This window comes from Macrobrachium rosenbergii, chromosome 36, assembly GCF_040412425.1.
Source record: "Macrobrachium rosenbergii isolate ZJJX-2024 chromosome 36, ASM4041242v1, whole genome shotgun sequence".
Taxonomy (NCBI): domain Eukaryota; kingdom Metazoa; phylum Arthropoda; class Malacostraca; order Decapoda; family Palaemonidae; genus Macrobrachium; species Macrobrachium rosenbergii.
Window position 1 is genome coordinate 18,459,792 of NC_089776.1, and position 72,089 is coordinate 18,531,880.

The 72,089-nt window shown below is 37.0% G+C and overlaps 4 protein-coding genes across 10 annotated transcripts; all 4 read left to right on the plus strand.

Moving 5' to 3' along the window:
• Nucleotides 1-3,904: 3,904 nt before the first annotated feature.
• Nucleotides 3,905-12,205, plus strand: LOC136824988 (uncharacterized). Its single transcript, XM_067080978.1, has 3 exons — nt 3,905-4,001; nt 8,151-9,009; nt 10,673-12,205. Coding segments are annotated over exons 1-3 (1,320 nt in total). The 5' UTR covers nt 3,905-4,000; the 3' UTR covers nt 11,133-12,205.
• A 4,871-nt stretch (nt 12,206-17,076) lies between these two features.
• LOC136824989 (uncharacterized) lies at nt 17,077-34,878 on the plus strand. 2 transcript variants are annotated; one of them, XM_067080979.1, is made up of 3 exons: nt 17,077-17,768; nt 23,194-24,007; nt 34,122-34,878. In XM_067080979.1, coding segments are annotated over exons 1-3 (1,023 nt in total). In that variant the 5' UTR covers nt 17,077-17,767; the 3' UTR covers nt 34,330-34,878. The 2 variants fall into 2 exon arrangements, with proteins under 2 accessions (XP_066937080.1, XP_066937081.1); XM_067080980.1 differs by having other exon boundaries at nt 17,077-17,659.
• Nucleotides 34,879-39,944: 5,066 nt separating this feature from the next.
• Nucleotides 39,945-46,308, plus strand: LOC136856479 (uncharacterized). Its single transcript, XM_067134342.1, has 3 exons — nt 39,945-40,022; nt 43,593-44,406; nt 45,680-46,308. Coding segments are annotated over exons 1-3 (1,269 nt in total). The 5' UTR covers nt 39,945-40,021; the 3' UTR covers nt 46,134-46,308.
• Nucleotides 46,309-46,752: 444 nt separating this feature from the next.
• LOC136824990 (uncharacterized) lies at nt 46,753-67,387 on the plus strand. 6 transcript variants are annotated; one of them, XM_067080983.1, is made up of 4 exons: nt 46,986-47,140; nt 61,144-61,240; nt 62,887-63,697; nt 64,515-67,387. In XM_067080983.1, coding segments are annotated over exons 2-4 (1,263 nt in total). In that variant the 5' UTR covers nt 46,986-47,140; nt 61,144-61,239; the 3' UTR covers nt 64,966-67,387. The 6 variants fall into 6 exon arrangements, with proteins under 6 accessions (XP_066937083.1, XP_066937082.1, XP_066937084.1 ...); XM_067080984.1 differs by having other exon boundaries at nt 47,011-47,136; XM_067080982.1 differs by lacking the exons at nt 61,144-61,240; nt 62,887-63,697; nt 64,515-67,387 and adding exons at nt 54,987-55,803; nt 56,802-58,856 and having other exon boundaries at nt 46,753-47,136.
• The last annotated feature ends 4,702 nt before the right edge of the window (nt 67,388-72,089 follow it).

Consider the following 72,089-nt stretch of genomic DNA (forward strand, 5'->3'; position numbering starts at 1 on the left):
TGTTTATAAAACAATAATCACTTATGACGTCTGCTACCATTTATTAGAATTCTATAGGAATCTGAACACCGCTCATTCATAAATCAAAGAAAATCGGAAGACGATATTTGCTTTTAAGTTCGTTACTCTCTTTCTCACTCACTCGAGTTACAGGGAGAAAGCTTTTAATCGAGTAGGGTAAATAAAAGTAAGTAATACCTTATGACTTTCCAAATAGAAACCATATTTTCGTAAAATGAAAACCTTTAGATGTTCAGTGCAACCTCGCACACTTCAGTGAGGAGGCTTACCAACACCTCGATCAGTCCAAGTAGCCTATTGTTTATCATATCTTTCATAACTAAGTTTTTTATATGTTACTTTTTTGTCAGTCTCTTTCCATTCTACCTTAATGCTATTTCCCAGTTGCCGTCTCCTCCAGTTCTCTAATGCTATCCGTCGAAAACACACACACACACACACACACACACACACACACATATATATATATATATATATATATATATATATATATATATATATATATATATATATATATATATATATATATATACATATAAAATCCCACTAAACTTAGGCATCGAAAGTTTTTAGGATTTCTTTATAAGTATGCTATTTCCCATTTCCATTATTTTATGACTTTCCAAAGAACGGTTAAAAGAAGTAGTGTTGTATTAACTTCTGAACCCTTTCAGTCACTAAACCTTTGCGAGTTCTGTTTGCCCTCGTGCTAGACATGCCATAAGCAATAACCTACTTTGTATGCTGTCTGTGAAGTTGATACGTGTATTTTACTGTGATTAGCTGAAAAGAGCAAAGGTTAAATTAAAATGCTGAAAATTATAGGTACTTGTTTTGGATTACGTGATAGTGTATTGTAAGCTATGCCTGATATTTTTGGCATCCTAAAATCAGCGAAATTTGTAGGGCCCGTTAATTTGCTGGACCTATTTCTTTCTGAGTAATACCGTCTCCCTACATGCCTGCTTACCCCGCCACCATCCACTTTCAACGGCTACAGAGTTTTCAGTTCCTTCAGGGACAACACTGCATGCAGTATCGTGAATAGCTACCTACGACCAAATCTTGCTCAGTGCTAAAAAGATGTAGTTGGGCACGTCCTGGTTTTGACCCGAGATATATCCCCTCTGTGTTTATTAAAGCAAGTCTTGAGAGCTTCCTTGTTTGTTGTCAAGGAAGCTATAACTGCAGGTCATTGTAATTATAATTCTAGGCTGGTTATGACCTCCCATTTTTCTCCTTATGCAACAATCATCTTTTACCATGTCGGAAATACAGTTCATCGACAGCAGTCTTGAAAACCCTTGAACAGCCAGAGGAGAGGCACATGTTTTTGCAATCCTGCTTATTTTACTGTAGGGTCATTTGATATTTTGCCTGGTTGTCATTGCATCAGGCACTCCTAGTAGTAGCACAAGTGCATTATGTTCTCCTTGATAAACACACTTCATGAATTAGAACCTCCCAAGTTTTTGTGAATGCGGATTACCTTTGGCCCGTTTGTTCAGAAGTGACTGAGTGTGCCGGTGCCTGTGAGTACTGGTGAAATAATCTTCTGACAACAGAAGAGACTTATCTATGTGCATATACCAGTACACCAGAGTATTGCTTGTAAAGCTAAGTAACCACACTGTAGACGACAGTTGTTAAAGGGTTGCAAAATTTCTAGGGGAAACTCCCAATACACAAAATAAATGGTATTTAAGGAAAGGATTCTCTTGCTATTTTATTGTTGTTAAAGTGCAGCAAAGATCCCAAAAGTTGGAACTTTCTGGGAGGCATGAAGCCAACCACCTGAAATACTCTGATTCAATCTGCCTTGTTGTCATCCAGCCTGGGCAAAGTTGCAAACAGTTACTTAGAGGACGATGCCCAGAACAGACCGGCATCATGCCTATCCGTGGATAAGGTGGAGCAGACATCCAACTGGTGGGCATTCAGGTTGGTGTGTCAGACAATGTGGTCCAGCAGGTTTACTGTGAAGGAGTCTTAAAAGTATTCAAACAGGCTGGCCAAAGTAACTGGAATAGGGTGGCTGAAGACTGAGAGAGGAGATTGGCTGTTGTCCTCATACTGCTCCACTTTGGCTCAAATATTCTTCTGCTTCTTCAGTGCCTGCTTAGGAATCTTTTTACACCTCCTCTTCTTCGTCAGGAAAGATTTCTGGCACAACAGTATCTGACCTGTAACAAAGAAAGAGGTTAATGTGTCAAAGTCCAGAGATACACATCAGGCCTCTATCCTCTTCAGGTCCTTAGTAATAGAAAATGCATTACTCACAGTGATGTACCAAAGAAAAAAAACACTGCTAAGAGCGTTTCTTCTTAAAAATGAAATTACTATCAACCATTTTGTTCCATTGTTTGCAGGCCAGTCAGTATCAAGACATTAATTCTACGCTGAAATCGAATGATTAACAAACGCTCCTATAATCGAGAGTACTCAAAGGTGAACCTCGTATGGAATTCTTACAGGCCACATTAGGGCAAGGGCAGTACTGGCAAAAAGTAGACTTTATTCAAACCAAACAACCAACCATGCTATGTAGTAGATTTCTGTGGACGTTACTGAAGTATCCTGGTGGAACAGTGGTCTATGTAACAAATGATTTACCTGTGTTTTTGAAGCACAAACCTTTCTACCATCAATAACCACATAAGGAAGGAAAGCCTGTTTAAGCAGGCTGCATTAACCATAAATAGTAACTACTGAAGAAAATTTATATATATATATATATATATATATATATATATATATATATATATATATATATATATTGATAGCTGGGTGGTCAAAGTCACTGTCTATCGTTGTTTCTAAACCAGACTATGGTTCGAATCCTGGCTGGCACAGAAGTATTTATCAGTAATAATTTACTTTGGTTGTAAGTTATTCCAAAGGTATAGTAAATTCGATATTAAACATTATTGGTAATTTAATATTAATGAACATAAACACACATATATCTCTAATGTATTGGACAATATATTAATATATATATATATATATATATATATATATATATATATAAATAAATAAATATATATATATATATATACATACATACACATATATATATATATATATATATATATATATATATATATATATATATATATATATATATATATATATATAATACTTAAAGGAAGTTGTTGCAAGGATAGTAAGCAGAATTACTTGGTTTACAGGTTCTCATGACAAACCAAAAATATTTTTTAATTTTCTGTTAAAGAAAACTATTGTGACGGCTTTGTCTGTCCGTCCGTACTTTTTCCTGTCCACACTTTTTCTGTCCGTCCTCAGATCTTAAAAACTACTGAGGCTAGAGGGCTGCAGATTGGAATGTTGATCATCCACCCTCCAATCATCAAATAAACCAAATTGCAGTCCTCTAGCCTCAGTAGTTTTTATTTTATTTAAGATCAAAGTTAATCATAATCGCACTTCTGGCACCGCTAAAGGTACCAACAACACAGGCCACCACCGGACCGTGGCTGAGTTTCATGGGCCGTGGCTAAAAGTTTCATACAGCATTATACGCTGTACAGAAAACTCGATTCCGCCGAAGTTTCTTCGGCGCATTTTTTCCTTGTTTATTCAGGCAATACTAGTGCTCAAGAAAACTACAAGCCGTGCAATCTATGCCGCTGAAGTGTTGAAGTCAATTATTGGTAAAAGACACACATACGCTCAGAGAGAGAGAGAGAGAGAGAGAGAGAGAGAGAGAGAGAGAGAGAGGGTTATTGATAGCATTGCGTTTGGGGCTGGACCAGGTACTCTTTTCCCCCCCACAAGGCCTCCTCAGTCCCCAATACAGGTCGTCATATCCGTAACAGAAAACCTCTTTTTGAATATAATATTAGCCTCGAGGAATTCTTGCCCTCAGTCGAGCGTGGATTCGTGGAGGACTTGCACACACTTCGCCTTTACCCTGAGACCTACTGACAGGTGGAACACGTTCTTGGAACTTGACGCAAGTATGTTGTAAATAAATCGACCTAAAGTGGCTTCAGTTCATTAATGTTTCTCTGTTCATGTAGTGCGGGTGGGAGTTATTTTTGTAAGATGATAACATTCTTTAACAGTTCTTCTAATTAGAGGCTGTTCTGATTTTGAGTAATTTAAAAAATAGGGTCTCTTTTTAAGTAGTCTCATATCACCCATTGCTCAAAATCAAGTTGTATTCATTTGGGTATAGTAGACACAATTCCTTTCCAAATCATGTGAGCAGTTTACATTTTCTTGAGAATAACTGAGACTTTGCTTTTTTGCACATTAGAATAGACTGTGGTAGAAATTTATTTTTTGTAAAAAGATTTGAGTAACCTCTCTGATTCTTAAGCGTACGGTGGTCATAAAGAAGTCCCTACATTATATCGCAGGTAAAAGCCAAACGAGATTCGCTGGCTCAAAGGTCCACTATACATGGCTTTGACGTTTTCAAGATGTAGCAAGTGCTATTGTTTATAAAATAACTTGACGCTTTGTTAATGAGATATAGAGGAGACCTGAGACGAAGGAATCCTGATTTTCTCTACTGCTATTTTTGCTTTACGAACCTCGCTTACACTGACAAGGTTAGAGGACGGTTCTTTTGTGAATATGATGGGTCTGATTCTTAAGTAGGCAGATCTTAAGCGTTATTAGTTTTAAAATGTCTGGTTTAATGCTCATGTATATTTGTTTCTTCCTATAGGCCTCAATTTATGAAATAGCAAAGTTGACCAAGTTACATGCTGTTTCGAGGAATGAACACTTTTTTCGAAATGGTTAATATCAAGTGATAAAAAATTTTTTTCTTAAATTTTTCACCCAATAATCTGACATTTAGTTTTAAATGTTTTAATTTGAGGTATTTTATTTTTGGCTTCAAAATGGACCAAAGTTTTGAGGGCTCTGGCCTCTTCATACCCAGAGTTGGTCGTGTTTTTTTACGACATTCATTACATGCTTTGGCAATTCACGAAGAAGCTTTGATAACTAAATTATTCAATAATGGATTTCCTGTATTGTAGATGGAGGAAAATGATGTAATTACATTAACAGTTGCTAGAGAAAGGAAGAGGGATCCCTTTGCTTTGCTTTTCCTTCTATTGGAAGGTCAAAAGACAAAGTAAAAGACCGCCACCTACACAAATGGGTTACTATTACTTGTAGTGTGAGCCCATGAATTTCTCCGTGTTGTGTTACTCGTAAACCCTTACACACAGTCATTTCCCTTCCCGTAATCCAGCTGCTCATTAGTTCTAGGAATAATATTCATTCAGGGAATAATAAGTTACCCACACAAGCACTCATCTACTCTAAGTATTTTACAGATCCTGACTCATGCATCCAGAGCACTGAGAATTTCTGGATGGATATTTAGAACTTTATGGCTTGGGATGGAGAATGAAAAGGGAGCCTTTGAGCACCGTTCTGCAATTTACCTATCCATTGTTATTTATTCCAGCACAACGTATGCAAACATTTCATCTCCGAATCACCTAGGTTCTAGTTTAGCATTTCTTGCAAGACAGCTGTGCTTCATTTTAAGTTACAGCATACTTCAGTGAAACAAGTCCTGGTAATACCGTAACAGTTATTAAAGGACTCCAATATAGGAAGTCTTGATGACATTGTAACTGACCCAAGTGGCATGATTGTAGGTACAACGACCCCTCATTGCATCAATGTAACTGTTACGACAAGTTTTCTTAATGGTAGTTAGTAACTGATCGTAATGGAAGGTTAAACAATGTTTTTTTGTTACAAACTGTGTGAAGTTGGGGGTGAGCAATGAGGGATAGAGACCCATCTAAGTCAGGTCACGATATATTCCAATTACTTTTACTAAGTTCCAGTACGTAAGGAAGATTATGTTTGGCCAGTGCTCTATTTTTCATTTTCTGATAGAAGACTCTGATATCCATAATTTTTTTTCTGATCTAGATTAATTTAACCTTGCCTGTTAGGGCGAGAACCCTTTTTTGTTCTGCAAGGCAGAAAAAAAAAGAACTGGTATTTCTTTAAATGGGCAAAAAGAGAAGAGAAACCTGAGTTTCCTTATAAATGAATGATGCATGTGAAGTTTAGGCTCAAAAGGTTTGATATCCTAAATTCGCCATAATTTTTGTCGGTTGAGGATTTCCATCTTTGCTTTTTATCTAAATTAACAAAGATTAATCTGATAATCGTTATAGTAATTCCAACTTACTATTTATATAGAAAAGAATGGATGAGGAACCATTTCGTCTTGTTCAAGTCCGCAAAACCCAGGTTTTGTCTTTGATGCGATTATAATGGTTTTCTCTTTTATTCCTTTTTAAGAGGTAATTTTCCGTGCAGAGTAATGTTCTGCGTTTTGTAAAATGTGGCTTCTTCAAAAGATTCGTATATTACATATTTAACATGTAATATGCAACACTCAAAATTGGCATTCAGTCATGACCAGTTCCAGAGTCTTTAAAGAATTTCCAAATTTTCTCGTTATGTCCTGAAGTAGCCTGACCTCATAATTCGATACTTACCAGGCGAAAGTTTTTAATTTAATTTTAATGGTTCCTCTACTGTATGCAAGTAACTCGTAGTGTCTCCAAAAATGAGATGATTTATGCGTGGACTGCATTTACCAGAAAATAGAAGCTCAGATGATTAATAGATAAGAGAGCAGAAAGAGCAAAATCTGGCCAGCATTTCTAGACAAAGACTCGTAACCAAAACTAATTAAGATTTTATTTCAGAAGTTTCCTTTAAATCAGACGACTAACAACGAAGAGAACTGACGTTTAATGAAACCAACCATTAAAAAATTAATTAACCTTACCTAACTTAACTTAAACTATTTAAACTATGTGGTCCCATAATTTCAACTTGCGTCATTTCCAGAGTAAGTAATCCATCAGTGATATGTGTTCTTAAACCGTCTCTTGCATTACTGACTTTGACTGTCCAGTCTATTTTTGCCTGTTCACAGATCAAATATAGAACAAGTTAACCGTATTAATCCACCTTTAAAGCAGGAATGACCCTCACTCTTTAGTAATGACGTGACATATCTTATGCAACAAGGAATGTCTCAAAATCTAGTTGTCACTCAGATTTCTAGAAAAAGACTACCATGCTGTTATCGTTTCTTTACCTCTTCTCCTTATTATCATTATTATTGTTCATTATGTACATATACTTGCATGGAACGAGAGGAAAGGCCAACGGTTTGCAGATCATACTTCCACCGAACAGAATGTTGTGAATGAATGAAAGGATAGAGAAAAGAGACGAAATAAATGTTTAAATAAATAACAACAAAATACTAAAAGAATGCAAGAGAACTCAAGTTCAAAACCGGAAGGCTGTAATACTGAGGCAATGACTAAGCGCAAAGTTTGACAGCATCGATTTTTTTGGGCACCACCCACTCGTGAACCTGATCCACAACCACAGCTGACTACACTTCGGTTTTCTTCTCGCTCAGATGGCCACTTATAGTATGAAAACTGTTCGATGTGACGTTAGAATGACTCTCATCCTGGAAATCTAGGTGTCCTGTTTCCTAAAGCTTACTACTGCATGACTTTGCAGGGTTTTTTTTTTTCAAGATGTAAAAGCGAATTACAGTTACCGACGCTTAAACGAGATGAAATTTTAAACCTTCTTTTAGTGACTGACTGAAATAGCTTCAGACTATTATGCTAGTTCCGATAGAGACTACAAAGTCTACCCCAAAACCAAATCAAAGTTCTTCAAAAAGACGGCATCATGCTTACCCCTTACAAATGGGAAAAAAGCACGTTAAAAAAAGAAGAAGATTATGCTAGTGACGGTTTTTTTTTCATAATTGTTGTGTTTTGCCAACATAAACGAGGCGTGAACTCTGAATGATATAATATCCCATGGTATTGCATAATCAGTTCCACTGTACCGAATCCTTGTTATTTTTTGCGTCATAGGTCAGCGGTTCTTGGCGTAGTCTGTTACATACTTTATTCTAAGGAATCAGTATATAGAATCAATCTCATCTTCAAGTGTATGGAGGGTTATTAGCATTTTCATAAATGAATGTTTATAAGAATTTAGTCATGATGACTGCATGATGACTGTCAGGTAGCTGTTGACTATAAATTCCTTCTTCTTCTTCTGACTTTCAGTGTATCACAAACACCCTCATTACTCGTACCATCATCATTATCATCATGAGCTTCACGAACATCATCAAGAGCCCCACCACACTGATCCAAAGAGTCTGATAACAGAGGATGAGGTGAGGCAAAGCCTTCATGCCGATAAAGGCGAGGAAGCCGAGATGACCTCCTGGGAAGTCGTGGATTTCACTAAACCAGGGGATAACTATTCCAATTTCGTAACGAGCATAGAGGTCAAGTACACGTTGGAGGACGAGGAACATGAAGTTGTTTACATAGCTAAGGTCAATCCTTGTAAAAAACTAGAGGGCTTTGAGGAAATGAATCATATGTTCTTCGAGAAAGAAGTCCAGTTCTATACTCAATTAGTCCCGGAGCTCAATGCAGCTCTTGAGGAAGCTGGGAAGGAGCCGCTGCAGATACCGAAGCTCTATCATGCAAGTCTCGAAACAGGGAGCGAGCAAGCATACTATGAAGACCTAAGAGCTCGCGACTTCAAGATGGTGGACCGAATACAAAGTTTAGACGCCGCTCACACAACCTTGGTGCTCCAAGAGATCGCCAAACTTCATGCAGCTTCTCGTCTTCTTCAGGAAAAATCTGAAGAACCTCTCGGGGAAAAATATGAATCTATTCTGAAGGGCTGGGGAAGCTTTGCTGACAATCCACTGCTGGTTGGGATGATAAATGGGCAACTCGATCATGCTGAAAAGATATTGAAAAAGGCTGGTGGGGACGAGAAGGCAGTAAATTGGCTGGAAGGTCTCAAACCACAGGCTTTTGAAATCCTTGGCAAGCAAGCAGGGAAGGATGCCTTTGCAGCGGTGAATCATGGAGGTCTGTGGAGCAACAACTTGCTTTTCAGGTAAGAAATATTCTCCATTATTTCATTATATAATGAAGATGATCGTATATTACCAGAATGCCTACAACGCATCACTGGAAGTGTTAGGGGTCCCGTAACAAAGTAAATACTTGGCTTAATACCACTAGACATTACCATGACTTTTAGCATGTAAACAACTTTGGAAGCTTGGAATAAGATATTGGACAATATGAAAAATAAAAGGAACAGGTGAAACAAATGAATAGCCCTGACGCTACTTTATCGACTGTAACATTCTCTTATTTTTAAACCTCTTTCTGATTCCTGAGCTCTCTATGTTATACTTAATATTTTTGCTTTGGTTGTTTCAATGTGTTTTTCGCCAGCATAACTTGGAATGTAAACCTACGTGAGACTATGTAATCATTATAAAATGAGGGAGAAACTGGTAAAAAATAATGAAAGTTTGACTATGTACTTGAGGGGGAAGGACGTTATTTTACAGGGAAATAAATAAATGAGAAAAAAATCAAGTGAAAATGGAAAAATCCAAGTATAGAAATAGTCCCTGAGGAGAAATAGGTCTCATGTCGACAATATAGATGTTTTCAAGAGCTGTTGAGCCTAGAACAAGAGCGATAGGGTTAATGTGAATCTGGTAGACTTTTAGAAGTGTAACAGGAGGGAAGTCAAAAGACAGAAGAATGGAAACTAAAACTGAGTAGGATAGAAAAGAGATTTCAAGGTAGTGATGAAAGTAAATGGATGACTGGGAGCGCAAGGTATAATGTATATTTGGGGAAATGTAGCCCAACAATACATAGTATATCTAGGAATTTGTGAGCAAAAAGTTTGATCAAGGAAGTGAGGGAGAAAATGGACTGATAAGGGATAAGCTGTGTGAGTTCAAACATGGAAGGGGGTGAATGAGTCAAGAATTTTCGGTCCAGAAGTTACTTGAAAAGTCAGACAGTAAAGGAAAAAAGCTTCAAGAGAAGTACATATTCACAGGGAAAACTTATAGTCAAGAAAATTATCTGTCAGGAATGCTACAAAATTTCAATAATGAATCAACGACTGTACTAGTATATGTACATGGAAGAGAATGATTTGCTTTACAGTGGGTTTCAGACAAGCGTGGTTTATATCTTCATGGCTGTTTAATATTTTAAAGAAAAAAGACTGAGCAATGAGATAAGTCAGAGAAGGGCAAAGAGAGATGCTGGGATAACTTCTGTGGGATAAGAAAAGGGGTTACTGATTTGTGATAGTGAAATGAGGGAACAGTGAAATGAGGGAGCAGTGAATGAAAGAGTTGCTAAGGGTTTGTAAGAGGAAAGAGATAAAAGTAATTACTAAGGTTATGAGGATAAATGAAAACCTTGAACATGGAGCAATAAATACTAGTATGGCTAGTGAAAGAATGGGAATTGTTGATTTGTGTAAATACTTTGCTGTAAATATAAGTGGTGGGATAGGTAGAGTTGAGATACAGACTATGTAAAGCAAGATGTAGGCAAAAGACTTTGAGAGAAAAGAGACAAACCTTGTTTACAGAAATGGAGTAGTATATGGGAAGTAGGAAGGATTGAAGGGATGAGGAATGTGCAGATACATAGAAGAAACGGTGAACAGAGGGAACATTACTGATCTAATAACTTCACTGGATACTATTTTCTAATAAACAGCCTTGAATTTACAGGTATAATGATGATGGGGAACCAGAGGAAGTAATGCTGTTGGACTTCGAAACCTGCTGCTATTCTACCCTGGCTCATGATCTGAATTTCTTGATGTACACAAGTCTGACTGAAGAGGTGCGAAAGGAGCACTTAGAAGAATTCATGGGGACTTATACTGCCGCCTATCAGGAGATTATCGAGGCCGGAGGACTGGAGATGCCATTTAACGAAGAAGAGCTCACAGAAGAATTCCGGGAAAACAATGTTTTAGGAGCACTTTTTGCAGTTTTGACTATTCCAGCTGTCCTTCTGGAATCTGGTGATTTACCAGATGGTGCAACAATTGATGGAGAGATGGAGGAAATACTCGATGAGTTTTGGGCTAATATAGATGAAAAGATAGAGACAAGCCCAACGCTTAAACCAAGATTTCTGGCAATTTTTGAAGAATTCATGGAATCGGGGCTGATCAGTGAATAGTTGTAGCTCTCCTCTCTTCAAACGACTATGTGTTCTGCACAGGCACAACAGAAGAAGAGTCTAATGTTATCTGTGAAACTGAAAATATTATTTCATGTGATGCACTTAACACAGAGTTCCTGAAATGTTTGAAGTTCTCACTGCACACTTCGATAATTAGCACTCGTGTCTTATCTAGGAAAAAATTAGATTGCACACGTAAGCTTTTGTGATCTCTGCTCATTCAACTTCTTTATCTACTATTACACGCATCAACTGGATTTCTTTTAAAAAATTCCTAACTAAATTGACTCGTCGTCGGCTTTTCGTACAGCCTCAGCGATAAAAGATATTGATCTTTCAACTGGACATTAACGGCTAGAAAGTTCCTGCAGCCCTTATTATGCATATTTTTTCACCACTATGTCATGAGAAAATCTTGCTGAATAAACGGAACAAAAGTGTAGCTTACATTAAACATACTTTCTCGTCAAAGGTTTAAGAGGTTTCAAAGTTGCCTTTACACAGCTGAGTAAAGTGACAACAAAAATGACTTTCAGTCAGTTCTGATAGTGATTTCTAAGGCGTAGAATCAGCGGCTCTTTTGCCGTTCATATCACATACGCCAAGCTTGCTGATATACAATTCTTCATGACTGTTTTAACTAACATGTAATACAATTGTAGAGGACTTGGTAACCTCATTATTATATTGACGGCAAAATGGATGTAACTCACTAGGAATAAAACAGGAAAAACCCAACTAGTGTTGTGATTTAGAGAACCTATTTATAGCTATCCCGGGGAGATAAGAAATGAATGATATCTCTCACAGTCAGCCTCGTATTTTACCATCAAAAGTCAGGGAAGAGGTTGCAGTGTATTTGCAGAAATCAACTTTTCTTCTTTTTTTTTCCTTTAGATTGCAGTATTTACACGTAAGTCTATCCGTAGCAGCTACAGACTATGTTCGTGTCTGAAGACCACTGACTACGAAAAAACTTTTGTCGAACAATTTATTAGGAAAGTTGAAGTGGCGAAGAAATAATAATACCACTAAAACCAGTTTATTTTGTTAGCATTCTTTTGTACTGTTTGTCCGTCTGTTCCCTTTTAGTAAAAGGAAGTTCAAAAGATAAATGACTGCTTTTTCTTGATTGTTCTCTTTCTAATGTTATCGGAAATTGCTACAAAAAAGACAATAAATGTTCCTTTACTGCAACGTTTAATAATGTCACACAGAGGTAGTACAAATCTCTGTCCTTTTTTTTTTTTGTCCCTGGGCCAAAAGAAAAATGAGCGCTAAGGTAATTAGAGAAAACTGACAGCAAACCACTTTTGCTGGAAGTGTGCACCCGTCTAAATACTGGTTAGACCCAACGTTGCTTAACTTCTTTGTGTGATACACCGTGGGTGGCAGCAAGGTGCTAAAGAAACACACACACACACACACACACACACACACACACACATATATATATATATATATATATATATATATATATATATATATATATATATATATATATAAGACAAACACATTGGCCTAGTTAGGGAGAGCACTGATTTCCGCAAGTTTTCGAGGTTAATGACCTAGTCATCGCTCTGAAATCTACAAAAATAGTAATCAAAACATTTAGAAATACAATTAAAAAGAATGTTCCATTTATGGTTGAAATGAACCAAATGGACGAGACAAAACGAACAAAAAAATGAAAGATGAAAGAAAGTGCATCCTAAGACTAAAAGTAAAGCTATTAAAGCATGAATGAAAAACGAAATTATACGTTCATTTAAACAGTAAGCAAATAAACACGGAGTACAAACGACAGCTGACCCTCTTAATGTGTGTACCAGACAAACTGTGATTCACCTCTGGTTTCACTCTCCTCACGAGCAATGACTCAGGAGATGAGGAAGTTGATTCTCGTCAGAAAAGGACAGTGTTGTAAGATCATTGACAATGAATTGATGAGCCTAGTTGAACAACGTTGTGACCCCCACGGGTTTTAGCCGGGTATGTATCCACCTTTGCGGCGTGTTTAGTACAAGTCCGTTGGGGATGACCGTTAAAACATAAACAAAAGACTGTAAATATCATAAAGATGACCCCAAGAATTATTAGTCCTAGATAACGACCCCCGAAAACCCTTGGGGTTCACTGTCTAGGAAAGATCTATTTTTTTTTTTTTTAAAGATGACACCAAGTCCTGACAGAGTTACAAAACTGACTAACCCAGTGAGAACTGGCTCCACGTGTCGTATCCTGTGCTCTCAACAGATGAATAATAAACGACGCCTGATACAGGATTTGTAAAAGCAAATCGAAAATAGTTATTAGAAATATATTTAAGCATTTCTTGTAACTTTTCCGAACAAAATAAATATTGTGTTCAATTAAAGGCAGTCGATATACTGTAATTTTGCATCTTTTTTGTCAGTGGTGTCTATCGGTCAAGCAAAGAACTGTTCTCTGAGACGCAAATAAAAGACAGAGTTTAAAAACGAAACGAAAGTTTTATGCTTTATTTGTAAAAAATTCTAAATAATGATAATTGTATAGTGTTGATCAGAAAGTGATGCAATTTAATCCGGATCCAGTGTTTTGCACTGTACTGAAAACAGGAATTTCAAATGCACCTTCGTTCCTCTATATCTGAGCATCTAAAAATAACTCATATATATATATATATATATATATATATATATATATATATATATATATATATATATATATATTTATATATATTATATATTATATATAACACACACACACACACACACACACACACACACACACATATATATATATATATATATATATATATATATATATATATATATATATATATATATATATTTGTGTGTGTGTGTGAGCAACGTCAACAGTTTTGCAACCGGCGAGTGTGCACCGCCTCCATCTAACATTCATGAGAAAATGACTAAAAGAGGGAACAATCAATGCTCAACAGTGTACTGATAAATTCATTGCATTGGCTTTACTGCACAGACAAATTTTCACATTGATCTGAAAATCTAGTTCAAGCTCTGGGATAACGAAACACGGGAAGAACTAAGAAGAAGAAAACTAGTTTTGAATGAGGAATGAAATGGAACAATGGAGTTGGTTCCATTTGCTCATAAACTTACTATATGCTGTCTGTGTGTCGACTGGAAGTAAGAACCAATGAATCTGATAAGGATACTTATATATTTTATAATGTTTCATAATGAAGAGACAAGGCTGCCATGGAAGCACAAGGGGAGGTAGAGAAATCCACGATTTGGAAGAACGTAGCATGAATGATTGGCCGAACCTGTTGCCCCTCCGATTCACGAACTCAGGCTCCATGGAAGTTATTCAGCCTTCCATACAAAGATCCCTGACGAATCTTCGAATACTGACATAGTTTCGTTTCCTATACTCAGAATCAATACTTTAAGTATCAAGCCACACAGACCAGTATTCATGAGGCTTAAAATACCTCGAATTAGAATTCTGAAAACCCTCAGCGCTGCATGCGGACATTATGGCTCTCAGGAAATGGGTTTCCGATCGTCACTGCTCACTGCTGGCTATTCACTCAAAGCAAAAACATGAAGGAGTGATTTCAGCTGCTTTCATAAATAAGAATTCAGAATAAACCAGGTCAGCTGAGCTTGAACCGGAATGTTTGTTAAGAAAGTTATTAGATCAACATTCTACATATCAATTCTACCAACAGCTTCAGCGGAACTTCAGGGCAAACTCTCTGTCTCAGCCAGATTCATACATGATTTGCCAGACTTTCCTCTAAGCTAATCAATGGCTGGAAGGCCAAGTCAATGAACCAGGACGCGAATCGGTGTCGGAACGCAATGCCTGTGAGTGGAACAAAAAACTGCTTCACTAAAAGATTACTGTTATAAAAACTGAGTTCTTTTGTTTTCCGTAAGTGTCAACTACAGTATTATCATCGCTTTATCCCTTGATTGTCAAACGCCTAAAGATTAAGATAGCCAACGGCATTCTTGGTCACAATAATTCCTTTCAGTTTTGTGTATGTTCAGATGATATTAACGTTAAGATTATGCGTCTGTCCAAGGTAACAGTGAACTCACGTAAAGATGAGTATGGGCAGCGTAAGTGAAAAGGAGAAAAATAATGTTTAGTCATAAACATTATTATTCTCCTTTTCACTTTGACAGGAACACTTTTACAGAAACTATGGTGCTACCGTAGTATGAGATCTACCATCCATTTTCAACATTTGACTCCTCAGGGCCTAGTACTAAACACGGCGAAACAGTGTAGGTGAGTCACTGTTTCGCCGTGTTTAGTACTAGCCCCTGGGGGATCAAATAGTTTTGTGTATAGTTTGAGGAAGTAATTGCCATAGGCCTTCATTTGGTTGTTTGGTAGACAGCATCCTAATTTTTGGTAGGTCGCGAATAGCTCAGTAGATATCATACTATAGTAGCACCGAACACTGTTAAGTTACAAGGGAGCCAAAGGAAGTGGCTTTCCCAGAGACCAAAGTTAACTGGAAATGAAAAATTACAATAAATTCTAAACTACGACATAGGATCAACTCAACTAACTTTTCAGTGATTGCTTCAGTTCATTGAGAAATGACTTGTGTTTGTCTTGAAGTCAAGCTAGAAGTAAAATGATTCTTGAAGGCATGCTTCTCTACTTAGTAAAATCATAAATACTGCTGGTAAAACATTAGAGTGTGATTAATTAAATATGCCCTTTATAGAAGGAAGTTAGTGTGCAAGGCATAAAATAACCTTGATTATTTCCAGATTAAGACAGATGGGAGTTTGGAGGAAAATTTTTTTGAGATTATATTGAATTCTTATTTAACAGATTGAAAAGATTAGTTGTTGGTGGGCACCACGGTGACTACAGTAAAGTATTCTGTGGTGTTCCCAGGTTAGTGTTCTGGGTCCACTACTAATTACATTATTATATAAGCGTGATAAATGGTTTGGCCTTGAAAACAAGCTTGCTGCTTATACAGATGACACTATTCTCCTTACATCGATCCTACCTCCTGGATTCAGCATTCTGTTGTTAGTGAATACCTTCGCAGAGATTTTGCTAAAATTAGTACATGGGACAATTTATGAAGCAAGGCAGTAAACCCTAACAAAACTCAGTGTATAATTGTTAGTACGATCTGGGATACTGGGCTTCACCGGCTCGCCCATCCTTCTGATCGTTTCGTTAACATTGTTTCTTTATTTTCGTGCAGGTCATTCAGAATTCTGTGCGTTAGTCTTTATTGTAACTTCACGCCCGAGAAACATATCCGTTTTCTGTCTTCTTTAATTACAAGCAAAATAGAAATGGTACATTGAAAGAGTTCAAGATTTTGGAGACCCGTCTATCCAAAGCCAAATATGGCTATTCTTTAATTTTGATATCTTCTGAATAATGCCCCTAGCTTAGGATGATGACCAAAACCTTGGTGTCTGTGAAGTCTCCCACTTCTTATCATAATTTTAGTTCATGACAAGATTTTCCAAGTCGTGCTGCTGACTCACTGAAACCTGAGATGCTTATCAGGCACACAAGAGTCATTTCACAGTTTCTTTGTTGTTTATTTAATTTATTTTACTTTGGTATTTATCTTATTTGTTTTTATTTGCTTCCCTTTTATAGATTATCCTTTACACCTCAATTTTTGTCCCTACTGGGCAGCACTCTCTATTGGGGGCCTTGTGCTTGTAGCATTCTTCTTATCCAGCTAGCGCTGTAACTCGGCTGGTAAGACCACTACGTCTGATGATATCATTTTGCCACGAAAATGTAAGACATCGTTCTCTCTTAGTCCTTACCAAAGATCATGCTTCAGAGGAGCTACAGACAGCAGTTTGTTTTTATCAGACTAATGAAAGTAGTAATAACACAGCCCTAGGAGCCAGGGTGAAATAAGAAAAACGGTGTTACCATTTTTTTTGGTAAACAGCTGTAATCAAGGACGCAGACTGATGAAAAAGAGGAGTGAAAACTTATAGGAAGAGAACTGGAGCTCACTGTCTTTGAAAGGGATAGAGATAATTATGGTTAATTCTAACAGAAGGCAAACAACGCCGTTTCAGTGAACCTTTGTAATAAGATTTTTTATGCACAGACGTAACAAACCTCGTTCTCTCCCCTGTGCTCACTTGGTTTGATTGGCCTACAACGTCACGACGCCAACTTCATTTCGGAAATCAATGGATCAATCCTTCTCTCTTCTCTTCTCTGCCTCAAGCTTTCGTGTCCCCACATACCATCTCAGGGTGTCATGAGGTAATCCTGAATAATTCACAAATAATTCCTCCATGTGAATCGATGAGTCGCAGGAGAGAAAGAGAGACAGAGGGAGAGAGAGAAAGGAGGGGACGTGCCCAATTCCTCCGTTCCTTCCCGCCACTGCCACACATTCCAACGCCTAAGTACATAACCGCCTAGACTAGAGCCAGTTCAGGTTTGCTTAGTTGCAGCGACGCACACCACCTTATTTATTTCGTTTCTTCATCGATCTGGAACAAAAGGAGGCCGACGTTTACGTGACAGTAAGCAACAGCCATACGTATACATCTCGAAGATATTATTTAATAACTCGGCTGGCGTGAATGTGTTTTTGATTTTTCACAAGCGTCAAAGTGCCTGATTTTTTAACCAGTAAGTTAATGAAGGAATGTTTTTCATAAAGTAAGATAGACATAATGTGCTATTTGAGTTTGAAAGCATGTGCACAGTGAGAGGATTTGTTTTTGCGAAATGCTGTTTTGCTTGCCACTGGAAGGAGGAAGTGAGTGTAGGCATGCGTACCTGGCCTCTTTGGAAGAATGGGTTGACGCTCTTCGTGCTTAGAGAGCCTCAATTTCTGAAGTCGGATGGAGCGAGTGAATAATAAATAAATGCACGAGACAGGTCAGAATTAGCACCAGTGTTGACTGTGAGATATTACGAAAGTTTTGAATCATTAGTGACGATTTACATCAGCTGTTCTCATCCTGACCCGCATCCTCGTTAGGCTGACACTGTAGCTCTGATTGTTTGGAGCTGACGGTAAATATCAGCAGCCGATATCATAAAGCCTATGATGGCTGATGAGCAGCTTGTCCAGCTAATCAGGATTAGAGTCACTGAAATCGGCTGCAGATATTTACTGTCAGGCGCCACCCCCACCTCCCTCGAAAAAAAGGGAAAAAAAAAAGAAAACACAAAGATTCAACACAGATTTCCATAAATTAAGACTAGACATAAAACGTCATTTCATAGCCTAAGGTCAGTTGGTCGAAAGCAGTTGATCATTAGCACTATAAGCAATGTACATAGCACCACCACACACAGTGAAGGAAAACATTTTCGTCAACCAATGAAGTATTGTTGGCACACCTTACTACGAACTTACAGTGAGAGAAACCTATTTTTTTCTTGCATCTCTGTGTAATGAGTGAATTTAAATGTAGACCTGTGGAAAATGATTGAGATTCTTCAGAATTAAGGAAGTAAATAAACTCATTTTTCATTCACACGTGACGGTTGTACTAGCCACGATGGAACCAAGTGGTGTGGCTTCAGTTTTGTGGGCTTAATAACCTTGCAAAATTCACTGAAAGTTCTTTCCCTGCATGAAAAGAATATTCTTTTCCAGAGGATATGAGAAAAGACTGTTGTGTCTTGGAATTAATTTTGGTACTGAAGATTAATCTTATCATTTATTGATACACAGTATTTCTTATTAACCAGATAATCAAAACTATAACTCATTTTCAAGCACCATCGTGGAATTGCCGTATTACAAGGGGCGTTTTCGTAGCAAAAAGAAAAATAAAGATCTGACAATGAAATTATGGCGCTTGAGCAGAAAAAACAAAAATCGTCACCATAATAAATATGGCAAGGGTTATTATTATTATTATTATTATTATTATTATTATTATTATTATTATTATTATTATTATTATTATTATTATTATCTAATAGCAAGCATCTATAGAAGAAAAAGATAAATAATCCCTGTTCTTTAGTCTTGCAATAGTACCAACACTCAAACTAATTAAACCTTTCTACAAACAATTTAATAGACTAAAACGAAAACGTCAAGATTCTTTCCAAAGAAGAAATTAATGAATTCCGCATATCATTTGTCATTTAATTGTCTTATTCACTCCTGCATAAGCCTTAAAGGCCACTGACTTGCTGATAACATTTTCACAAAATACCAATGAGAAGACAAGTATGGCAAAGTGCAGACACCGAATTTGGTCAATTGCTATACTTTTGCAATGAAAAATAACCACACAGACTTGATAAACAAACACAGGCAAAGGATTACGATGGAAAGTCGTGAATTTCAAAAGCATAAACGCGGTAAAATGCGGATAAAACGAATTTTCCAAAGTCGGTCAAATGACAAGACACTTAGGACAATAATGGCTGTGTTCTCAGAAAACGGGATTTACTGGAGACGATCACGCTACTGAGTCATCTAGCATGTTCGGGAGTTTATTTTGCATAAAGCGAATTAACGGAACGGTATTATTATTGTTATTAGCATATTCGCTCGCAAAAGTTTATTTGGAAAGGGAATCAGCATCATTTATTCAAGTGAATCGGAATTATTTATTCTGTGAGTGCGGTATTCTTTGAACAGCTATCACTTATTATTATTATTATTATTATTATTATTATTATTATTATTATTATTATTATTATTATTATTATTGCAGCAGACCCTTTTATAGGCGAGCTGTTAGCACGCACCTCAATGAAGAGAAGTCCGCAATAAGGAAAATAGAAAAAGTCTTCTAGAAAATAAATGCAGCTGAAGCAGCAATCAAATTCAAAAAAATGATTCGTATAACATCAGTGACAAAGGTTAAATAAGGCAGTATGAGGTCACGGGATTCGTCCATATCTTATCTTTCGTTTGCCTTCCTCCGCTACATCACATTTCTGATCCTTGTCTGTGCTTGATAATAGAGAGAGAGAGAGAGAGAGAGAGAGAGAGAGAGAGAGAGAGAGAGAGAGAGAGAGAATATTCTCTAATGTATAATCTACAAGGAACCAGACAGCACTATTGATTAAACTAGATTCAAGCAACGCAGTTTTATGGATTTCTGTTCAGACTATATAATTCTGGAAAAATATCATGGCGGGAACCGTCACCTTTAAGAATGTACAAACAAACATTGACACTACATTTTTTGCTTTTCTTTTATCGCCCGTTTTTAAGATCAACTTTCAAATTCACTTTAAAAAGAAAAAGTGAAACTCGAGAGTGGATAGTATACCCAAAGACAATTGGGATGTGAGGTGAACATTTAAGTCGTATCTCAGATAAAAAAAAAAAAATATATATATATATATATATATATATATATATATATATATATATATATATATATATATATATATATATATATATATATATATATATATATATATATATATATATATATATATGCTCAAGCTTAACGCCAAGATAATAAATGTCACGATCTTTTGGGGCAAAAAAAAAAAAAAAAAAAAAAATTGCGAGGGTTCGAGAAGGAACCGAAATTAGTCACATACACTTAGTGAAGAGAACTTGGAAATGCATGAAGTATTATTTCGGTGTTGTAACTAATGTTGCACATTTCTCAGACGAGGATAATTTATTATTTTACATTTCTAATATCACTGATAAAATTCATGCAGTCTTAGAGAACAAACCATCAATCTCCCTTAGTAAAAATGAGATAAAGACAAGAGAAGAGAAGTATAAGAAAATACAAGTGGACAGATCTCTCTCTGATTTTCTCTCACACCCACTCAAATAATTAGGGTGACGGCACTCATTCAGAGCAATAAAATTAGACATCAGGTCAAAGCTGGTAAAGGTGAAAGGCAATGCATATGAGCATTAAATCATGTCTGGTAACTGAATTCTTTATACAATATTTCAGATCATAAATTCAGATGAAATGGGTAACAAACAAATGACAATGTTGTATGTTTCATAAATTTTGGAGTAATATTCCCTATTCGGCGTTCCTTCTTTCGTCAAAACGGAGAACATTATTAATGGGGAAGAAACCGTGTTATATAACCGAGAAAAGAAACTAATTTGAAATAGAAATAGTGTTTTTAATCTGTATTAATTTTACAGGCAAAGATGATTTATCTTCAATGGTAAGAATCATCGAGCAGCTTAAGAAACTCAAATTCCAAGTTATAAATTGCAAATGGAATTATTATTATTATCGTTATTATTATTTTTCAACATTACGCCTTTCCTCCCCACAAGGGGTGGCTCCCGGGAAAAGAAACGAAAATTACCACAACAGGATTCACCCTTAATACTAAACACTCGCCGCTTTATACTCCTGCATAGAAGGCTCATTCGCAGATTAAATGAATTAAGTATTCACAAGGCCATTGGAACTTTAATTATAATAATACATTAAGTCTCAGTTTTAAATACAATTACGATGTCTGATATAAAGAATAAAGAAATCTTTCATCACAACTACAATATCATTTACATAATCCTTAGAGCTAACCGAACAGTCACCAATTCAGTTTGCAAGGCCTTTTAGTCGAAAATATCAAAGCAAATACGCAAAATAATTGCTAAAGATTTATGTTATAGTCTTATATCATCCACGTTCTGGGGTTTCCAGATTTAGACGAGTAGTTAAGCTATATTTTACAAGAATTGTGGCGATATTATGACAGCAATGGTTTCGAAGTCCATTGTCATTCCAGTTTTACTGTAGTTCCAGGAAGTGATGCCATTCCCTATCTTACAGTTTCAGAAAGAATGCATTTGTTAACTAAAATACCTCAAATAGTATATAACCTAACTTGTGATTAAGTACTTTAGATGCTATATAGGTAGTAAGGTACACTTTCTTTCGTGAAAATACTTATTATTTAAAAATAAACTTATTTCACCACTAGAACCAACTCAGAGATTTCTGCGAGGTCCCTTCTTCATTAAAAACCAATAAGTGTTTCAAGATGTGTAACATCAGAGCAGGGTTTGAACTGCTTCATCTGAAATCACTAATTTGCTCTAAGGTTTATTCGTTTTGCACTGAGATCTCTACCAGTGTTGAACACACACACACACACACGCCCAAAACTAAATTACTTTCTTAGAGACGATTTGAGACGATGGTCAAGTTCCAGAAGAGATGTGAATGGGATCCACAGTGGACATTAGAGAGGCAGGGTACAAATGACAGTGGTAAGAACCTGATAAAGAAAAGCAGCGTAGGTTCCACACACACACACACACAGAGAGAGAGAGAGAGAGAGAGAGAGAGAGAGAGAGAGAGAGAGAGAGAGAGAGAGAGAGAGAGAGAGAGATGCTCTGTAAGAATAAAAAGATAGAAACATGTTTTTTGATCCTTCATTATAATAACATAATGAAGCCTTATCTTCAAATTTACGCTTTACTACACTAGATATAACTTTTAACATTAGATGCATTAATACAGAACTGTGCATTTTATGCACACTGTAGATTGATATAAAGTTCAAAAGATTGCTTAAAGAGGACTGGAGGAAAAAACAGTAAATCTGAGTCTTAAAATGCTAAGTTTTAATCACTATTTATATAGTAAAAATACTTTACTTTGGTCTTTCAATTAAATGAATAAGGACAATTCGAGCTAAAGATGCCATATCTAATAAGAAAATGTCATCAAATGCAAAATAATTAGTTTTTGTTGTACAGCACGAAATACTAAGACTAAATTTGCTTGGTTGATTGCACGCGAACTGCTTTACAAATTCCTTTTATTGCGCAAAGACACGTATATGGTCATCATTTGTTGTCAGGTCTTCTAACCAAGAATCAGCAGGGGTAGATTGTTGGTCCTACTTACCCTTCTAAGGGATGCATATCAAAGTCTATACAGAAAAGATTACTGTTGTCTTTTTTATAGGAGTTGACGGGAAATATCCATATGACTAAAGCTAATTGTGGGTTCGAAAATTCATTCTCATCAACAACCATTTGTATCATGACTTCAGCTGTGGATATTTACCGTAATTACCAAACGAAAACCGTGATTACTCTCAACGATTCTTCCTTTTCTTCGAACAGTGGGGGATACACCTGAAGATGACCCCGTGGACCCAAAGAGCCTGATTGCCGAGGAGGACGTGAAAGAAACTCTTCTGTGCGACAAAGGAGAAGAAGCTGAACTAATTTCATGGGAAGTGGTGGACTTCACAAAAACTGGCGACAACTATTCAACTTTTGTCACGAGTATTCGAGTGACCTACTCCGTGACAGGCGAAGAGTTACAGGTTTCTTACGTTACAAAAGTGAATCCTTGTAGGAAACTGGAGGGCTTTGAATCAATTACCCATGCTCTTTTTGAAAAGGAGGTAAATTTCTACCTGAATCTTGTCCCAGACTTAAACTCTGTGCTGGAGGAAGCTGGGATAGAAACATTAAATTTACCCAAATGTTACCACGTCAATTTAGACCAAGGGCAGGAACGAGCATACTACGAGGACTTGAGGGAGCGTGGCTTTAGGATGGTCGACAGGAGACAAGGCTTAGACGCTGCTCACATCACTTTGGTGCTCAAAGAACTAGCTAAACTGCACGCGGCTTCACGTCTCCTGCAAGAAAAATCTCCCGAGGAATCTCTGGAGGAAAAGTACTACCCCACTTTGCAAGACTGGTTGAATTTAGGGGAAGAGGCCAATGAAGTCCTCACGCCAATGTTGCAAGGTTATCTGAACCATGCGAGAGATATATTGAAAAACGCTGGTGGGGAGAAGAGAATCCTGGAATGGATTGAGAGCTTGAGACCAAATCTCCGGGAAGATATGATCACCAAGATGCAAAGCAACACCTTTGGAACCATCTGTCATGGAGACTGCTGGAGCAACAACGTTCTCTTCAGGTTAGTTGGTTTATGATATTCGTGTTTTGTGTTATTCTTGTGCTACCACTTTTGGGAGATATCTATAATTAAAAATATATCTATGAAAGAGGCAAAAATATACATGTAAACTAAATATAGTCAGGGAACTAAGGGCTCCAGATTTCAAAGCACTTGATAAGGATATATGTATTTTCTGGTTTTGATTTTCCATTGCAATAATTTTCTGGGACAATAATCCTTTGATAAGAAACAATAAAATTCACTATGACATCTACATTATCTACCACCATTATTAGATATAAAATATTATTCATTACATAGCAATAAGCTTATCCTTGCCTACATAATACATTAGACACATGGTTTTCATTCTAAAATAACTAAACAATTATCGGCAAAGTACCTTGGTAATGCAGAATCACGTCGTGTTTAAGCTGATTAAAATATATTTTCCAACAACGAAATACACTGTGTTTACATGCCACTATGCACTGGACTTTGTCCTTGACGCACAGACGCACTTTTTTGTAATATTCCTTTTGACACTCTAAAAACTTAGCATGTTGAATCAGACCTCTTATTGGAACTTTTTTCATGACCTTGGCTACTAAGATACCGGAGTGCATCTTCCTCCCAAAATAGCAGGGTTTGCCAGTTTTGGTTCTGTATAAAATGATTGTTTATATACCACTATTAAATAAAGACTTTAACAGTGGAAGCTTGCAGACTTTGTTGCCAAACCCAGGTTTAGCTACCAGGTTTGGAGGAAATCACAGAGTACCCTCGTAAACATGTGCTTCTGCATCACTAGCACTATCTGTCACTCAGTGTTGGGCAATACCTGGTCGACAATCTGTAACCTTGTCTCTATTAACATTGCATATGAAAACAGGCCATATCCCACGAATAAAGTCAGGTGTTTCCTAGAACCTAGTGTTTGACTGATCTAGTGTATGACTGTCCTTAGGATGGTGACCTTAGAGTGCTCTAGTAGCCCTGCACGGTTCTCACATAAATGCCCTGGTAACTTATGAACTAAATTCGGCCACGCTCTACTAACAAAAGAAACCAGTGACAAACTACATATGTTGTCTAAGTTCTGCTTCAATTTCTTTTTCTCAAGAGCACAAGGTTGTCCTCCACTGGCTCAGTAGACACAGCATGATCTTCATGTCAGCCCTGACAATTCAAGGACTAACATAGGTCATGACCACCAATACAGAAAACATCATAACAAACCAAATACTGCGTTCAAGTTCTGGCTTCATTCTATTTTGAGAGCATAAAGATTGTCTCACTAGCATGGTAGATCCAGAACAGTTTTTGTGCCTAATCCCTGGTGACTAACAGACTAATCACAGTTGTTCCTACTGCCACAGGAAAATCTGGTAAGGTAATCATCAAAGGATGTCTGTGGTTAAACATGCAAACACAAATGGCATAAACCTTGTCTGTCCTACTTCTCGATGATTGAGCCATCTGTCTGGTTCCAAAGAGTGGACATGCAAGTCTGCCTATGTAACATCACAAGTTCAACAAAGAAGGCAGAATATGTCCTTGAGGTTATCCCAGGTGTCCTCTTCCCTCAGCTTGCATGTTAGCTTGATGTGCAGGGCGAAAGGATAACATACAATGACCTGTGCCACCTCCTTATAGCTGAGTTCTCCCTATCACCACCTGCCCATGCCTGATGCGCCCTCGGCTTTTGAAAATTCCAATGGTCCTCAAAAACAATGTTTTCACTCTCATCCATGGACTCTCTCACCCCTCTGGAAGAACAACAGCCAAGTTAGTGACAGAAATTCACCTGACATGGATCAGAGACGTAAAATCACAGCATGGATCAAAAAGAAATGTAAATAACCTGAGACATGGACACTGACACTGGGAAATCCCTGGAACCCAGGCAATGATTTGGTCATTTGCAATTCTGTATTGTGTCCCCTGCCCCATCCAACAGATGTGGATACATCTTCATGGTAACAGAATGATCTGTAGTACACAGTGGCTGGGGGCACACGCCTGCTCCAAAGCACTCCTCAATGGTTAGGTTAGCTGTTTTGTTGTTCCCAGAGACTTGACATCTGCCAGAGAACCAACGTTCATTTCCGAGATATGGTGCTACTTAGCCAAATTAATGGGTTAAAAAATCCACCAGCTGCCAATGGGATGGCAGGAAGAACCTGTTGATCCCTCAAAACTGCCCTCATTGCCAGATGTGATGGATCTGACTGAAAGTCTCAATTTCCCTGGGTTCCCCACAGAGTTCATACTGTACTGCCCACAAGTAAGAGATCAAAACCTCTCCCACAGAAGTGGTACTTGGTGAAACCACCCACATTCTGGCAATTCATTCTCCGCTAACAATTTACCAACCATCCAAAAGAAGACTCTCAAGACCCCTCAAAATTGTTAGAAACCATTGTCCATGCATACAGATGTTCAAGAATGCGAAGAAACAATACTTTCCAAATAATATTTGTACTGCTGATTCATTTTCATGTGGAATAACATCCACAAGCCCCCGCTAACAGCCCCACATAGGAAAACTGTAGAGCTGTCCTAATGACATCTTCACAAATGTTCATTTTGACTTGATCTGCCATCTTAGTAATACATATTAGCTTTGGTGGGAACTGCAGCATGGTTTTAAGAGCACCCCAGTTAAATGGATGACTTGCTATCATGCCTAGTTGATGTTAGTTGGATATTCAACAAAATTTAATACATATCTTCATTGTAAATATCCATCAGATTTGAAGCCAGAAATGGCATGGGGTGAAGAAATCATCCTTGTGTAGATTCTATATTGCTGAAGTATCCTTCCATCCCTGTTATATCTGCATCTGTGATGTATGCAGTTCTTTATTTGCATCCATTGTTTTTCATATACGGCTTTAGTGAGCAAGCATCTGCAGATCTGGTCTCATAATTCTGTGGATATGACAAATCTGATCATTTAAGAAAATTTTTATGAGATATGATTACAAACAAATGTTACAATAATAAACTATAGAAACAAGTCCAGGTTTATTGCAAATAGCTCAGGAGATTCTTCTTAATTGTGTGGATTACATAATAATATTTGTACAATCATGATTGTCAATATTTCATACCTGAAATAACATGGAGAATTATCCACATAGATAAATGAACAGGTACCACTGGGACCCGACATGGACCCAGCCGTTACCACACAGGAAAACTGTCGTTGTATGGGTCTGTCCTAATGACATCACTTCACAAATGTTCATTTTGACATGATCATTTGTAACTTCATGATTAATAAATCACGGTGTGAATTAAAATTTCATATATATATATATATATAATTTCTGACTCACGTCTCGAACCCAGGTCTCCCAGGTGGAAAGCAAGGGCGTTATCCACTGGGCCACACAAGCTAAAAGAAGTTGGAACCTTTAACTGCTTGCATACCAGCGAGTTTTCCCAACTTCCCGACTCAGCAATGACCCAATAGACAACATTTCATTCAATTATCCCTTCTGTTAAATGGATCTCTCAGGTGGACTTATCTGGGCCACACAAGTCTAAAAGAAGTTCATGCCTAGTTGATGTTATTCGTTGGATATCATCAACAAAATTTGTGGAACAGAAATAAATATCTTCATTGGTGGAAATATTATCCATCTAAAAGATTTGGAACCTGAGCTGCACCAGGAATTACCTGGGCAAGAAATGGCATTTTTCCAACTTCCCGACTCAGAATGACCAATAGAAACATTTCATTGAATTATCCCTTCTGTGAATAAGATTCATCAACACACAATGCTAAATTTCTGACTATCGAACCCAGGTCTCTCAGGTGGAAAGCAAGGGCGTTATCCACTGGGCCACACAAGTCTAAAAGAAGTTAACTATCTGCATCTGTGATGTATGCAGTTCTTTGTTTGCATCCATTGTTTTTCATATACGGCTTTAGTGAGCAAGCATCTGCAGATCTGGTCTCATAATTCTGTGGATATGACAAATCTGATCATTTAAGGAAATTTTTATGAGATATGATTACAGAAGGTCCAGATTTCATGTTACCATATAATAAACTATAGTTATGTGGTAAATTATTTCTATCTTATTCACTCAGGTTCTTAGTCCAGGTTTATTGCAAATAGCTCAGGGTAGATTCTTCTTAATTGTGTGGATTACATATATATATATATATATTGTGTGTTGATATATATATATATATATATATATATATATATATATATATATATACATATATATATTTCTATATATATACATACATATATATACAGTATATATATATATATATATGTATGTATGTATATATATATATATATATATATATATATATATATATATATATATATATATATATATATATATATATATATATATATATCTTCCATGGAGGTACATGAAGCATCCAGTGAGGTTCATATGTTCTAGCTATTGGTGGTGTATTTTCTCTCCATAGCCTTCCTTTGTATTTTATATTTTTTTCTTGTAGATCCTCAAGATTTAGGTTTTAGTAGCTACATCTTTACATTTTTATATAGAGGCCTCCACATCTGTGAAAAAAGTATCTTTTTGTCTGATACTTCTGATTTAAAAGATACTTTGGTGCTACAAGGAAATTTACTTTAATTCCTTTCCTTACTGCATATTCATGAAGAAGGAACTGATCTGGTCCAGGCAGGTAAAGTTGGATATTGTGTCCATTCATGGGTCAGTGAATGAAAATTTTCTTTCTGGTGAATCTTCTGTGCAAAACACCGATCACCTACCACAGATATATCCTGCTCATAAATATTGTTGGTTTCAATTTCTAAAGATATAACCTTCAAGGCTTTTTGAACCCTCTTTCGCAGATACTGGTTATAACGAATCAAAAACTTGAGCACTTGAAATGCTGAGTAACTCTCTATGTAGATAACGAAATGGGTTAATTTTTATAGCAGTTTTGACGCTTTTTATAATTTCCTTAACTTCTAATGCTCTGGAATACCTTAACTCATCTTGATATATCATGTTGGCCATCTGCTTTGTTTGAGAAATCAGTCATAACTGGCAGAGCTTGAATATATATGCCCATTGTCCTTGGTTTATTGGAAATTCCTCTGAACATGAGTTTATGCAACCTTGTTATTTGTTTCTTTGAGTGTTATATCTGACAGTGAAATTTTCTTTCCTAAATTCTTTTGTTTGTTGCTGCTAAATAACGAGGAAAAAACTTATTGTCGTATACTGCCACAACGGGATGTGGAAGGATCTCATTTACAGTTTTACGATGTGAATTCCAGTCTCATGTTTTCTATGCATGGATGAACCCCATAAATATGTTTTCCAATTACTATAGTGGATTCTTGACTCTTAAGAAAGATGAATGCAACATTTTCTAAATCATCGAATCCACGGTTTCACAAACATATGTTTGCTCTTCTGAAAGCAAGGTCAAAATCTCAATCAAACATTGTGGGCTCATGACAATGCATAATAATCCTTGAGACAGGTAGTCTTTCAAGCTAAACTTGGCATGTGTGCACTGTAAAATCCGAGCTCCTCTTCTGAATCTAGGTTTCACTATCAAGTTTGGCAGTCACGTGGATATATGTCACTCTCATCACCCATCGCCCAGTTTGGTCACCACATTCCCCTCCACAAGTTTAATCAAAAGCGGGTCAGACCCTACAGGAGATACCCTAACCAGGATAGAGATTAATGGAGTCCAGCTGGTGATAAATAATGATAAGCTCACTAATGCCCAACAACAAGATCCTGAAACAAGAGACTTTTGCACTGACATTACAACCTATGATGGGGAGATGTCTTCTTTGGTAATATGGGATGAACCGCGATCTGCAATGTCAGCGTGGGCTACGCACACTTCCTAGTGAGAAAATCCCTTCAGAAAAAAAATGTTCGACCTTATCCATGGACCAGCTTATCCACCCGGCAAAAGAAAAGTCAAACCATTGACGCAAAGATCTGTATGGCACGGAGCAAAGAGACAAAAATATGGGTGAAATAGTGCTTCAGGCGCCAAAAGAGTAAAATAACCTGTTATGTGGAAGCAGAAAGGTCTACAAGATCGCCAAAGAGCAATCCCTATGACAGAAGTAGGCCTAACAGTGAGAACCTGCAGTGAGGCACTCATTGATGGTTCAAAAATACAACCAGCTGCTAACGGTATGGCAAAAAGAACCCACTGGTCTCTTAAGATGGCAATCATCACCAAATGCTTATATATATATATATATATATATATATATATATATATATATATATATATATATATATATATATATATATATATATATGTGTATGTATGTATACATATGTATTGATGTAAGGTTTTTTCCATTTATATATATATATATATATATATATATATATATATATATATATATATATATATATATATATATATATATATATATATATATATATATATATATATAATAAATGAAATAGCCGAAACGGTAAGCATCGCTATCCAGAAACCGACCCTGAACATCCAACAAGAGTCGAACCATATACTCCCCCTCCAGCAGGAGAAGAAATGCACGAGCCAACAGGGACCAGACATCAATCCCCGAACCACCGGGTACATCCCTTGCAGCAAGGTCTATAGACCTTGCCTTGCAGGACACGAGAGCGCCCAGCGAAGGCCAAGTAACATGCTTGCTCAAATCGCTGAGGCCCAGCCCAACACGAACCTCCAGGCGTTAATCAGCGTAGACCACTTGGACGCACACATACACTCAAACTTAATATTATGCACATTTATGTATAAACAGACATTTGTTTATTTGTACCTTTACATATGCTATAAAATATTATTTATTCTTGTACCTTTTTTATGTATTTGCAAACTAACATGTAAGATTATACTAAATTTTAAACACAAATTTACGGAAACACTAGTGCCTGGTATTATATTTTGAATATTTATTTAACCGCATGTTTAAACTTTCACTTATGCTGTCATACAAGCTCTTTGTACCCAAAACAACGCCCTGAAATGGTTAAGCTGTTAATCCCTTGACCAACCAGTACCCAGACCCCAAGGTCTTTCTCCCCCACACGATGATATAAAAGGTCGAAAGGCCGCATTGTAGGTCAGTAATCGCTTGATAATGCCGTAAAGGCGAAACAGCTGTCGCGACAAAAGTCAATCAATGGAAGAAAGAAGTCTGCGTATTTTCCACCAGAAATTGACGAACGAGAATCGGAAAAAACTCCGTCGGTATGAAGATATCTGCAAAAACTTATTGATGTCACTAAAGCAATTATTTTGATATATATATATATATATATATATATATATATATATATATATATATATATATATATATATATATATATATATATATATATATATATATATATACATATATATATATATATATATATATATATATATATATATATGTAATATAATAATTATATATATCTAAAAATATAAAACATATTTATATACAAAACGATATATATATTATATATATATATATATATTCTGTATATATATTACTAATATATATGTGTGTGTGTAATTGTGTGTGTTTATGTGTGTGTACAGGTGTGCAGACATTGATATTGAATCTTTGTAATCTAATGGTGTTCTGTCCATTGTTGTAAAGTCCCATAAAACATTTTAGTCTGACAAAATGATATATTTCACAAACCGTCTTCTGTAATCCTGATTACTAATGAATTGGGTAGTTGGTAATTGGCAAGTGTCTTTATCTGGCATATACAGGTGTGGCACGACACCGTTGATATTGGAGACGGCGTTTGTCATGTGATGGAAGGAGTCAGTCCATTGTTGTCAAAGTCCTCATTAACCCCCACCTGTTTCTAGTCTGGTATGATGATGGTGGACTCCACAAACCCTTCTGTACAGGAGATTGCTTTTCAAAAACAGCTCAGCCCTGCTCCAATTTATGGTATGGCTAGTATCCGTCGTTTGTGCGAAAATCTCCGAGCTCTCTGAAGCACACCTAACTGATCGTTTATGCTCTATCACTCTTGGTAAGAGTGATAGATGGACATAAATGAAGCAGTCTTGGTAGGGACTGCGTGATATAACAATCTCATGATTTGTTTTCGCTTGTTTCTGGAACGAATTTCATTTCAATGATAAAACTACTTTTCTGTTAATATTTTTTATAGTTTACATTTAAACTTCATCCGTTGTGAATATTTTTTTGTTCCATAATAAACTGATTTACTGTGGAAAACATTTTGAACTTTCTTTTTTATAATTTTTTTTATTTAAAGTATTTCGTAATCGAAAGAAGAATACATGTGGAACTCGGCTGCAAAATATGAACTAAGAAATCAGTTATTATAGAAGCCAATGAAATAGCAGCTTTACTATAACCTATGACTCACAACAGATATAATCATATGTGAATAAACAGCTGAAAAGCTAACTTTTCAGAATAAATGTACTGCATTTTCACAAGAAAAATGACCTATCTGTTGCAAAACATGAAACTTAAAAGTACGAAAAGACATGATCAATACGAAAAAGATATATCAGTGCATATTTTTTCACAAATTCATGAATATGGAAAAACATATTGTTAACAAAATACGGAAATTATCTTAGTCGTTTAATTGGCATGTTAACGATTTACTTACATTAAAAATCATATAAGTAATAACATTTTCAATTAACCTTTTGCCTACTCTAGTGTGAACAGAATTGGTGATAGACGTCCTAAAGTGACCTCTTTTTGTGACAGAAAAGTTTTGAAAGATCTTTGGCAATGTAGCTCATGAATTATTGTGACTATAATAGCCTATAGTGTCTCAACGGGAAAACAGGGGGTGAAAGTATATCTCACTGAGTCAGGTTCAAACCTATTTTTGCACGATAGGCTCAGGTGGATCCCAGATTAATCGTTTTATAGTTTACGGCATTGGCAACAAAGGTTTTGAGGGACTGTTCGGTGAATAGTTTTTCATTCAAAACTTAGTAAAATTATGTACTTCGGAAAATGTTATCTCACGCCCATCGATTGGTAGTAATTGTGAATATAGACCTAAAGAAAGACTTGTCTAAGTGTTTGGAATAGATGGTTTGCTTGCTAATTTTAGTTAACATTAGGAAGCTTGATAACAGGAAAATCAAATTCACAAAAAAATATTCAAAGAAAATAAGAAAGACAAGTGACTATCCCTAAATGAAGGAAAATGTTCATTATGTTAGATATTCTCAGAAATACATATTCTGTTTATAAATACACGAAACATGCAATTTCCAAAGATGCAAAAACAGTGAGTACAAGTAGAAACAGATGCTAAAGAACACAAAACCACCTAGCAGTTCAACACTTTTCACACTAGAATCCTGCTTGGTTCAGTTTTATTCTTTGGTAAAATTCAGCAATATATGACACTCAGCTTCTTGAGTTTACAATGAATATCCAGAATTTTACATTGCATCTTCAGCTTTGACAAGTATATATTGCATGAATGAACATTAAAGTCTAACATCTTTTAAAGTTATGTGATTGTCTGCTAGAGTGGATTGCCAGACACAGTGTGGTTATATTTGCTAGCTTGCTAATCTCACCCAGCTCGGTTTTACTTCAGACTTCAACCTGCTAGTCTTGGTTTTGGGTTAAATTCATGACCAATATTTTTAAGCGGTATGTTCTGAATTCATGAGAAACCATTCTGCCAAACAGCAGAATGACGAATTCTCCCAGCCATATGAAAGAGCAAATGTCTTACAGTATGAGTGATTATGGTCAATCGTTTATAAACGCTTGCAGAAACGCTTACTGGAACATTTTAAGATACTTCCTTTAATTTTAGAATCTGCAAATGAAGATACAATTTACAGAAACTATATCTAGTCTGAACTGATTATGCAATAGTAGCTCAGTCGACCCAGTGATGCCCAGTTATAAGAATAGTTAAATTCCATAATGATGCCCAATTATAAGAATAGTTAAATTCCATCATGATGCCCAGTTATAAGAATAGTTAAATTCCATAATGCAAGCTTGTAAAATTACAAATAGCTTCCAATATCAACGCAAATTTTACAGCCCATTTCAGTTGACAAAGTGAACATATGGAGTCACAGTGTGTAACCCCGAAAGTCAGCTTCTTCTTCTTCTTCCCACAGGTACGAAGAAGAAGAACCTGTAGAAGTGATGTTGGTGGATCTGGAAGCTTGTCGGTACGCCACGCTCGCATCCGAACTGAACTATCTGCTGTACTCAAGTGTGGCTTACCAAGTTAGGAAAGAGAACCTGGAGGACTTCATGGGGACTTACTTCTCTACTTACGAAGACATTGTCAAGGCTGGTGGGCCTCGAGATGAGCTTCAGTGAAGAAGAACTCATGGAGGAGTTTCGGGATAAGAACATTCTTGGCGCCATCTTTGCTATGATGATTGTACCGATTGTTCTGTTCGAGACAGGCGAATTGCCTCACATTTCGGAATTTAGTGGTGACCTCGAAGAAGCCATGAATGATTTTTGGGCCCGTGTGAAGGAACTGGTTGATGAAAGTCCTTTGCTGAGACCAAGGTTTTTGGATATGTTTGAAGAATTCACAGAAACAGGGCTCATACCCTTGATAAATTTTTAGTCTTTTTTAATATTCTTTATGAATCTACATACTGCTGAGCTCTTTTGTTTGAATGAATAAGAATACAACAGAAAAAATCAGATTATGAGAACTAGGAGGTATAATGTTATAACATTTAAATCTATATAAAATGAATATATCAAGCTTTTAAGTTAGAGCAGAGTTCTTCTCCTTTATGTTGTGCATGGTTTCTTTGATGAAAGACTTTACCAAATTATTCAGAACTGTTTCACGACAAGGTAACAGTAAGGCATTACAGTTAAAAAAAAAAATGTTATTGACTGGCGAATCAACGTCCCATGGACATGGCACAAATACCAGATGTCTCCAGAAAGAGTTTTCATTTGGGAAGATGTTGAACCATTACAAAATCAAACCCTTATTTCTACTCCTAAATGACAATACTTCTCAAAGTCAAAGGTCTTTCTTTCCTTTCACTCCAAGACCGTGCAACTGTTAAACCCCCTACTGAAACAGTAGAATTTATCTTTGCTGTGATAGTCGATGTTCGATAGCTCAAGAAGGGCTGTAATAATAGGGTGCCTCCACTTTTCTGAATTTCTTACAAAATAGTGTGTATTTGTTTATATCCTTATTCGTTGGTTAATCTTTACTTTGTTATTTTTAATTGCAATTAACTGCTTTATATTAACCTTTTTTACTTTTTCCACTGAATGATCCTAAAGCAACACTTCATAGCAGTTACTCATTCAGAGAACGGCTGTTAAACAGTATTCCAAGACAGATCTGTTGCAATATTCCATGTATATCCCATGTCTGATTTTTTTTTAAAAATTCAATATCTGAAAAAAATACGCCAACTTTCACTTTGAAAATAAATGTGAAAATCATGCCGTTCTCTGACTTACTGTTTTCTCTGAATATACTTTTTTTAAGCATTTTCTCAAGACGAATTAATTATCAAATGAATGTTCTTCACACAAGAGATTTTATTGGGCACGATAATGAAAGGTTCTATGGCATTCTTTGGTAGTATGTAAGTTTTTGTTATACTGGAAAACATATAAAAAGAAAGTTCTCATCACGCCCATTCTGAGAATTTTGACCTAAAGTAGGAGAGAGAGAGAGAGAGAGAGAGAGAGAGATCAATATGGCTGCTCATAATAAAAAGCAGTGTTACGAAGCCTTAGTCACTCGCCATATTCGTCAAAGGAATTCGATATACCAGAACATTGCTCCTTAAGAAAGGACGGCATTGTGCACCGCGCACAAAAATCTGCTCTGATTGCGCCTCTGCTGCTATCAACAACTCAGAGCTCTGGGCCAGCGCAAATGTCCTATATCATCTGCACTATTGAGCATTCCACACAAGTAACCGAACCTTTATCATAGCTTTATATTTAACCTAGAACAACTGTGGTTGGGAATTCTGTCAATTACTTTTATCATCCATTCACAACTGTATACCAGGCACTTGCCGATACTATTCCTTCTACTGTACTACGACTGTGAATCCATCACGCATTAATGCTCAACGTGCGCGTTGGCAAAGCTTATCTAACACGCCTCTTCTCTCTCCCACCTTCTCTTCGCTAACAGCGCTGGCCTCTGGCTCTATGTCCCCAGAAACTTCGCTCCTGGGCGCTTTCGTCTTCATGATTTATTTGACACCGATATAGATTACATTGCACGTAGTCACAGCAGCAGCGTGCCAAAGCTCAGTAAGCGGTCGTCTCTGCAACAAATCTCTCCGACTAAATCTGGAATTTTTCCCCTGCAGTAAATGCTCGCAGTAATCAGTAATGTCGGTTATATTGCGTTCTGTGAGGGTTGCGAACCAACAAGGTCAGTACACAGAATAGAGAGAGAGAGAGAGAGAGAGAGAGAGAGAGAGAGAGAGAGAGAGAGAGAGAAGTTCTAATCCAGTATGGTGAAGATTACATGGTCGAGGCTTCACCACTTTAACCACATTACAAAAGTATATATTCTGGTGGATTTCTTCCTATGTCTAACCCTATAGCTACTATCCACTGCAGCAGACTGATCAACACGTACTTCTTTAAGAACTAGTTCAACAGAGAAACGTAAATGAATCGCTGTGTCTCGGCCTGGACTCGAACCCACAATCCCTCACTCGGCTGAAGAGTGAGCCAGAGATAGCACCACACGAGAGAGAGAGAGAGAGAGAGAGAGAGAGAGAGAGAGAGAGAGAATCATGAATACAAAATGGTTCAGCGAAAGCGTTCTATCGACACAAGTTCTCAAACCAAAGAAAACTAGTTCATCTTCATTAATGTTAGATCACCGCTGAGGCTCCTCGGGGAAGGTTTTACTGACAGCTGTAAAAGTCCAAATAGCTTTTTATGAACATCGTATGTGCACGCGAGTATACACAGTATATATATCCATTTACATAAATAAACTTACAGCGTCCAAAAAAGAAAAAGAAAAAAAAGATTCGATACTTAATTTCTCCGGAAACACGAAACCCCAGCCTCCTTGGTGTTGGAGCCTTTACAGGTCAGGGTGATCCAATTATATGGCCGTTATTTCTACTGGAGCTGAGACGTTTATAATTGGGTCACGTGAAACGCCCTTTTTGCAATAGAGAGAGAGAGAGAGAGAGAGAGAGAGAGAGAGAGAGAGAGAGAGAGAGAGAGAGAGAACGGAATTGTTACAACAAAATTATAAGAACTTAATCAGGTTCTAATTCTTATAACTTAGAGTGTTTGTCCATAACTTCTTTAAGGATTGAGCTTCTGCAGATTCATTTTGGCACAGGGGAGATTGGCATAGAGGTGCCTGGTACTCGTGGCACTGGTTCTTTTTCCTTATCGGACTGGAAATATGTGTTTTGTCGTGGACTTATTCCTCCATGGATGTATTACGCTCCTCTTTTTTTTTTTTTTTGATTCCCTTTAACCCTTAAGGAGTTCCTTTATCAATCTGGAGATGTGGATGAAAAACAAAAGCCATAATTACAAGGTAATCTAGAGAGAGAGAGAGAGAGAGAGAGAGAGAGAGAGAGAGAGAGATCTAAAGGCCAGTGCAGTGTTATAGTCAAAATCACCGCTTATGATAAACTGTATATTAAAATTTGCTTCTTTTTCTTCGGTTTTTCCTTTTTATCATTTAGTTTTACTGTGACGTGGCCGAGATGGCTCTGGTTGTCAAATATCACAGCCCGGCCCCTCCAAGAAAGGTATGAGTGAATGGACGCTTCAAGTGAACTGTTCAGATCTTGGGGTTACAGTGTTTGTCTCAGGAAGCTTACCAGTCATGTTCATGGAGAATATACAGTTTAGACCGAAGGCCAAGCTCTGGGACCTGTGAGGCCATTCAGCTATGAAAGGAAAATTGAGAGAAAGGTTACAAATGTGTAACAGGAGGAAAACCGCGCAGTTCCGCTATGTAACAATTATTAGAAGAGGTTGGAAAGTAAGGTGGAAGAAAGAGAACATGAACGGAGGTGCAGTAAAAGGAATGAAAGGGGTTGCAGCTAGAGGCTGAAGGGACGCTGCAAAGAACCTTAAGTAATGCCTACAGTGCACCGCACATGAGGTGCACTGATGGCACTACCCCCTTACGGGGGCATGTTCATGACCCCTGGGATTCTTTTTTTCCACTGCGATTTTTTTTCTTTGTGAAGATTCGGTTTTATGAAATTTAGTCTGCTGAGCCAAGCGCTGAAGGGGCACTTGTGGTCATTCAGCACTTAAAACAGGGAGGAGAGGGAGCTGGAGTGGTTGGACAGCAAGATAAAGAGACCGAGAAAATAAAGGAGTTGAAATGCAACGATCAAAGGTGGAACATCTGAAAAAAAACATAACAGACACCTCACACATCTCGACTGTCGACCTAACCACGCAACGACTCCTCGCTGCTGGGAGAAAGGGCGCTGCTGATTGGCACAATACATGTACATACGCTACCGGGGTCTAAGCAATGACACGCAGGCAGGACAGCCGACCGAGACTACAAAGTCTACCTCAAAGCCAAATCAAAGTCCTTCAAAAGAAGGCATCGTGCTTACCCCATACAAATGGGAAAACAAGCACGTTAAAAGAAGAAGATCAAAGGTGTAACTGGGAGAAAACCCCACAGTTGCATCAAGAGGTAATAGTCAAGAGAGGTTGGACAGCAACAATGAAGAAAGGAAGATGGAATGGAAGTCAAGTACAAGGCTGAAACTTGGGTGCAATTTAGTGCCGAAGGGAAGCTGTAAACACTCTAGTGATCAAAGCCTACAGCGCACCGCGTGAGGCGCACTGACGACACTATTCCCTACGGATTATCTTTTGTGAAGATGAAAATGTATGAAGTGACAGTCAAGATTATGTAAATTACACCTGATGTCCCGGTATGGTCGAATAGGTAACGGAATAGAGCCAGGAAGCCCCTGAAGAGCACTATCTAATGATATACTTGAAGAAAGGAAAAGACCCATCTGTTCAGAATAAACAGTTATTGAAAAGCAAATTAAAAGGCTGACTTTATCATCCTCCTGTCTCCGTTGACCTGAGAAGGTAAATCGGCAATTACCAGTTCCTCGTTGGACGAGTCGGTAGAGTTCTCGATTAGCACTCTGCTAGGCCCGAGTTCGAGTCTCCGGCCGGCCAATGAAGAATTAGAGGAATTTAATTTCTGGTGATAGAAATTCATTTTTCGGTATAATGTGGTTCGGATTCCCACAATGAGCTGTAGGTCCCGTTGCTAGGTAACCAGTTAGTTCTTAGCCACGTAAAATAAGTCTAATCCTTCGAGCCAGCCCTAGGAGAGCTGTTAATCAACTCAGTGGCCTGGTTAAACTAAGGTATACTTTAACCTATGAAGTGATGATATAAACACGTGAGTCACATGCTATAAGGAAAAATAAGAAGTGATCTGTATTATTTTAGTCTTATTTTCATTGCAAGATTGTGTAACGAGGGCAGAGATGGTCTTTCCATAATGACAACAGAGATATCAAGTGTAAAAACAGCGGTAAGCTTATCGATCTCGGTAAAACTGGCTAATCGATGAGAACCCTCCCCTTTCTCTTTGCAGGAGTTCGGTAGCACTTCGCCCACTCTTTTTTCTTTTATTTTTTTTGATGATTTAAAGGCATAAACAATATTCATTATTAAACAAGAGTATATATTTACACATACATAATTATTTTTGATGTGCACACATTTTGAAGGGACAGCTCAGAAAACATTTTATGTAGCTAGTTTCTACTTAACGCAAGAGAAGAAAAGAAATAAGGAACAGAACTCAGTACTGGTACTGCTCTATCCTCTGGAAGTATTCGTGAAGAGTACAAAGTAAATGGAATACGAGAGAGGTAACACCTGTACCGTCTTTGCTTCGCATTTGTGCACCAGAAATTCTTCACAGAAGGTCAGTAGGCGTTTGAGGAGCGACAGCGTCACACGCTCGATATTTATATTTCGCTTTGAGGTTTATTTTGTTGGCGTCTGCACAAGTGCAAGTAAGTTCTTATTGAGTGGATTATATCAAGAGATTTACTCCCGACAGCTGTGTGCCTCTTGAAAGTGCTCGATTTCGTGGATTAAAATGGAATAGTTCCTTGAGCATCTGTGTTGATACCTGCGATATAAACTGATTTCGGTATGATGCTAAAGCTATACTGAAAGAGATTAGACCAACTGAAAATAATGACTGGTGATGTGTAGGAGCGAATAACAGGACTTTGTTCTTTTTCTATTATTGTAATTTAAAGAAGCTTCAGTGCGTCCATTCTGTCTCAGTGCGGGAATGAATGAACAGGATTCTCATCCCTCTTCTACCGATGGAAGGTCTCACCCAGTCAATGGAGGAACCAGTGTGATCTAGTAACAAGACAGTTTTAGGTGCCGATCTCAGTGGCACGATGGTCTGGTTGTCGAAACCAACGACCATTTAATTTCCAAAGGCTACACGTATTTGTTAGGATTGTTAGGAATTAGAACAACTACCAAATTTATTTCAAGTTTATCTGGAATGAGTGATTAATTCTATAAACTTGGAAGAGATAAACTTATCAAAATATGATATTTTGGTTTAAAAAGTAAAGCGAGTGGTGCTATTGACAGGCAAATTTACAGTATACAAATATAAAAGAGTATTCTGGTTTTATCTTCTTTGCTAATTTTCCTGTATATGCTTGTCTTCAAGTGTAAATGTAAATCCATATCTTATTTGTCATTCGATACCTTGACAAAAGTATGCTGTTTATCGGAAATTACCTAATAACATTTTAAATCCGACAAAAATCAACATCTACGTTCTCTCTGTTACACCATAAGATGAAGATAGAAGCCGAACTCCAGTGTACTTTATTTTTACTGCGGAGGTTGATAGAACAGGTAATCTGATAACCTAATTTAATCGCGACCCAAAGCAAACAGTAAAACCAAAGTGACAGATCCGTCTAGTTAAAGGACAAAAGGATGCAAGACTAGGAAGGACGATGCTGCTGAATCTAAAGCATTTCTCTTCTCGACAGAAAATTGGTCACTACATCAGTATATGCCCAAAATCCCATTTCTGTTAGGTACAAGAACAAGTTAAACAAGTTATCACCTATCCTCTAACTTCTTGGGAAAAGCCGAGGGCATCAGTGAACTCGAATCTGATTTTGGGGGTGGGGGTGGGTGTGGGTTTGCATTTCTCTTGATACAAAGCCAGAAAGTCTCTCATTACTAGTACTCTATGCTTCGTCCTCTCCCAGGAAACCTCCATGTCTATTGACATCTATGATACCTAACTGAGTACAGCTTCAAGAACGAAGTTTACCTTGTATCTGAATTTGCTAAGTTAAAATAATCAATAAAAGATGTAATACATAAAGAGATGTGTAACCGAGAACTGAAATTCACAAAGTGCAGTTAAGGCCGTTGTAAATGCGTCGATCAGTGCAAATGAAATGACTACCGAAAGCTCTAATGTTTCATACCTCCCAATTGCTGCTCAGTTTTTCGAAACATTACAACATATTCTGAGACAACCTGGATAAGAAGTTGGTATCTAGTCTGTGACATATAAATTTTGAAAATGGTAACATGGAATATCACCTGATAATCGAATAACAGTTCGAAATGGGCTTATTTTGTCAATTTTCCAATGTATAGGCCGTTAGGTTGAGAAACCTAAACGTTAGGTTGAGAAACCTAATACGCCCGGCAAGCCATTTCCGAGGGAAACCAAAAAGAAGAATGAGAAAAGAGAGAGAAAAGTAGCTAGGGTTAAACCATAATAAAAGTAGCAGATCTGACCCTTAAAAAAAATGGAAGGCAGACAATCAGTTTCAAAGTTTCGACGTTGCTGTCTACGGCTTAGCAGGAATGGAAAACAAGCATCCTCTGAATTGTGCAACTTGGGGATGACTGATTTCCACAGATAAAATGTATATGATTAGTAGTCTGAAGATGTGAGGTCACCTTATAAGAGGTTCAACAAAGCAATGCCCATACGAAAGAGAGAAAGGATTAAGAGAAAAAGTAAGGGTAGGTGTCCTTAGTAATATAAAATGCCCTTGATTCCGTTCTGTCGAGAAGGAAGACAAAATATGAATGAGTGTGAATACCCAAATGTTGACAGAGACAAGAGGGTAATTGGTCTTTGTATGAAGGAGAATACGAAAATGGACAGGAGAGGAAAGAAAGCAGAAGTGAAGGACTGGGTTCCCCATTTCAATTTGCTCTCAAAATTCGAGTCATTAAAAATGAGAAAACCATTGAGAGTTGAATGCTTGGAGGTAAACATAAACTAATATAAAATTTGTGATTAATGGCCCAGACATGAATAGATGAAAATTTCCAAGAAAATAAAGGAGGAGAATAAGTGAGAGGACAGTACTCTGACGAACACCAATAAAGACAGAGAATGCAGTAGATGAAGAGACATATAAGAATGCTAGATAAAGGCTGCTAGATAAAACGCTGGAAATAAGTTTATAGAGAAAAGGAATAAAGTAAAGGCCGCAAATTTGTTTGAAAGAATCGTATACCAGATTCAGTTGCCATTGCCATGTAGTACTGTATAAGGGACTATGATAACATTCTTCAAGTCCCACATGGTAATGAACATTAAAAAAAGAGAGTTGGATTTAAGACATCTGAGTTTCGAGTAATTCAGCAGCAGTAGAAGTTCATGCAAAAGTTAGTAACTGGAACGATTAGAAGTGTCCTGGGCTTGGGATGTTATGAACCAGTGTATGGGTCTAACAAGAAGATTGGTGGTAAAGCACAAAAGCCAGATTGGCTGCAAACGACCAAATGAATCTTATATTGATATGATATGGAGCAGGTGCCTTGCCAGTCTTTAAGGTTAAGGAACACAATCAATCTTATGACGAAGGAATGCTTGGGAAGACAAGGGATGAGAAAAGGACAAAGAAGATCAGGTTTATGACTTATTCACTAGTAGAGCAAACTATTGATCCGTCAAATGAGAAGGGAGACGCAAGTTGGCGTTGTATTTGTTGAGGGCTTTACTGGTACAGGGTCATATATTTTTTCAGTAGGAGATGGGATCCGGATATAAAATTTCCACTTAGTAAAAGATATAGAAAAGTGCAAAGAATTCTGTCAGCCACTAAAGATGTAGGAGATTCCAGGAATGACTTATGCACCAGCTCTCTCAAAGAGATGGCTGAGAGCGGGAGCAGTCAATTATAGCAAATGAACCTGAGATTTTCTTGAATTACTATTTATCAGCAATAGTTTTCTTATGTCTCACATATCGAAAACTGAATATGTATACTGATATTTATTTATGATAAGTATGTAAAAATAGGTCATACGTGACCTCTGCCCCGACTCTATATGATACAAAATTGAACTATAGCTCCTTTTTTAAACACTAGTTATAGAGAATTTGATACTGTTGAAGTTAAGGTTTACTAACCAGTGATAAAATATCAGGTTACAAAATACTGACTTAGAAGAAAGACTGACTTTACTTACTTCATAATCAAAATTAAAGAATGTTACCCCTTCAAAGAAAATATACTAGCAGTTAGTCTAAATAATCCTTTCTGATTTTTTTTCCACCACAGTGGGGGATGCGCCTGAGGAAGAACCCGTAGACCCTAAGAGCTTGATCGCAGACGAGGACGTGAAAGGAACTCTTCTATCTGACAAAGGAGAGGACGCTGAGCTAGTCTCATGGGAAGTCGTGGACTTTACGAAAACGGGGGACAACTACTCCACTTTTGTAACAAGCATTCAAGTGACATATTCCAGCAATGACGAGCAGTTGCAGGTTTCCTATGTTGTAAAAGTAAATCCCTGTAGGAAATTAGAAGGCTTCCAATCAATCACTCATACCCTGTTTGAAAAAGAAGCAAATTTCTACAAATCTATAGTCCCAGATCTGAACTCGGTGCTCGAAGAGGCTGGAATACAGAAACTCAATGTTCCTATTTGCTATCATGCAAATTTAGATGTTGGGCAAGAACAAGTTTATTATGAGGACCTCAGGGAACGCGGATTCCAGATGGTTGACAGAAAACAGGGCTTAGACGTTGCTCACACCAGTTTGGTGCTAAAAGAGCTTGCAAAATTACATGCTGCTTCACGTCTCCTGCAAGAGAAATCTCCCGAGGAGCCTCTGGTAGAGAAGTATGATCCTATATTGCGAGACTGGTTCAGTCAAGGAGAAGATGCTAATGCAGTTTTAATTCCGATCTTGCAAGCACATTTCATCCAGGCAGGAGACATTCTGCAAAGTGTAGGCATGGACAGAAGAGCCCTAGACTGGATCGAAAACTTGTTGCCAAGTCTGCAAGACGTAATAACCAGCAATATGCAAAGTGAAACCTTCGGAAGTATCTGCCATGGTGATTGTTGGAGCAACAATCTGCTTTTCCGGTAAGTGATTAGATGCTCTGAGAATTCCGTGCCATTCTGTGTTCAATCATTTCTACTTAACAAACCATCCTTTATTATGAATGGAACTTCTCAAACACTACAATATAAGAAAACGTTGTATGTATATACTGAAGTAACATAATGAGTCAAATGATGCAATCCTAAACATTCTTCGGTAAAACAAAAAAAAAAACAAATCTATTGTAAATTTGCGAGGAGCTACTTCGTTGACAGTCTTTGAGGAAATGATTGTTAGTCACATGATAGCGAATAACATTAAATTCATTCCACAATGGAAAATAATATGAAAAGCACGAGAAAACCTTGATCTAGCAGTAAGATTTTTATTTCAATGCCCCCTAACACACAAAATTACTACTTCACCATTGGAGAATGTTTAAATGTCTGTCATAGGTATATACAATCACAGGGCTAAAACTTAACCATTCTCACTGTGAACATAGCATTCAGATAAAACAGATACCAGTGGCAATACATACACATACAATAACGTGCAAAATAATAGAAATAATCTTTTTTTACCTTATATCCTGATAGAATCCAGGAACCTCTCAGATGAGAAACTAGGAGCTGCCAACTAGGCCCCTCATTTCTCAACTGAAAGGTCCTGGGTTTGCTATTCACAAAAAAATTCATCACAAACTAGTTTTATGAGTTGGAAAAATATAAGACCTACACGATTAGACGTGAGTTTAGAATCTCACAGAATTCAAAGTGTATTGGCATTATACTGTAATACCTTTAGTATACAAAATATGCTGGTTTCCCATACAACATTTAAGTTTTGAAAGCTTAAGAGTAGAGAACTAAAAGCATACTTAAAAGTAGTTTCAAGTATTTTTCTGATAAAATAGCTCAAAAGTTAGATCACATGCCCAGAAATACTTTTATCTATAGAGGAACTAACTTCTAAATTTCAGCTGCAATAATAAGAGGACACCCTCCTGGATTTATGAAAGTACTTGACAGTGACAGAACTTTTAATACAAAGCGACAGATTACTGTCGTACTGCACGTGGATGTAGACAGTGTAATAAGGGAAAGTAAGATAAGCTCAGTAAATTATCATAAAATTCTTCACTATTTTCAACCATTCAAAGTAATATTTCATAACTAAGTATCAAAGATTCAACCAGCACCTAACTAGTGTAGCAAAGGAAAGTGCTCTGAGTTTAATGAATTACTACAAAATCGCGCCTCATTTTCAAATGTTGCATCAATATTTCAAAGCAGTGTATCATCTCCTTAACAGATATGAAGGAGATGAACCCGTGGAAGTGATGCTGGTGGATTTTCAGGCCTGCCAGTACGCCACAGTGGCATCAGAGCTAAACCATCTCTTGTACGCAACTGTGACTTCCGATGTTAGGTCAGAAAACTTGGAGGGTTTTCTGAACACTTACTACTCAACCTACAATGGCATCTTGGAGGCTGGAGGGGTAGGGCCGAACTTCACGGAAGAAGAGCTTATGGATGAGTTCAAGAATAAGAACATTCTAGGGGCCATCTTTGTTATAACGTGCATTCCAAATGAACTGCTGGATGGGAACGAAGAGCTTGAAATGGCTGAAGATGAAGCAGAGACGGAGTTAGTTTTGAATGACTTCTGGACAAGGATGAAGGATTCGGCTGTGAGAAGTCCCATGTTGGGGCCAAGATTTCTGTCGATTTTTGACGAATTTTTGGAGACGGGCCTCATACCCTAATTATTTACAATTTCATCCAGTGTTCATAGAAAATTTGCATTATTCACTTACTATTATGGATATGCAGCGATAATACATAAACTAAATGGGAAGCAAAAATACAGTAAGGGACACCAAGAGTGTAACGAAAATATTTAAAAATATATTTTTCTCCATATTAAAAAACTAAAATTTTTTTCGTTGTTTACAGTTGATTATAGATTTCATATTCCCATAGTACTGTTACGATCTTGTTTTCTCTGAAAAACTTTAAACTTTTCTTTCATTGAATGTAATAATAAATTCATTGCATGTTAAAAGCCAAAGCGAAAATATATTTCTATTAATCCTTTATAACCATTCTGATGCAAAGATGAAAAAAACATTTTTAAATACTTACGCACACACAGACACACACATATATACACACACACACATATAAATACATACACAAACATATAATATATATATAATATATATATATATATATATAAATATATATATATATATATATATATATATATATTACAGGAAAAGACATTCATATATATATATATATATATATATATATATATATATATATATATATATATATATACACACTTATGTCCCCTCTCTCGCTCAGGGGACAACTAGCTCATCTCTGTCATATTTGTAAGCCTAACTAGAGGCGGACACGAATATAGTAAACGTACCGATACCCATGAATTGTCGGGAACGACATCATGAACAGGACTCAGATTAGACAAACTAAAACTATTTTTTTCTATAATCTTTCGACCCTTCTCTTTCCCCTTCAGGAAGAAGAAGAAACAGAAGAACGATGAACTGATTAGATATGAACTATGTAATATGAGAGGAAAGATAACATATCATGGGGTTGTGTTTGTGGTCACTGAGTAGACTCACAAACCCTCACAGCCCCGAGGACCTGAGTTGGTGATCGAGTTGCCGCGGTACTGGTTGTGCCTGAAGTTAAAGCTTCCAGCTGGTGTCTTATAAAGAGTGCCTGAATTGCTTCTGAGTAAGTAAGTAATTGTGATGCAGATAAACCAGGTCATTGTTGAATACCGATTACTTTTGAAGCTTTATGACAAAAGAACTACTCAGTGGCTTGATACACTGGATGAATTCCTTCATTTACATTATCTCCTGAGAATTCATAGTCGTTACTGTGTCGTACAGTAAACAGTGCTCAAAGGAAGAAACGGAGTTTAAATGATACCATTAAAAATGAGATATTCAGAGATTATTCTGAAAATGTTCTTGTTTTCAAAAGCAATAACATTTTATGAATTATACATTTGTTCTTTCACTCTTTTTCCCATGGACCAAGTAGACCTACTTTGGAATTTGGCTTCCTACAATTCTGTGCTTGCGTAACCACTAGAGCATAATCTTATTAGTGCATTATTTTGAAGAATATTACTTTGTAGCATTGCAATTATAAGGATTAACGACAGGACAATGGACTGATTCACTGTGTAAACTAGTTTATCATGGCACCTCCAACTGCGAGACAGTTTGAGAGGCATTCAGAACTTCATAATGCCTATGATGACGTCACTCGTTTTATACATAACTTCAGAAGTGTCTGATCTACCTGGCTGTATTGCATGTTCCTTGCAATAAAGAAAAATAATTGAAAAATTTACAATTCACAAACATAGTGATTTGACTAAAAAGCTTTCGAAAAATGAAGAAAGTCAATATCAGTGATGTAAAAAATCCATGTACTTTCATTGTGGGTTCTCATTAATAATCATCCCAGATTCACTGTTTCTGTTACTGTTACTAAAACCTCTTGAAATGTGTAACTTTCATATTCATTGAAGAAATTTAACTTTAATTTAGTGTTTTATGATGCTCAAGAAAGTCTCATCTGCATTTCATATATGTGAACATACTTTTCTAAGTAACTGATACCCAACTGAATCCTTCTTTCCCAGTGTGGCCCGTATTCCCATTTCTCCTTCGTTTAGAGTACTGAAATGTATATATTTCTCTGTTAATTATAACCGAATAATGTTTTATTGCTACAGCGCCTTAGAGAGAGAGAGAGAGAGAGAGAGAGAGAGAGAGAGAGAGAGAGAGAGAGAGAGAGAGAGAGAGAGAGAGCGGATAGATAAATAGATAATTAACTATTCTTAAGTCGTCTAGGAAAGCATAGATTGTGTATTAAAAATCCAAAGTCTTTGGTTTATTTTACATATTTTACATAGTAATATATTTACTATTTAGTTGTGGATTTTTATTACACAGATTGTTTTTCACGAAATTGTGAATCTATTAGCAAAGCATAGATTGTTAACCGGGCTCCAACGATCTCGCAAAATGAAATGAAAGGTTGAAGCTTATAAACTGAAGACGTTGATGACCATTCACTCATGACAGTAAACTGGTCGACGAATGAGAAACGATATTGTTCACGAACAAAAGGCCGCTAAAATAAATGCTTAAGTTTTTCTTCTACGTCTCTCGCATAAACTAACCCTAGATTCTGGGAAAAATAAAGCCAGTTATTGAACAACTTTGTCTCAGATTTCCTAATTCCAAATGGACCTTGGACGGAATAGCATGCACACGATATTAATTGTGATTAATTCTTAACAGTGGCAAACGACCCTGGGAACACCAAGGAACTGATTAAAGTGTTATGTTCTACATTTGCTGTTGGCAGGTATACACTGACTGAAAATGTAATTTTTTTTTCAGTAATACAAGCAAATTACTGAGTTACAGTTAATTACAAAGAAAATTTAAGCATTTCCCATGATGAATCCCAATGGATACAAGCTATGACCAGTTGGAGGTAACAGCTTAAGTGGATGATAGTTGAAGGATTTGGTCGTTAGACATTAGGCAGCCGATCAGGGAAAGAAAAGGCATTAGTAGGAGAAACAGGGTAACCGCCGATCAAAGTGATTAACAACTGCCAAAGTGCGGCTTGCCGGGAGAACTGTCGGAGTCTGAAGTGAACTTAGGATTGCCATAATCTTGTTCAGCCTTATCCAAAAGCACTGGAATATAATGCTTGACATCGCAAGGGTCTACCCCAGTCATTACTTTGGTGGCTTGCATGAAGTCATATAAGGAATGGTAGAGAAATGCATTCTGGACAGTCGGGTGTTTCCACGTCTACGCTCTTGAGGTTGAAGAGGGGGCTGGGATGTGGGACTGTGGCAATAACAATTACTGTAGGATGATTTTGAAGTCCGAGGTGAGGGGTAGGGCGTGGAGGAGGGGGAGGAGGAGGTGAGGGTGTTAGTTGCGAGGTTTGTGTCTCTTTTTCATGACACAAAACTGTTGCTGTTTCTGGCCATGTATCTGGTAGACAAGGTAATTGCCGAGGTACCGGTACTGGTGCCGGTCTTAATAGATGCGTCTTTGCATTTAAATATGCAAATTGCTTTAATCTTACACTGCAGGGGTTGACCATGCATGATGTGGTTCTGAACAGTTGGGCATTTGAGCATGGTAGGCTCCCCTTTCTTGAATTTACCCAGACAATTCTTGGTTTCGTGCCTTTTACTGTAAATTCTACACATTATGGGTCCTCTGCACCAGTTTTGGTGATGGCCATAATGCTGGCAACGGAGCTCTGGTGTATATTTCTTCTGTGGGGAATATCCCCATATTCCAAGCCATACTTGGCTCAGAACTGGTCCTCTGAACGTAGGTAGCACTTTTATTGATGGTGCACTTATGTCTGGTTACACTTCTCTCTGCATCGACAGTATATGCCAGGATCTGTAGAAGTTCCAGAGGGAGCTTGACTGGGTAGGAGCAGATGATGGCCTTATTCAACTTTTCATTTGGGTTTAATAGCATGAAATCCGTGCTGGTTTTCAGGTCGACTGTTGATCTGTCCTTTGATGTGACTGAATTCTCCACTGTGATTTGGTCAGGTTTTCAGTGTTGTTCACCTCAAGGGAAACAATTGTAGTGTATGAGGACTGTCCTTTGGCTGGTAGCCTCTAAATTTGGGTAGTGGTGGAGATTCATTTGTGTCTGAGACTAGAGGTGGAAAGGAAAGGCGCTGAGGAGGAGGACAAGACGGAGGAGGGAATGAGGTTGAGGAGTAGGGTGAGGAGGGGGTAAAGATGAGGATGTCGAGGGACAATGAAGAGAAGGTTGTGAGGAGGGGGAGGAGATGGTCATGGAAGGGGAAGTTGGATGAGAAGATTCAGTTGGTGTTGATGCATTACTTCCAGTGCTCTTCATGGCTGATGTAGGTCAAACTTCGTTGGTGAAATAACCAGTAGGCGGCAGTCTCTTCTTCCTGGTTTCGGTCATCACTCTCACTGACACTTAAGGTACTAATACTTCCACCCATCCAAATCTATCCAAATAAACAGTGGGAAAATGGCGAGTGCTCAGACTGTGATCTAAGAAACACATCTATAGTCATTGTCACTAAATGGGAGGGATTTTATTACATAAAACCCTGATGAAATTGCAAATTGACATACACAGTTTTTGTTACTACATGTGGACTTAGCAACTACAACAATAATTCAAATTATGAAGTCACTGGGGTGCTGAATTTCTATTGGTCGGCGTGCCTCATTGTCTTGCTGGTGGCCTGTGAGGCAGCAAGGGCATTCCTGGTGCTCTGTAGGACACATGCTATTCTGAGGTGTGCAAAAAGGGGATGGGTGAAGGTGTGATTCCCCATTTCTGGCCAGTAATCTCTATTTGCTCTGTTTGCTGGAGTGTTCTGTTGCTCGTTGATCCCTTTTGATTCTCACTATTTTGTGAATTCAATGAAGAAGGGAGGATAAAGTCCATGTTCCATTGTAAAGATATATACATATATATATATATATATATATATATATATATATATATATATATATATATATATATATATATATATATATATATATATATATATATATATATATATATATATATTCTTACAGTATTGGTGCAATTGTAATTCTTACCTTGTTGGGGATGCTTCTGACTGGGAACCAATATGTCGTAATACAAAAAAAAAAAAAAGTTATCTAAGTGAGAATTCAATAAGGAGAGGAAATTCTGGGTCTGAATTAATTACATGTATTTACAGAAATCAGAAGAATAAATCACAGGAAGCTGTGTATGCTAGGCTCTTGGCACTTTCAGGTTAAAATTAACAATAGACAAATTGAAGAGTGCCACTCAATTAATAATGAGGCATAAATAAATCAACTAGAAGGCTTGATTGATGGACGTAGGGGCACAGAAGGATACAGATGTTCTACAGTGTTCACATACCCCTTCTGTAATGTATGGAGAAAGCATACAATCACTGGGTGAACTGAAACACAGTCTAATTATTTCGTGGAATGTTGAAGTCTCAAGGAGTAATGTCAGGATATGTTCGATTAAATTACCAACAAATTTCAGAGTCTAGCACAATGCAAGAGGAAAAGGAATAACGAAATGAGATAAGAATAGCAGATAAATGACTCTGTCCACTACACAGTACCTTTATTCCTTAAACAAAGCTCCTTGGTTGAAGAACAGAATGACTCTCAGATGAGTGGGACCTTCTACACATGGCACCTCAGGTAGCACTCGGATGTAAGGTGAACGGCCAGACAAAAGAGAGCAGAGCGAGAGCTCGGAAGCCACGCTCAGTGGTGTGTTACTGGTTCAGTCTACTGGCTGCATCTGTCTCGCAACGCTGTGTCAGCCCTTAATAGACTTCTCTTTCTTGCCTGCTTTCATAGCCCCAAGCAATTCAGGTTTCCTGGCTGAGGAGGGCTATTCCTGTTAATTCCGGCTTCGAGCAGTTTCACATTTCAGCCTGGAAACACAAATCGGCAGAAGAAAGAGTGTCTTGGGACAAACAGCTTAATATAAGTGCTTTGAGTAGGCTTTAGTGAGGGAAATTGTAGACTCTAACTCATTTAATGGGCAAAATTTAATTAACAGGGAACCGGCTCAAGGCCGCTCCCTAATCTGGATGTTATTTCCCTGAGTTTGAGCATGAAGGATGCCAACAAGAGATATTTGTAGCATGAAATGCTTACAACTGACTGTCCTTCTCCTCGGGGCTTTGCAAAGCATGTTAGATTAAAATTATGTCAAGGTGACTGCTTTTAATAATGAAAAACTGTTAAGCTGGCAGTGCTTTTGAGGTAGGTCTGTGAGGAATATTTGTGCCTGAAGGAGACTGTGAGGGGTCAGGACCCCTGGGTTGTCTTGAGTTAGGTGGGGACAGAGAGTCCTGTCCAAGGAGGAGGTCATATCCTCCAGGAAGGTAATTTGCTACTGCAAGTGTGGAGAGCTTGGTTCTGTGGGGCCTGGTGACTCTCAAATGAACTGTTGGGAGAATCAATTTTACCTGATTAATCCTCTCAATGGTGACGAGTTTATGTTTTTCAATTTTAGCTCTATAAGAGAACTTGTCTTTCCTTATCAGGGAGACTTGTGCACCAGCATCTTCAAATGCCTTGACCTGGCGTGCAGGGTAGCTACCTGGAGGAGGTGCCAGAAATGTAGGGCCCTTGGCTGGAAGACCTAGAGGTTGGCGATTAGTAACCGCCAGTGCAATGGCAGGTGTAGCTGCTGTGCTGGGGCAATTCTTTCAGAGGAAGGAGTGCCCATAGACTTAACATGCAGGGTAATAAATCTTGCCAAAGTCCTTCTGAGGAGCTGGTGAAGGTTGAGGTTGCTTCTTGGACTGATCAAGGGTGGTGTTGCAGCGGCTCCCCCCTTAGATTGGCACTGGGATTCCAAGTGGCCCCTCCTCTTGCAATGAGCACAAACAGGAATTTTAGAAGATGGCCCATTCTTTGGTTGGGCTTGCAATGAAGTGTGACCTGGTGGAATGATCTTCCAATTCAGGGGACTGGCGAAAGGATGATAAGCTTCCCAGTCATCCGCTAAGCGGCAGCACTCATTTAAGGTCTTGGGACGTTTCTCGCAGAAGTAAGTGGCTAATGAGCTTGGAGCATAATAGAAGAAGTCTTCCAGTTGCCTGTGCTCTCAAAGAGTTCCTCAGACGTTGTGATGTCGAGGGCTTCCAGCCAACGCTTAACAGTTTGAGTTTTATGATAGGACCAATCTGTCCAAGTTTGACCTGCTTCCTTTGGTTGGCCACGCCAACGTTGTCTCCAGTGTTCAGGGGTGATTTCATAGGGGTCCCCCTGAACGTCATTGATTAAGGAGCAGAAAGTGTTCTACGAATGACTTATATGTTGGATTCTGTGAACTTATTTTGAAAGAGGAAATAAAGTAAAAATGTATATTACTGACATACATAAGAAACCCAGTTTCAGTCATGAGAAATGCAGTCTGATAACAAAGAGAGAAATGTTGGTTGCTGATGAATTTCATATCTACAAGTTCTCTTACTACAACTACATGAAGAGGGTACAGGGAAAAGATCCCAGGACCCACTGACGAAGTTGAACTGTATCAAAGCACAGCAGAGGAGCCCAGCTTGTTTCATTTCAAGTAATGGCACGAAGTACTCTCCACTACACCACAGAGCTGAAAATAACCGAATATGTGTATGATGATTGTGGCTTGTCTGTAACATATTATGACGCTGCTAATTTCGGCTGATATATTAGCATCACCAAAGTGTCAGCTGCAATTGGTCAGCATGGGTGTGATAGCTTGTTTGGCCTCTATTCCTTTACTGAAGGCTACAAAATACATTTAATAGTCATGGGAAGTTTGCTGCCCTGAAACTTAAAATGACCATTGGTTGCTTACTGAACGGCTTCACAAAGCTTAGAAATGAATGGCAGCTCAGAGATGAAGCTTTCAAGTTCTTGGAAGAATTTGTGTGTTGACTCTATATTGCTGTGATGTGATGTGATGTGATGTTATGATGTAATATGAGTTATATAGAGTGAAAAATAGCAGAGCGGAATCTTAGTAGCAGCAAACTTATCAAGACTATCCATTTCTATATGTAGTTAGAGATAACTATCAGGCTTCTGTTTGGCAACGTGATTGCAGACAAATACATAGGTTACTAGCCAGTTAGATAATAAAGGTTGTGTCCAAAATGATACTGAGGAGATTATCCAACATTGGATGATGAAAGCACCAGCATCAAACAGTGTTGGAATTTTTCACTTGCAAATTCAAGAGCCGTACCAACTACCTTCATATAAGTACATAGTAAATGGACTAATTTATGTCCAGGCATGTGGCTTGCTGAAATTTGAAAATATATAGAATGAGAAAGAAGGTGATAGTGTGCAGGACGAATATAATGAATCAAACACAACTTGAACACAGAAAATTTTTGTAAAGTATAATTAATGGCGGCAGAATATCTCTGCAAAAATGTAAACTATAATGTTTGTCTGGAAACTATATAGCCTGTAGATATGTGCTTGTGGTAAAATAGAGGAACAGAACAGTTTTTGTAATAGTCAAGAGTGCATTCATTCCATAAGATTAAGGATGTCTAAGTTTGTAGTTTGAAAATAATTTTTGATATTCTAATGTAACTGATACTTACCAGTGTCATTCTGCTTGAAAATCTAATGCAAATCATTAGAGAAGTTTTAGAATTGGTATGGTTATCTATCACTGATATTTCAGTTTATCTGAAGTGAGGAAAAACAATCTTTTGAGTACAGAGTCAACAGATAAAATCAGTGTAGTTTGCTTCATGGAAAACAATATTTTTTCTATCATACTCACAAATATGTTATCTACTCTGCTAATCTTCAGCTGTGACTCTCAAATGTCAATCATCCACTTTTGAGTTACAAATACAGTTAGTTGCCAGAAAATGACAATAGAGTTTGACGCCCTTGGATGGTACTAATCAACTTATTGGCTCACGGATTAACTGCAGTCAGCAAAGAGTTGGACACAGCTGGGAGACTAATGAAAGCTGAATTTGTTTTTCAGTGGCATCTCTCGAGATAAAGAACATTGCTCCACAGAGTCTTATTACAGCAGACCACATCAAGAGAGTCCTCAGAACTGACAAGGGGAGTGATGCGCTCTTAAAGTCTTGGGAGGTTGTTGACTTCACCAAACCCGGAGACAACTATGCCTGTGTTGTCACGAGTGTGGAAGTCAAATACTCTTTAGCAAATGGAGTTGACTATAAAGTCTCTTACATTGTTAAATTAACTGCCTGTAGGAACAGAAAAGGTTTCCCAGATTTCACGCCGACTCTCTTTGCCAAGGAAGGAGGGTTTTACCAAGAGATAGTCCCAGCACTAAATGTGATACTAAAATCCGCAGGCCGTGAACCTCTTCACTTTCCCAAGTGCTTCCTAGTAATCACTGAAAAGGGAAAAGAACAAATGTATTTTGCAGATCTGAGAGCACAAGGCTTCAAAATGTTTGATGTACGAGAAGGAATAAGCATGGATCACGTCACCTTAGTCTTGGAGGAGCTTGCCAGATTGCATAGTGCTTCTCATGTTTTGAAGAACAAATTGTCAGAAGGTGAAGCTGTAACTACAAAGTATGACTTTCTGGCAAAAGATTTCTTAAACTTTACTGAAGACTCTAAAGAGAAGGTCATAGCAGTCCTTCACAGTAAAATTGACAGTGGTATTGAAATTCTAGAGAAAATTGGGGGCTACAACACTGCTGTTCGTTGGCTGGAGAGATTTAAACCCGAAGTTAGTGATATCCTTACTACTGGCATGCAGAGCAAGAGGTTTTCAGCCATCTGCCACGGTGATTGCTGGAACAACAACCTTCTCTTTAGGTAAAATAATTCAGAGTTGCTTTGATGCAAAGTGATCTGTTCTGATTTACGCTCACTGATACATCTGACCATCATTTGAATATTCTTTTAGGAACTTTTTTCTAAGATTCTTCCAAAAAAGGAATTTTGACGTGTTGTAGCATGTAACAGCTCAGTTCTGTGATTTATAAGTTTAACTATTAATTAGATTTTATCCATGTGATTTTTATGAGATGAAACTATAAGTTTACAGTCAATTATTTAGTAAAAGAAGCTACTTATTAATTGCAATTTTATTCTTTGATGCACCAAATTTTTCCAAATTAAGGTTAAAATTTCAAAGTTAACCTTTTTCATTAAAATCAAGATGAATTTATAGATATTAGGTAGCTGTAGTTAATATACACTACCCACATAACAGGAAATATACTCGCACCCTTACAAAAAAGTCAGTCCTAGGGACAAAGGTGTTATTTCTGTTATTGTCGATTTTCTTATCCTGTCGCCGTAAAATATTACTATATAATATCTAACATAGTTCTTGTAAACCTGTGTCTCTGTAGTTATTTACAAATGTTATATCAGGATTTACATTTTAATATTTATAGCTTTTATACTATGACATTCTTAAATTTCAAGCTTACAGTTACCTAAGCAAACCATAGTAGAAAAATCATTAAGGGAAGGTAAATACCTAGACCTGGCCCATAAAGTGACGCTTTCTTTTATGATGGCTGGACTCAAGATTTTTTGCGCTGTATAAAATTAAAGGAAAAAGGTTAGTAAGGCTAGCCAGAAGACCTTTCTTTTATTATGCTTGCATAAGGGCTGATATTAGGCAATATTTTCTTTTTCCTTAATTGACAATGATTTTTGTTATCAGTAGTACTGGAGAAATGGACTTAACCTAAAGGCACATAACTATGATCAGTCCTGGAAATTCAGCTGTTAGATTGTTTGAGGTCTTTATGTATGAAACTACAGAGGACCAGCCTCCAAGGACCCACATCTCATTTCAGATATAATGACAAGGGTCGCCCTTTAGAAGTCATGTTCGTGGATCTCCAGCTATGCCGTGAGTCTTCCCTCGCTTGTGACTTGAATTACTTCTTGTACACGAGTGTCACTGGGGACATCAGGACACCGAACCTCCATCATCTTTTGTCCATTTACCATTCGTCATACAAAGCAGTGCTCGACGGGTTGAAGGTACCGATGCACTTCAGTGAGGTCGAACTCTTTGATGAATGCAGAAGTAAACACAAAGTCGGAATACTCTTTGCCCTAGGTGTCATACCAGTTTTACTACGGGAGAGAGAAGATGTCCCTGTTTCCAAAAATACAGACTGGAAGAAGCACATGGAGGAGACTCGGAGAGCAGCCCTGGAGAAGCTGGACAAGAATCCCTTGTGCAAACCTCTGTTTCTGTCTGTTTTTGATGAGTTTATAGACAATGGGCTCATTGCCTGAAAGAGGTTCAAATCAGGTATTTTTCGCCACTATGTGTACAGACAGATAACGCTAAACACGCTCTGAATGTCATTTATATATATACATACATACATACTGTATACTGTATATAAGTATACATATATATACATATATATACATATATACCACTCATTACCACAGGTGAAAAATAAGAGACAGGGTGTAGGTCCTGACCGGTTTCGACTTTATTTCCAAGCCATTGACGGAGGACTGATACAGAGTATAAGAAGTCACAAATATATATACTACAGGAAAGTGCTGACGAACATACACAACCGCTAGAGACTACATATCCACTCACCGGCCTGTATAAGAAGTCACAAATATATATACTACAGGAACAGTGCTGACGAACATACACAACCGTTAGAGACTACATATCCACTATACTCTGTATCAGTCCTTCGTCAATGGCCTGGAAATAAAGTCGAAACCGGTCAGGACCTACACCCCGTCTCTTATTTTTCACCTGTGGTAATGTGTGATAAATGAATCACGTACGAAAGTGATAATAATCATACATATATACATATATATACAAAGTATATACAGGATATATGTGTGTGTATATATATATATATATATATATATATATATATATATATATATATATATATATATATATATATATATATAAGTAGATAGATAGACAGTTGTAATATTCTATGAAACATAAAAGGTCAATAAAAGCAGGCTACCACGATGGACCGTTCTTCCCTCCCGATCATTACTGAATTTAGACAGCAAGTGACAGGAACATTTATGCTCTTGCCGTCTCGTGATGATAATAGTGATAATCCATCTGCTTAAATATCTACAGAAAACCGACGAGTCACTGTTACATTCGAGTATTGTTCTGAAAGTCACTATGACATTCCCTCGACAGGGTTTATCTTGCGTTTATCTGTAGGCTATCACTACGTTCAAGCGTCAAGGTAAACCTTATCTTATAAAACATTTCACGGACTTCAGAACGGCATAAAACGTTATCAGATGAAAGGTTCATAAATCCACACGAGACAAGATTTGAAAGGATTTTAAATCATAAAGTATTTGGTTTTCTATATCAAATGAATACAACGGTATTTCTTCCTGTTTTCTCTTTATTATTATTATTATTATTATTATTATTATTATTATTATTATTATTATTATTATCATTATTATTATTATTATTATTATTATTATTATTATTATCATTATTATTATTATTATTATTATTATGAATGTATTTTTTGTGTCGTCATTAATGTTTGTCTATACTTCCTATTATTATTATTATTATTATTATTATTATTATTATTATTATTATTATGAATGTATTTTTTGTATCGTCATTAATGTTTGTAGATACTTCCTATTCTTAACCTTGTTATGTATATTTCATTGCTTGAACCTCTTCCTGTTAAGTCTTCTTGTGGGAGCAATATGAATAAAACTTTGCAACTTGATCTTTATTTTTGAAAATTGTTTTGAACATTTTTTTCGCCTCACATATTTAGGTCAGCTTTAAATTTATTTTTATAATCATAGTAGCGCATGCAAGTGTTCTCTCTCTCTCTCTCTCTCTCTCTCTCTCTCTCTCTCTCTCTCTCTCTGAGTTCTTATAAAGGCTAATTTTGTACCGTAACTAAAAAGTGCAAATGCTCACGGTAACAATCAAAATAAAACCAACCAAGAGCAATGCAAAAGACTGAAAATTTAGTAAATGCAACAAACCTCAGGTCAAAATGGCGAAATTGCCACGTAAATCAGTTAACAGTATAACTTCAGGAGGATGCAGCAATTAGATAATGGTGATCTTAAAATACAAAATGATGAAAGTGATCTCATCGAGGAATTCTGAAAAACATCACGCTCGTGATTAAGTAACAGCCAAAAATCTCTTAAAAGAAACGCTAGGTTGAGCTAAACGAATCATAATTATTTATCCAAATTGACCATTTCCTTCATCTACACGAACTGTGTATAATCTCAGTCAAGACATTAACGCACTCTTACCAACGTAATATTCATAAGCCAAAAGCAAAATTATTTAGAAGTTTTTATTGCCTTTGCAGAGGAGCCGAAGGACATATACTGTAGATAGTACAGTCAGGCTCAGAATGACTGGCTGCCTAATGCTTCGAAACGTACTTGCAGCATCTCTGGAATTAATGAGCCATGATGTTTGACGCATCTTGAACTAAGTCACTTTTAGAAGGAAGCATCCAATACATACCTGGAGTAACTCTCGAACTACTAGATAGATCATTACAGCTGTGGAGAGTGATAATCAAGATAATGGTCCCTCAGTTCTTGCCACATTTGAGTCAGGATTATTTTCGGAGCTGATAAGGTTTTGTACTTCAACGGCAGGATAGGGTCCTACGTGGTCACATCCGCGAGTTTTACATCTTGAACCGTTTTTCATTAATTTAAACTTTCCTCCGATAAATCATTTACCCGACGCCACTGATATAACTCCAATCTAATCTTCTATCTGAATCATTATGCTTCGAAGAGCCAAGCCGGTTCGTTTTCTATCCATGACAGATTTTCCCTTTACCGGTAAATTTTGTAATTTTCTCCTTGTTTCCATTTTCCTTGAATCTTACAAGCTTCTGTCTAATGGACTTGGTCTAAATAAGATTATAGAAATTTTGTCCCATCATCCTGTATATTAAAACAAAATCTAAATGTTTCTGCTATCTACTGGATCTTCCAAGGCTGGTCGACCTTAATCTTGCAAGTTTAGATACCACGTTTCAATATGCATTTCCATTTCGCTGCCATTTTCGCTTTTGTTTCACCATGGTCCTATAGCTTAACGGTTTCACATCGTTCTTTGAACAACTGGCCCTTTGTAAAAAGTCCTTTAGATCTCGAACCCAAGATTTGAGACACCGTACACAGGTGATCATAGAGGACAACTTGGTAAGTGGTCGCACTCTTCTTTCTAGGTGTAATCTTAGGGAAAAATAAAGATTTCATCTTGACCTACTTTGATAACCAGGCCACGGAATGGCTCAAAGAAGTCAAAAGAAAGATAAATCATTTTTATCGCATGGGAACTTGGGATACACGACGAACTCTTCCAGACAATTACGGGGAAAGGAGGCGCCCATCTTCTCCTGCCTCGATATTTCTTTGATTCCATTACCTTTCATTTACGGGCCGCAGATTGAGGTTGCCATACCAGTGCCCTCTGTTAGATGCCCTTTATGTACCAGGGACTGAGGTTTGTACTCTTTTTACCTCCATTACCTGTCACTTATGGGCCATTTACTGACATCTTCCTATCAGTTGATTTCATTATCTGCCACTTATGGGTATCTGAATGAGGTCTGAATACCCAGCTTATCCACTACTTGTAGTTTATGAACTATTTACTGATCTCTGCATGCTCAGTGCTCCCATGACCCACTACTTGCGGACCATTTATGAGCTCATTATAAGAAGTTTTGCAAATTTAAGTCTGCATTGATCCGGTGGACGTTATTGGTTGTATTTCAAAGGCCTTCACATATCGCATCCCTTTCGTACATTTTAGTCATTTCCAATTGAGAAAACTTTGCATTGGCTTTTTCATTTTGATTAGGTGCAAGAGTGAGTATGTATGATCATACAGGACTGTATTCTGTATCCAGTGTGTGAAAAGGTTTCACATGCATGACTCACATGCACACAAGCAAATGTACACAAAGCAGGTGATAGTACAGAATTAAGGAGAGGGAGAGATAAATGACCTTGGTACTCTTTGCTGCCTTAACCATGTCCCTGACACTGCTAGGTGAGTGCCCATTTCTTTTATAGATTCACTAATTTTGTAATGAAATCATCCATATACAATCCATTCTTAAACAAATGTTTATCTATCATTCCTTTCAGCTGTCATCGATAACTTTGGGGCATCATAAACTAGGGTCCTCCTTCAGTCGCGTTCGTGTTGCTCTGTCAACTGGAATACCATTGCATCCGTTCGCAAGTATGAACTTACTCTATGTTTCTTGATTATTCAAAAAAATTCCCCTAAATGTCTGGGAATGATTGTGTGTACGGTCTTTTAAATGGGGAATTGTAATATGAGTCGTCTTAATGTTTTTAAGGCTAACAGGCAGCTTAATATTAAAGTGTCCCCAGAGCTCCAAGTTGCACATTTTTTTTCGCTCCAAAGTCTTCTAAAAATATCCTACGTTTCTCATGGAAGAGCGTACTTGCATATGTAGGCTCCAAAGTGGTCGAAAATCTCATTATCTAACAAAGAGTGGTGAACCGCGCGAGAGATTGGGAAGCCCACGTGGAGATCCTCAACATTGCAAAACGATGTGGGAACAGAATTCCTGTGAATAAGGGTCTTTGGCTCGTGGAGACCTTTAATATGCGAAACGAATGGGAACCGAATTTCTGTGAATAAGAGTCTTTGGGCTTGGCCAATCAGCGACTTCGTTGTGGGTGCATCCAAGTCAATCAGCACGTTTGTTTATGTACAAGATGACGTCAAACCGACTTTCTTTACTGAAAACAAAAAGATGAAGATGCGATTCATTATGAACGTCGACGGCTCACTTGTAAGTGTTGTCAGTGGTACTTTACAATGCTACCACCAAGCTTAAGCCCTGTACTTTTCCACAACTTTCTTTTATTGCTCTAATCGTACCTAGCATAGATAATGGCCACGCGTTTGTCATACTGTTAGTCTCTGCATTTTACAGAATTTTTTCCTATTAAGTGTTTTTTTCTGAGAAGGTATTATTATATAGGAAAATCCATTTGAATAATGGATTAATCTTCTGAGCAGAAAGTTTCACAGCTTCCACTGTTTCGTATACCACATTATCAACATTACATTAGGTGCTGGAAATTGAGGTCTCGACCCTCTTTTATAGTATCTACATTTTGACAGTGTAGGTATACTATCTACAATGGTAATGTGTTAACTAAGGTGAGTATTAAAAAGAAAAAAAAAAAACTTGGAGAACTAGATCTAAGTATTTTGATTAAAATTTAGTTGTGGCTATTGTAGAATGTTATAGACTTAAAACTCACACTAATGTATGAGGTTCTCTACTTTTCGTGTTAATCTTCCCCAATCTGAGGCCAATGGAACGGGCATTCCATGCCCATGTCCATCCGGACGTGAAGAGACATGGCAGAGGTGGGAGGCAAAGAGTTGGGATTCTCTGTTTGTTCGAAATGAAGGAAAAGTATGTCATTGATTATAGATAGTCACCACTTTCCTCTCTTGTGAATTGTTCTCACAACCACGTAATTTTGTAAATATAACAAATCTCCCAAACTGCAGAAGTTACACTTAAAGTCCCAATATATTTTTATTAAAAGAAAAATCCTATTTTTAAAGTTTATCAAAGTTGATCTTTGTTTGATTTTGGTGGATTAGAGAATTAAACTTCAAATTTTAACAAGTTTATGAGGTTTATTAGAATTATTAGTACAAGAAAAAAAAACATGGCAACTTTATTTATTTTGCTGAATAGGGGAGTAGAGAAATAAGTAATTAAACTTTCATATGCAAGTATTTTGTCATACAAACTCTTTAAAAAATTCAGTACATATCTATATCATAAAAGTATAAGTGGCAATAGAAAAGTAACATTCCTTATCAATTTCCAGTGGAGTCAACTAAGGAACAAGCAGTGATACCACAGAGCCTGATAACTGAAGGATATGTCAGGGAAGCACTGAAGGCAGACAAGGGTAGTGAAGCTCTCTTGAAATCCTGGAAGGTAGTCGATTTCACCAAGCGTGGTGACAACTATGCCTGTGCGGTGACAAGCGTCGAGGTCAAATATACTGAGAGTGGTGTCGAACATGAAGTTAGTTATATCGTCAAGCTAAATTCCTGTAGGGCTGGCCAAGGTGTCCCTGACTTTTCACCAGTTATCTTCTCAAAGGAAGGAAGGTTTTACCAAGAAGTTGTACCAGTGCTGAATGAAATGCTTATTTCAGCTGGTCAAGAGGCCCTTAGAGTTCCAAAGTGCTTCTTTGTTTCTCTAGAAAGTGGGAAGGAGCAATTGTATCTAGAGGATCTTAGAGCTAGGGACTTCAAAATGTTTGACAGGAGAAAGGGAATGGACTATGATCATGCATCTCTTGTCTTGTCTGAGCTTGCAAGGCTGCACAGTGCTTCTTATCTGCTTCTGAAGAAATTAAAGGAAGGGGAATCCTTGTCGACGAAATTTGACTTCATCTCAGATGAATATTTATTTTCATCTGATCTTGCAACTGTGTATGAAACATTTATGAAAACTAATGTCGACACAGGTATAAAGATGTTGGAGACAATTGGCGGGTATGAGAGCAGCATTGAGTGGCTGAGAAACTTCAAAGAAGAAGTTCCGGAAATTTGTTCTGTCGGCACCCAGAGTAAGAAATATACCAGCATTTGCCATGGTGATTGCTGGAATAATAATGTTCTGTTCAGGTAAGGTATATGCTACTGTAATGTTTTACTAAATATACCTAAGGTTTCTTATATAGCTTTGTCATGTCTCATTAGATTAGTTGTGACTGTTTTCGGGTTTTGATTGTGAATTTCCTTCATCAATCTTCATTTTTTGTATAGCTGACAATTATAAGTTTTAAGTAAAATTAGAAAATAAGGTTTTCCTCTGGAAATGAGAAACCGTTGTTAGAATGGGAGAAAATCAATAAGATCAGAGCTGTTATAGCTTGAGACCTTAATGAAAGACAATTGTTGTTAGAGATTGCCTACAATGTACTGTGATTGCAACATTTGATTATATAAGGATTGTTTATGTAAAACCTATTAGAACAATCAATTTTGCAAAATGCAAAGTCATCTTAATGTCCCTGGTAATCTATAATATTAGTGCTAGTTGTATCACCAAAAGAATGTATATGAAAATCCCGAGGATTTTTAAATACATTCTTTTGATGATACAACTTACGAAATGTGTAACCAAAATTCAGCACGTTGCTACTAAGATGTAGTTCAGTAGAATATCATCTTCGTTTCCCGGTGCAGATCAAGTGCAACTGACAATCGAACTTCATAAATTCTTTAACATTCTTCTCTTTCCTGGCACGTCTCTTGTCTTTACTCACAATTGGTTGTCAGTCTAAGTGATTTTTAATTTTTATCGATATCAGTAAACCTGTAAGGTGTATTGAAAGCTTCAGTAATGATCTGAAGCCTTCCAATAATTCTGTATATTTCTTTACTGAAAGCTTCAGTAATGATCTGAAGCCCTCCAATAATTCTGTATATTTCTTTTCAGATATAATGATGAAGGTCGTCCTGTTGAGCTTATGCTAGTAGATCTCCAGATAGGTCGCGAAGCTTCGTTTGCCTATGACTTGAATTACTTCTTATACACAAGTCTTACAGGTGACGTCAGGGGGCCAAACATCGAAAATTTCTTGACCATTTACTTTTCGTCTTATAAAGAAGTGCTGAAGGGAGCTGATATGCCTATGTATTTTGACAAAGAGGAACTCGTGAAGGAATTCCGAAGCAAGAATAAACTTGGCTTGCTTTTCTCCATGGGCATCATACCAGCCTTGCTGGCGGAGCCTGAGGAAGCTCCGGAATTTATAGACCAGGACATAGAAAAGTTCATGCTGGAAATGAAAAGAGTAGCCTTCAGTCTGCTCAAAACAAATCCTTTGTGCAAGCCTCGTTTTTTGTCTATCTTCGACGAATTTTTGGAATCAGGACTGATTTCTTGAGTAGTGTTAATTGTATTACCTCCTAGTTTCTCCAGAGTAGGTCCTCGTATATAGATTTTCTTTGTTCAAATAACCTATGTTTAACTTTCCAATGGTATTGTTCCTCACTTAGAGGACACAGTAGTTGGAAAGGTTACAGGATATACAATTATGCTGTGATACTCAACTAAGACTGTTCTGAGGTTTGTGTGCAAGTGCCATTTTAGTCATTCTAAGCAGTTCTCAAAATGTAAGATGATTAGCTTTTGATATGCTTGAAAGTGCCCTAATATGTGAAATCTAAGAACTTCAATTGGAATTGATTTATACTGAACCTCTATTATTTTCAAAAGTAGTTTTATACAGTGCAGATTGTGCTGAATTTGAAAATAAAAATTCTTGGAGTAAGAAGCAGTATAGGGTTTCAGGAATTATCTTTTATAAGGAAGTTATAATAATTCTATTTTTGTTCTTTTCTATTGTCTTCTATCTCAAAAATGTACTTGGGATATTTTTAAGATTATAACCATTCACCAGAGTTGCTGCAGTGAATATGAAACTGCACTAAAATTGTTATTATTATTATTATTATTATTATTATTATTATATTATTATTATTATTATTATTATTTTATCTTTTTTTTTTGTCTGTCACAGTCATCCTATTCGACTGGTTTTTTTTTTTATGGTGTGGGGTTCCGGGTTGCATCCTTCCTCCTTAGGAGTCCATCACTTTTCTCATTATGTTCGCTGTTTTTAGTAGCACACTCCTCTGCATGAGTCCTGGAGCTACTTCGGCATCTGGTTTTTCCAGATTCCTTTCCAGGGATCTTGGGATCGTGCCTAGTGTTCCTTTGATTATGGGTACAATTTCCACTGGCATATCCCATATCCTTCTTATTTCTATTTTCAGGTCTTGATACCTATCAATTTTTTCTCTTTCTTTTTCATCTACTCTGGCGTCCCATGGTATTGCGACGTCAATGAGTGATACTTTCTTCTTGATTTTGTCAATCAACGTCACGTCCGGTCTATTAGCACGTATCACCCTATCTGCTCTGATACCATAGTCTTGGAGAGCTGTTAATCAGCTCAGTGGTCTAGTAAAACTAAGGTATACTTAACCCAGAGGATCTTTGCCTGATCGTTTTCTATCACTCCCTCAGGTTGGTGTTCGTACCACTTATTGCTGCAAGATAGCTGGTGTTTCTTGCACAGGCCCCAGTGGAGGGCTTTTACTACTGAATCACTCCCCCTTTTTTACTATTATTATTATTATTATTATTATTATTATTATTATTATTATTATTATTATTATTATTATTATTATTATTATTATTATTTAAAAATGGTAGCAGCTTCAGCTGCATTCATCTTGTTGAGAAATTTACTGAAACCAAGTTGCAATATATTGCTATTTTTTCATAATTATATTTGCGAGTAGCAACCAAAAATACCGCCCAATGTCTCGTCTGCTGGTTTGTCGAATCTGTCCAAATAGCATCATAATACAAATTTTATTTCATTTTACATTTCACTAGGAATAACATAATGATGAATATAGATTGACCATATATGTGACTAGTAGATCACTGTAGATCTTTTTTTATAGTTAAGCTGGATTTTTTATTTTTTATACACTTCTTGTCGATGAAAAGGCCTTTCTCTCAACTGCATCCTTGTTGATCTTCTCTAAAGACAATGTGTAGTTGGTACAGAAGGCGCCATCTAATACTAGTATGGAGACTCTTTGAGATAACTGAGAAGTTTGAATGGACCACTCAGGAACTGTGTTGCCTGACACCGGATTTAGCACTGGTTGGTCGTCAGGGATGAGTGGCTAGCACGCTGTAAGGCTCTAATAATAAACAGTTGGCTTAATCGTGTAGCCTGGAAAGGTCGTGGCCACCTTATTAAGGATTTCTCATAATCATGGTACTTTATAGTTCATCTTTTGTTGTTGTTTCTGTAAAATGTTGTTGTCAAGCTCAAGGCTCTATGCTTTGGTCTCGTAACAGCGCCACAGGTGTTTACGAGGACACTTGACCCCATAACCAATTAGGACTATGTAAACTGTACAAGGCTCAAGAAGTATTTAGAAGAATTGGTGGCAATGGCCACTCAAGAGGAACTTCGTTGTCATCTTCATTAATTCTCCTCTGCCAGCACCTGTTCTGTTGTCCTTAGTGCCATGTGTCTATAATGGTGTGGATCTGTTTTTCAACTTAATTATCTGAGAACCTGCTGTTGAAGTTGGTACTAAACCAAATATTTTTATCATAATAGTTTGAAGACCAGAATGACAACCAGAGGAGACATAATTTATTCTACCTATTTTAATGTTTTTTTTTTAAATATATGCTATGGATAATACATAGCTATGGCCACAGCATGACTCTCCGAAGGTCTTTTATGTCCTCTTCAAGAATTTGTTTACAGAAACTCTGCTTTTTTTTAAAGCAGCTTCAACTCCCTGGAAAACTGCCCCCCCCTGAAGGTCCCTACAAAGTAGATGCCATGGATGGGCATACTGAATGAATTTCTCCTTACCTGAGTTAGTCATAGCAAAGGGTAGTCATACAAATATCAGTGAAGGCCACACAAGCTTACTATCTTCCTCAACCCACCTCCCCCCCACACACACACACAACACCAACAACACACAGTCCCATGATAAGATCAGCTATGCTGTAATGGAGATTAGGGCCTGTTCATCAAGACTGAGACAGCACCTGATAAATATTTGCGATAACACTGGGATTTATGTAGTTGTTAAGGGGTTCTTTATTTGATGTTTCAAATTTAATACTCAAGCCTACTGCAAAGTCCTGTTTAACATGATACAACGCATCTATGTCCAATAATATGAGGGAAGCAGACTGCTAAATGGGGATTTTGAGTTAATAAGAATAAAAATGATTAAAAACCACGCAAGTTTACTGATCTAACCTTCTTCACTTAACATAGGGAGACGGGTTCTCAATTAACTTCGGCCTAGACAAACGAAGCTGAGTTATTTCTTTTACCTATGTTTTTAAATAATAATTTCTCTTAGTACATCTAAAACTACTATTTGTTTGTGGCAACTGTCATCAAAGTTCTGTCAGTTCAGTTGGGAGTGGTTATATTGTCATATGTCGAGCCTGATCAGTTTATCATGGCATGCCCTCCTGTAAGAAGCATCAACCCAAAGTTGATCCCTAGTGCAGAATTAAATATATATATATATATATATATATATATATATATATATATATATATATATATATATATATATATATATATCACTACTATAACGAGTACTTTGGTATTTATTCTGCATTTTCATATATACAAAAGAAGTTGATATATATATATATATATATATATATATATATATATATATATATATATATATATATATATATATATTTTTTTTTTTTTTTATATAAATATAAATATTTTGGAAAGGAGCAAACTAAAATTTTCGAAAGGTTTGACTCAGTTTCTAAATGGGATTAAGGTCTGCAGTGATATCAGGCACCTCAACAATAGCATTATTATCTTATATTGTTTTCCTTTTTTATACTTTAGCCACAGTCTTTTCCATCTTTGGTACTGGAATACACTGACTTACTAAAATACCCTCCAGTGGTCAGAAGTGCCAGTAGACAAAGGCCTTAATTATTACAGGTACATCTGTTAGCATTAAATCCAGTGCTCTACTGGATATGCGTTTTGTGCCTCTTTTATCAGCTGGAATTCCTAGGCAGACCTGTCATGGTGGCTGGGCTAAGTATTTTAATCTTTAAAACAGTCATCACTACTGGGGTCGCAATGGACACCAAATACACGTAACAATGAGTCTCAGAAAAGTCATTCGTGATTACTTTGGTAATTTAAAGTAAGCTTTGCTCTTTAGTTAGCAGTTATATACTAAATAGACACAAAGATGCAACTTTGAATAAAAGTAGGCACTTCGAACCATGGAATGAGGAACTCCATAGACCGCTGTATCCAAAGAGATATCTCAGATAAAAGCATCACATGTCATATAGAGATCTATGACACTGAAGGTGAAAACATTGTCCCAGGGTCTTGAATACTCGAAGTATCTAAATTATTCTATTTTGGTTAAATTTGCAACAGAGGATGGTTCGTACTGAAAAGCCAAGAAAAATAAATCTATAGAGGTAAAAATCAGCAAAGAAAAAGCAAAAAATTGAACTGCATAATGCGCCTGCACAGAAAATTTAAAAGGACTCATAAATGTAGTGAAAGACTGCCGAAAAGTAAACAAGCCAATATGACTAACCCAGTATATCACGAAGGTTAATAAAATGCTAATTACGAAAGAAGTTGAAGTAAAGAGGGAACAGTCATTTGCCTTGTGGTCTACTAAGCAAATTTTACTCTGAAAATTAGCTTGTTGAACAAAGCTTTTAACAAAAAAGAAAACTAGGTAATGCTAAACGTGAAAGAAAATTAGCCTGAATGTAACCCCTAATAACGTAACTCAAACTCAGAACAGCTGAAGATTATGACATAGAGGCTATGGTATAGTTCAAAAGTTCTTATATTTGTATGAACATTCGGTTTTGCACACAGACACACAGACAGACAGATACGCACACACACACACACATATATATATGCAATTTATATATATATATATATTCATAAATTCCACATAAGAGGAATTGTATCGACTGTGCGTAATGGCTGAATTTGTATGAACATTCTGCGTACTAAAATGATATTCAGGCAATCAAAATTGTGCATTTATTTAGATATGTACGCATTCTCAGAATGTAGTAGACAGCTCAGGACAGCAACGTACGGACTCTTCTCTACTAGATACCGCTCTTGAATAAGACGAGACTTACTGTAGAGTCAACTTCTGTTCTTCTGCCTACAGTATTTCCTACAGACCTAGTCTTCTCAGACACGGCTGGATCACAAGATAACAAGTCACGTATTCAGGCGGAAACCTCTTGCATTAACATGAGAGCAGCTTAATATACTAGTGGTAAAAAATACAATTAATTCTGCGTCTTTATTAATTTGTAAGCAAAAAAAAAAAATAAATAAATAAAAAAAACAGAACTCAGTTAGCGACGAAAAGAAATAAACCACAGCAGTTTTAAACTGTAGTGCAAAGTTTAAGTGAGTAGTTCCTTGCGGAGAGGAACTACTCAGTGTACTAGAAAGTTAACTGGTTTTCTTTCTGTTGGAAGGGCTTTACCTGCTAATTTAATGTTGGGTGGCACTTGTGTGTACTTGTTTACGCACACACACGCACACATACATACGCATATATACTGTTTATACATATATATACATAGATATATACATACAGTATATATTATACAGTATATATATTATATAGGCCTACATGTAAGGAATAAGAAAAACTGTACATTTCACTATATTAAAGGGAATGAGAATATTGTTCACTTCAATATATATATATATATATATATATATATATATATATATATATATATATATATATATATATATATATATATATATATATATATATATTCTTATTCCTTACATGTAGGCCTACCTATGAATCCTGAACCAAAGATTGTGTGATTAGTTCTCTACTGTATTGTCACTGGTAGATTTGCCTTCTCAACGAAGATCTTTATCCAAGATTAGTTTACTTTGCTTGAAATTACAGCTGTAGGATTGAGTCGCTCTGAGGATCCGCTACCTATAACAGTACACTTCCACATTCTAGATCGTAAGTCATGGCATTTTGAGTTTTATAAATTTTGGGTTTACCTTTGTATTATTTTGTAGGCAGGGTAACGGTTTATTTCTAATTTGCTGTGGTAAGCTATGCTTTTGAATGGTATAATTCCGTGTTTATTTAGATATTTGTTTATTGTAAGTTGTGGAATTAAATAAGATTTATAAAAGTGGTTTTGATATTTTCCCTTTATTTCTTATAATGTCCTGGAACAGGCTAAGCACTTGAGAGGCACACACACACACACATATACACACACACATATATATATATATATATATATATATATATATATATATATATATATATATATATATATATATATATATATATATATATATATATATGTATGTATGTATGTACGTTTGTATGTATATATACATTCACACTTTCCTCTCTCCCACCACCCACACTTTTGTACTTTGTTTTTGATATCCCAGCCAATAATGCATCATCTGCAAGCAACAGCTATTTCACACTATTCACTACTCATTTTCCTTTCCAGCTTTAAATCTGCATTAAATGTCACTTACCTCACTCATCGTTTTACTACATGAATATAGTTGTCAAACCTCCGGTTCAGTTAAGATACACTGACTGATACGTTGAAGTGCCGTAAAAATGCCAACCTTTAAGTTATCTATGACTCGCGCCTCGTTATTTCCTAAAAATAAAAATTCATCATGAATACATTGCAAACGTCAAAGCATACAATAGACACTTCCGGAATAAGTCAGTTCCTCGTTGGACGAGTCGGTAGAGTTCTCGGCTAGCACTCTGCTAGGCCAGAGTTTGAGTCTCCGGCCGGCCAATGAAGAATTAGAGGAATTTATTTCTGGTGATAGAAATTCATTTCTCGGTATTCCACAATAAGCTGTAGGTCCTGTTGCTAGGTAACCAATTGGTTCTTAGCCACGTAAAATAAGTCTAATCCTTCGGGCCAGCCCTAGGAGAGCTGTTAATCAGCTCAGTGGTCTGGTTAAACTAAGATTCCCTATCATCGACTGGGAAGAGGTTGACATAACATTATCGTTTACATGAGAATGGAAAGTATCGCCCGCCACTCACCATCCTACCTCGCAAAAGAAATGACACATTCTTCCTCATTTTATGGCATAAAAATATAGTAAATATCAGTAAAACTTATGTCACTAGAAAAGAAATTGATCTTGTTTTTCATAAATTAAACAAATTTACTATGTCTACCTTAGTTTTATGAGAATTTTTCTTTATGAACTTTTTTACAGTTAATTTTGAATTAATATTTTGACATCTTTTATGCGAATTTAAAATACCATAATAAACTGTCAGTGTTAAGCGTCAAAAATGGCATTAGAATGAGTGTCATAACATAATTAGTAACTTCAGAACAATACAAGAAAACTTTTGTGTTCCGGAGTTATGG

What these genes read in the sequence shown, in the direction of transcription:
- LOC136824988 (XM_067080978.1), top strand. An exon ending in AGCAACAACTTGCTTTTCAG is followed by an intron (nt 9,010 to 10,672) that starts GTAAGAAATATT and finishes TTGAATTTACAG; the next exon opens with GTATAATGATGATGGGGAAC.
- LOC136824989 (XM_067080979.1), top strand. An exon ending in AGCAACAACGTTCTCTTCAG is followed by an intron (nt 24,008 to 34,121) that starts GTTAGTTGGTTT and finishes TTCTTCCCACAG; the next exon opens with GTACGAAGAAGAAGAACCTG.
- LOC136856479 (XM_067134342.1), top strand. An exon ending in AGCAACAATCTGCTTTTCCG is followed by an intron (nt 44,407 to 45,679) that starts GTAAGTGATTAG and finishes TCTCCTTAACAG; the next exon opens with ATATGAAGGAGATGAACCCG.
- LOC136824990 (XM_067080982.1), top strand. An exon ending in AACAACAACCTTCTCTTTAG is followed by an intron (nt 55,804 to 56,801) that starts GTAAAATAATTC and finishes ATCTCATTTCAG; the next exon opens with ATATAATGACAAGGGTCGCC.